Source organism: Microtus oregoni, unplaced genomic scaffold (assembly GCF_018167655.1).
Source record: "Microtus oregoni isolate MIOR12 unplaced genomic scaffold, Mior012 000015F_ref0000493, whole genome shotgun sequence".
NCBI classification, from domain to species: domain Eukaryota; kingdom Metazoa; phylum Chordata; class Mammalia; order Rodentia; family Cricetidae; genus Microtus; species Microtus oregoni.
Genome location: NW_024543074.1, coordinates 25195549 through 25267637, shown reverse-complemented (window position 1 = coordinate 25267637; position 72089 = coordinate 25195549). Strand labels below are relative to the sequence as shown.

Sequence of the window (72089 nt, the reverse complement as noted above, 5' to 3'; positions counted from 1 at the left end):
ATGCTGCACACCCTGCTCATGGCCAGATTGTCATTCTGTGAGGACAATGTGATCCCCCACTTTTTCTGTGACATGTCTGCTCTGCTGAAGCTGTCCTGCTCTGACACACATGTTAATGAATTGGTCATATTTATCATGGGAGGCATCATTCTTGTCATTCCATTTGTGCTCATCATTGTGTCCTATGCACGAATTGTTGCCTCTATTCTCAAGGTTCCTTCTGCCCGAGGTATCCGTAAAGCCTTCTCCACCTGTGGTTCCCACCTGTCTGTGGTCTCACTGTTCTATGGGACAGTCATTGGTCTCTACTTATGTCCATCAGCTAACAATTCTACTGTGAAGGAGACTGTCATGGCCATGATGTACACAGTGGTGACTCCCATGATGAACCCATTTATCTATAGCCTAAGGAACAGAGACATTAAGGGGGCCCTAGTTAGAGTCCTTTGCAAGAAGAAAATTCTCTTCTGGCTATGATGGTACCTATTGGGATTTTAAATTAACTTACATAGTACATATATTTACACTGATATTGGGTATTGTAGACCCTTTCATTACATCGTAAAACTTTCTGTTCAAACAAAATATTTTAGAATTGTTCAATATGTAAAGTGTCTGCATAAATAATACTAGTGTACAGAATAACTCCATATAATATAGGTTATCATTTAGAAATTCTGTGGGTCAGGTGTAGCACATCGAGCTCTCCACATCCCATCTGGACAATGTTTGTAGAAGAATATCTGATTAGGGTTAGAATATAAATGAACATATATGTCTTTCTTGGAGTCAGTTTTGTCTATGACTCCTGTTATCTGGGCCTGTATTCACTACTACTGCCTTGATCCTGAATAGTTCTCCGAATCAAGGCTTGTATCAAGTCTTTCGCAGACTTACAGCCTTATAAAATAGGGTCCTGGAAAGCCAGATTCTGACAACTTTAGGAAAATGCAACTTTTTGTATTCCACCACTGCTCCATAAGTGAGTCAATGGAGTTATTCTTTTGAGCATTGGTGCAATTCCCAAGTAGGGTCAGATGTTAATTTACATTTCCTCTCATAATCATTGCACTAAGTAGTGATGTGTTGTTGAGGGAAAGTGGGTACCAGTAACTTTCCAAGAGAGTTTTCCTGACTCTGGTCAGCATAATGTAAAAATGCTTAATTGAAATTTCTTATTTATATGGCTATAATTCAGGTATGAATGATATCTTGTCTTCCCATGTCCAAATTGACTTGATTTAAATACCCAAGTCTTATTTTCACTCTTCTTAAAAAAATAGAAAAATTAATTTATTATACAAAGAAGTGTGAATAATATTTGAGCCAAGACTCAGAAAAGCAGACCATAAAAGTTCATATCTGTAATTCATTGGCTCATATATGGGGCACATATAAATATTTATGTTCATTTTGCTAACTAACACTTTTCATTACTAAAATCTATTTGCCACTTCTGAGAACATATCTTTACCTTTCATTCCCTCTTTTTTGTTTCCACGTGTGCCTTGTCTTTTTTCTTTCACCTAATCTATACTCAGAATAGACTGATACACTAATAGTTTTGATTTGTGTTTCTTCATATTACAACACGTTTGCCCAAGAGATGATTCATACCAGGGCCCAAAATTTTTCTTTCTGGTCATTAGGAAGGAAGTTGGAGTCTGTTTATCCTCCTGGAAGATCTTTCCTTCTTTGTTATTTCAAACTTCTTGATAATTTTTGCAGACATGCTTTGTAGTAGTCTGGTGGTGATTGAATGGAAGAAAGTAAATTTTGGCTCAGATTATTCAAATTTGGAGCATGTCACTAAATACCCCACAGCTTCATAAATAGGGTTAGTGGCCATTCATTTTAGTCTTAGCTCCAAGAACATCATTGTTTAAGTCTCCAACATTGATACATTTATTTTTTTCAGTGTTGCTTCTAAGTGGTCACATCCAAATCATTTCCTTCTTCTATATTAGATCACATCTCTGCAGTCCAGACATCCTCCTGTACCCACTTTTACTCTCTGTCAGTAGATGCCTTTTTTGATGCTTTATGACAAGCAAGGAATGCTTATGCTTATGTCATTATGTACCTGTATTTTCTTTTTGCTCTACATTCTATTTCTTGATTCCATAGTTTACTCTGAAGTTGCCCTAGACACTGTAAACTTCTGTATGTATGAATGTACACATATATTAAAATGGATTAAGATTCACAGTCACATGAAAAGAATGAAGTTGGACTGGTATTTCACAAGGAAACTAACATTTTTCTTGACATCTGGTGCAAATGTGAACAAGTGAAATGTGGCCTGATTTGAGGAAATGATGGGATAGAAAAGGGAAGTGAATTTAAGAGTAAGATAATAGTTTCACTTTGAATGTGATGGATTTATAATGATAAATATAATTTCAATCCCACATGCTAGTTTTTGCAAAATATTTCTATATTCACAAAATCTATGACAATAGAAATCTTAGAATATGTAAAGGGGTAAAATTTCATCACTTTTGATTACTTAATGATTAAAGACATTTTTAAATCTCAACTATATGTATGTCATTGCCTAAGTTTCCAATCTTGATTCACTAATTTTTGTTTGTAGTCTTTCCTAGTGGTAGTTGTTATTATGCCTTAGGACACGACACACACAAAACAACTCAAAAACTTACAAGGAGCAGAAGGAAGAATATATCAACCATTTTTTTTTGTACAACAATGGACACTTCTAGAGAGTTTTTAAAATTTATTTAATTTTTTTTTTACATTTCAACCTAAGTTCTCCCTCCCCACCTCCTCCCACACCCTACCTCCCCCAGCCCACCACCGTCCATTTCTCCCAACAGGTAAGGGCTACTATGGGGACTCTACAAAGTTTGGTACATTAAGTTGGAGCAGGACCAAGCCCCTTCCCCTGTGTCAGGGATGAGCATGACATCCCATAGTAGGGAATGGGCTCCAACAAGCTAATTCATACACTAGAGATAGATCCTGGTCTTACTGTTAGGGGGCCCTCAGACAGTCCAAGTTTCACAACTACCTCCACATGTGGAGAGCCTAGTTTAGTCTAGTGGAGACTCCACAGATGTCAGTCTAGAGTTCATGAGTTTCCACTAGCTTGGTTCAGCTGTCTCTGTAGATTTCTCCATTATGATCTTGATCTTCCTTCCTCATGTATTCCCTCTTCCCTCTTCTACCGGATTCCTGGAGCTCAGCCAAGGGCTTGGTTGTAGATCTTTGCGTCTGGTTCCATCAATTTTGTGATGAAGGCTCCATGATGATAGCGGGGGTATTCACCTGTCTGATTACAGGGGAAGGCTAGTTCAGGCACCCTCTTTACTATTGTTAGGAGTCTTAGCTGGGGTCATCCTTGTGGATTCTTGGGAATTTCCCTAGTACTGGGTTTCTCCCTAACCCCATAGTGGCTTTCTCTATCAAGATACCTCTTTCCTTTCTCGCTTTTATAAATAACTCACAAATGGTATAAGACATTTGACATTTGCATAACAGTTGGTAGGAGTCTTTTATTTAGAGAGTAAAAAGCACTTTTACAACTTAATGAAGGAAAAACAACATATAAAAAAGCAAAGGAATCCAACAAACATTTTTGTATGGGAATCATATAAATGGCAAATAATGAGCATAACAGAACATAACACTCAACATAATTAGTCATTCTCTACAGATGCTAAAATGTTCAAAGAAAATGTCACAACCACTATGTTGGTTTTAGCTAGTGAAATGTAAAATAATTGTTTGTGAATATGGAGAGAAATCAAAACTCTTCTACATTATTGGTGAGAATAGAAGATGTTACAGCTGCTCTGGAGAAAATTATTTAGCAATTTCTCAGAAATTAAAAGTAGAATTACCACAAGACTCAGAAATTCTATTTTAGGCATATTTTAGGCATATGTAAAATAATTGTGGTACTTGAACATTTGTACATGAAAGATTTATAGCAGCCTAGTAGTCCCAAAATAGAGATTGCTCTCAACCGAAGATTGGATAAACAAAACAGGGCCTACCTTACAATGAAACAGTCAGCAACAGAAGTAACTGAAGGCTTGCTATATATTGATACATTCATTCATCTTGAAAATAGCAAGCTGATTAAAAAATTGCAGTCACAAAGACCATCTTGTGTATGATCCTATTTGTATGAGATATGAAGGATAGAAAACTCCATAAAGAAATAAAGTTGAATGTTATTGCCTGTGCCTGGTCAGGATAGGGCTGGGGAAAATGGAGAGTAGCTATTGGTAGGCACAGGATTTCTTTGGGGGAATAACAAACACTAAACTTAGGGAGCAAATTGTCTCCATGTCAAAAATTAATTCCAATGACTGAGCAAAACTGATGAATGGATAATGAAAATGTGGTATATATGCACAATGGAATACTATTCAGCTATAAAAAGAATGAAACCATGAATTTTCGGGTAAATGTATGGGTCTAAAAAGATTATATTGAGTAAGATAACCCAGACACAGAAAATCAAACACCTGCAGTTCCTACGCCAAATACTAAGATATGAGTATACAATATGGAATAACCGCAGAAACCAGAAGAGTATAAAGGGACAAAAGGGGGAAGTGGCTTGAAAGGGGAATAGTAGAACACAGATGATGTGAAGTGGGAAATGAAAATGAACAGGGAGGAGAAATGAACATGGCGGCCGCCTGGGGCCTCCGCTGGGGCCTGAGCAGAGCTGGAACCTTGTTGCTCCCGCCGCCCGCGCTCTGTGTTCGCCGGGCTCTGCACAGACAGGTATTCGGCACCGAATTCCAGAGCATCTACAGCCTGGACAAGCTCTACCCCGAGTCCAAGGGCGTGGATACGGCCTGGAAGGTCCCGGAGCATGCGAAACAAGCCAGCAGTGACATCCCTCTAGATCGATTGAGCATATCTTACTGTCGGAGTAGCGGTCCTGGAGGGCAGAATGTTAACAAAGTGAATTCCAAGGCTGAAGTCAGGTTTCACTTGGCCAGTGCGGACTGGATCGCTGAGCCTGTGCGCCAGAAGATTGCTCTCAAGCATAAAAACAAGATCAACAAGGCAGGAGAGCTGGTACTTACCTCCGAGATCAGTCGCTACCAGTTCCGGAATCTGGCGGAGTGCCTACAGAAAATTCGAGACATGATTGCTGAGGCCAACCAAATGCCCAAGGAGCCATCCAAGGAAGACGCTCAGCTGCAGAGACTCAGGATAGAAAAGATGAATCGGGAAAGGCTGCGACAGAAGAGAATCAACTCTTCCATAAAGACGAGCAGGAGGGTGGCTATGGACTGAAGTCACCCCACACTGTCTGCAGAGACGAGTGTCATGCCGCTCTGCAGGGCTGCCACTCCAGGGGAGACTTCTCGCTAACTGGAGCCTGGCCAGAGCGTTGCTTAGGAGGGACGGCTACAGGGCATCCAGGCAGCTCACCCGGTTGCCCTCCTCGTGTATTTCTGGCTGCAATAAACTTCTAAGCACAGAAAAAAAAAAAAAAAAGAAAATGAACAGGGAGGGCCTCCAACTAGGGACTAGGAGGGTGGTCAAGAATAAGAAGAGAGGACAAGGGACAGATAAGACCAAAGCTATTTGATAAAGCCACAAGAAACCATACTATATATATACTGATATATCTCTATCTTTATCGCTATGTATGTATGTATGTATGTATGTATGTATCTATACATGCCATTTGGGTTGACAATGTTCAATGCTCACCACAAAAACTATAGACTAACAAAATTCCCAGTACCAGTAATGAAAAATCTCATTTTAAATGGTTGATCAGTGTAGTCCAAGTGACTCCCAATGTAATAAATATTACCTATATAGCCCTTGGCTTTCTCTCAGGGGTGAAGGGTGGGCTCCTATTGCTGAAGATACCACACAGTTAGGACATAGAATTAGGATGATTTTAGCAGATCTGACCTGAAACTCTCTTTCCTGAGGTAAAGTCTCCATGGTTTCAGAAAATACTATTCAATTTGCCACAGGAGGGAAGTAATCAAAGATTCCCATGCATCTGAAACACCTATGAATCATTCCAGTTACCAGCATGACAAGATATCCATAAGTGTTCAGTAAGTGGCACTCAAATGATTGTGGTAACCAACAACTGTTGAATCAGGCTTAAAGCCCACTTCTGTGGATGAACTCCTTTGTTGGTTGTGCAATGCAGTGTGATCAGCCTTGAAACCATATACACACAAACTTCAAATATGAACTGAGATAGTCATATTTATACATATTCATACATACACAAACACATAAGTAGCAAATATGTCAATAGCAAATGTTTAAAAAAGACTTTCCCATGTGTATATGTGCCACACTTTCTTTATCCATTCTTCCATTGAGGGGCATGTAGGTTGTTTCCAGGTTCTGGCTATTACAAATAATGCTGCTATGAACATAGTTGAACAAATGCTTTTGTAGTATGACTGGGCATCTCTTGGGTATATTCCCAAGAGTGGTATTGCTGGATCTTGAGGTAGGTTGGCTCTCAATTTTCTGAGAAACCACCACACCGATTTCCAAAGTGGTTGCACAAGTTTGCATTCCAACCAGCAATGGATGAATGTTACCCTTACTCCACATCCTCTCCAGCATAGGTTATCACTGGTGTTTTTGATTTTAGCCATTCTGACAGGTGTAAGATGGTATCTCAAAATAATGACATCTTGAATTTTGCATGCAAATGGATGGAAATAGAAAACACTATTCCGAATGAGATAACCCAGACCCCAAAACATGAATATGGTATGTACTCACTCATTAGTGAATTCTAGCCATAAACAAAGGACATTGAGCCTATAGTTTGAGATCCTAGAGAAGCTAAATAATAAGATGAACCCAAAGAAAAACATATATGGATCCTCCTGGAAATTGGAAGCAGACAAAATCGCCAGGCAAAAGTTTGGAGCATGGGGGTGGGATTGAGGTGGGGGGAAGGGGAGATGGGGAGAGAGAAGGGAGAAGGGGAGGATTAGGGAGATCTTGGGGAGTGGGATGGTTGAGATGGAGGAAGGAGGATATGGGAGCAGGAAAGAAGATATCTTAATTTAGGGTTGGCTCTAGAGGGGTTCCCAGGTGTCCATGGGGATGTCCCCAGCTAGGTCCTTGGGCAGTAAGGGAGAGGATGCCTGAACTGGCCTTATCCCATAGTCACACTGATGAATATCTTGCATATCACCATAGAACCTTCATCTGGTGATTGATGGAGACTGAGACAGAGACCCACATCAGAGTATTGGACTGAGCTCCCAAGGTCCAGTTGAAGAGCAGAAGGAGGGAGAAGATGAGTAAGGCAGTCAGGACTGTGAGGGGTGCATCCACCCATGGAGACAGTGTGACTGATCTACTGGGAGCTCACCAAAGCCAGTTGGACTGGGACTGAACAAGCATGTGATCAAACTGGACTCTCTGAATGTGGCTGACAATGGGGGCTGACTGAGAAGCCAATGATAATGGCACTGGGATTTGTCTTTACTGCATGTACTGGCTTTTTGGGATCCTAGTTTGTTTGGATGCACACCCTCTAAGCCTCTTGCCAACCCCACAATGCCTCCCTTAATTAAGATATCTTCTTCCCTGCTCCCATATCCACCCTTCCTCCATCTCAACCACCCCACTCCTCTAAGCTCTCTCCAATCCTCCCCTTCTCCCTTCTCTCTCCCCATCTCTCTTTTCTCCCCTGCCCATGTTCCCAACGTTTTTTTTCTTTTTGTTTTTATTCTTTGGTTTTTGAGATAGTATTTCTCTGTGTAACAGTCCTAGCTATCCTAGAACTCACTTTGTTGCCCAGGCAGGCATCAAATTCACAGAGATCCTCCTGCCTCTGCCTCCCGAGTTCTGGGATTAAAGGTGTGTGCCACCACCTCCAGCCTTTCTTTTTTTTTCTTATTTTTTTTAACTTTTTTTATTGAGAAAAGGAGAAAAAAAACAAGTTTCCACCTCCTCCCAGCCTCCCATTTCATTTTGACACATTTTGTCTTATTGGACTTTTATTTCATTTTGTGTTTTATGTGTTTTTCTTTTCTTTTTTTTCTTTTTTTTTAGAGAGAGCGAGAACAAAAAACATAAAGCTGAGTAGATACTGAGATGGGTACTACCAGGGAGGAGAAAGAATATGATCAAAATATGTTTTATAAAAAAACTAATTAAAAAGTAAAAGTTAAAGAGTAAAAAAAATACTAATATAAAAATTTTGTGCTAGCAAAAGAGAAAAATCCATAAATACAAAGAAGATGCCTTATCATTAAAAGCAAAGTTGACTTTAAGAAGAGTAGCAAAATCTCTCAATATGAGTTATAATTAAGGAGATAAAATGGGGCCTCATAGAAGTAGATTAGCATAGTGGTTTCCAGATGGCAGGATGGATGTGGGAAGAGAGAATGGGAGGAGATGATAAATAGATGCAGATGTGCAGCTGGGTAAGAACAAGCCTTTTACATGACATACAGCACAGTTGGAGGACTATCATTAACAGCAATTCATTGCTTATTTTAAAATGTTCAGAAGAGACACATTTGATTACCTACACAAACAGGATAAACACCTGAGATAAAGGATGCATCAGTTATGTTGACTTGATCATTACACAGTGTATGCTTGTATTGAAATCTCATATTCTGCCCCAACACTATAAAGTTATTTTGTAGCTATTTAAAAAAGAATCTTTTAAAGTAAGGACATGTTAGTAGACATTATTGGTATGCTAATTTGTTTAGAAAAAGAATGTGAGTCATGAGAACATTTGCTGTAGGAGATATAGATCAATGGAATAGGATCTTCAGAAAAAGACTAGGATAAAGAAAATGTTAAGACCCTGAAAAAACTGACAATACCAAAAGATAGAAAAGACCTCCAATGCTCAGGAAATGGTGGGATTAATATTACGAACATGGCTATCTTATCAAAAGCTCTTGTAAACCAAATATGAGTGAGTACATACTTTTTGGGTCTGGCTTACCTCACTCAGGATAGTGTTTTCTATTTCCATCCATTTGCATGCAAAATTCAAGAAGTCCTTGTTTTTTACTGCTGAGTAGTACTCTAATATGCATATATTTCATACTTTCTTTATCCATTCTTCCATTGAAGGGCATCTAGGTTGTTTCCAGGTTATGGCTATTACGAACTATGCTTCTATGAACTTAGTTGAGCATATACTTTTGTTGTATGATAGGGCATCTCTTGGGATGTTCTATCAGGAACTCACCAAGGCCAGCTGGCCTGGGTCTGAAAAAGCCTGGGATAAAACCGGACTTGCTGAACATAATGGACATTGAGGACTACTGAGAACTCAAGAACAATGGCAATGGGTTTTTGATCCTACTGCACGTACTGGCTTTGTGGGAGCCTAGGCAGTTTGGATGCTCACCTTACTAGACCTGGATGGAGGTGGGTGGTCCTTGGACTTCCCACAGGGCAGGGAACCCTGATTGCTCTTTGGGCTGATGAGGGAGGGGGACTTGATTGGGGGAGGGGGAGGGAAATGGGAGGCAGTGGCGGGGAAGAGACAGAAATCTTTAATAAATAAACAAATAAAAAAGCTCTTGTAGCTTATATTAACCCATTATTTTTATCTATTTTAGCCATGTGGCTCAGTACCTTTTTCAGTGGGGTAGATCACATCCTGCTGCTTTGGTAGTCTGGGCAGGAGTGGGAGGAGTCAACTTCCTCCTTCCCAGAATTCTCCTGTTCTCATTGCATCATTTCTATGTCCTGTCTGGTTTTCTTGCCTATACTTCCTGCCTGGCCAATCAGCATTTATTTAAAACATGATTGACAGAATACAGACAATTCTTCTGTACCAAAAAGCAATATATAGACTCAATACAACACCCATAAATTTCTAATTCTCCACAGAAATTGGAAAAAGTATTAAATTACATACAGAAACATAAAAGTTAAGATGATCCCAGACAACAAAGGAAGGCTGAAACTATCACCATCCCAGATTTCAAGTTATTCTACAAAGCTATAGTAGTAAAAACAGTATGGTACTTGCATAAGAACACATACATTGATTAATGGAATAGAATTGAGGAATACACTCCTACAGACACATGCTTTTTTAATGAAGAAGTCAATAATACACTTTGGAGGAGAGACAATATCTTCAACAAAGGCCCTGGTCAAACTGGATAGCTACATGTAGAAGAATAAAACTATACCATTATCTCTTAATCTGCATAAACTCCATCCCAAAAGGATCAAGCACCTCAATGTAGGAGCAAAATACAAAACAGATGAGTAGTATGTTTAAAAAATAGGACTTGTGCCGGGCGGTGGTGGCGCATGCCTTTAATCCCAGCACTCGGGAGGCAGAGGCAGGTGGATCTCTGTGAGTTTGAGGCCAGCCTGGTCTACAAGAGCTAGTTCCAGGACAGGAACCAAAAGCTGCGGAGAAACCCTGTCTCGAAAAATAAAAAAAAAAAATAGGACTTGTATCAGCCTCTAGCATATTTCCATGGTCCTAGGGAAATCAAACCTAGGACCCTGTTAATTCTAGACAAAAGCAGAACTGTACACATGACACTGTTATTAAAAAAATGTCAGGAAGGCTTACAAATCTACTTGGAAGAGGAGGGATTGAGAGCTAGAGGATGTGAATAACTCCAAAGAAAAAACACCTTCCAGGCAAAGCAGTGTTGATACACATATGAACTCACAGAGACTGCGACAAGATCCACAATACCCATACAAGTCCAAATCAGACAAAATCCTACTACTGAGAAGGGGCAGTGGACAACCATCTTTAACTCCAGTCCCAGGGGATTGGATGCCATCTTCTGTCCTCGACTGGCACTGCATATACAGCACACAGACAAAGCATCCATATGTACAACATAATAGTAAAGGCTAAAAGAAATAAGAAATGAATAAGAGCTAAGGTTTGTTCAGAGAGAGAAACATAGAAGACGTTAGGAGATGGAGGCTGAGATACTGGGATGTTATCATTGACCTAGGATTTTGGATGGCAATTTAAAAATAAGACCATAGTTAAAGCAGAGCTCAGGTAAACTGATAAAGTTCTGGAGTGACTTTGATGTAAGGAATGGAGGGCACTGAAATAGTAGATCTAATACATGCCTTTTCAGGATCACCAAAGAAAAGCAAAATAGAAGAGCAGTTAGGTTCACAAAAATAGTTTCTGTCCCCAACTTCACACTTAGACATTCCTTCTTTTACATAATGTGCCATTGATGGTCTATGCTTTAATAAAATCTCATATGGAAGGGAAAATCTGGAATAGCACCCCCAAATTATTACAGTTTATTTATTGGGTGTAATTTCCCAAAGTTATCAAGTGCAGCTATAAAAGACAGAAGGGAATTTTCTTCTTACAAAGGACTCTTATAAGGGCCCCCTTCATGTCTCTGTTCCTCAGGCTGTAGATAAAGGGATTCAGCATTGGAGTCACCACTGTGTACATCATGGCCATGGCAGTCTCCTTCACAGTAGAATTATTAGCTGATGGACACAAATAGAGAGCAATAATCGTCCCATAGAACAATGAGACCACAGACAGGTGGGAACCACATGTGGAAAAGACCTTGTGAATGCCTCGAACAGAAGGTACCTTAAAAATGGAGGAGACAATTCGTGCATAAGACATAGCAATGAGTAGGAATGGAATGACAATAACAAGCCCTCCCATGATAAATATGACCAACTCATTAACATGTTTGTCAGAGCAGGACAGCTTCAGTAGAGCAGACATGTCACAGAAAAATTGGGCAATCACATTATTCTCACAAAATAACAATCTGGCCATGAGCAGGGTGTGCAGCATGGCATGGAATATGGTCAGCACCCAGGACAGCACCACCAGGCTCACACAGAGCTTGGGGCTCATGATGCTGGTGTAATGAAGGGGGAAGCAGATGGCCACATAGCGGTCATAGGCCATGACCACTAGGAGGAAACTCTCCATGTTTCCGAAAACTGTTAAAAAGTACATTTGTGTCAGACAGCCTGCATAGGGAATGGATGGGTCCTGGCTCTGCATGCTCTGCAGCAATTTGGGCATTGTGACAGAGGAGAAGCAGAGGTCAGAGAAGGACAAGTTACTGAGAAACAAGTACATGGGTGTGTGGAGATGGGAGTCCAGTAGAATGAGGATGATGATGATGAGGTTTCCCAGGACAGTGGTGAGGTACATGGACAGGAACAGGGCATAGAACAGGTGCTCGTGCTCTGCAGGGATGGGCAGGCCCAGGAGGAGGAAACTGGAGATGACAGTTTGGTTCCCTTCTGTCATATTCTTTCTCCTGATCCTTTAAGGGGAATAACATATATCCTTAGAAACCCAATAAAAATAGAGTTCTAGGCTCTTTGTTTATTATTTATTTTAAAACAATTGATCTCAAACCATAATTATAAACTTATATTTAATTACTCATGATCTTTAAAAAAACCTCATTGTGTGTTTCAATATTCTATCATTTCCTATGCATAAACATAATCCTGTGACATAAAACATGCTAGTTTTCCCCTTACCTGTTGAATGTCCATCCTAGGCAGCTGCAATTGGCTCCTTCTCCTAATATCTCTTACACATGGGTGTGTGTCAGGATTCTGAAACTTTATTTTTTAAGAATTCCACATATGTATGTATGTACCTATGCATGCATGCATTTGTCTCTGCCAGTGGCTCAAACTGACATCTGAAAGTCAGCCGATTCTGTGTCACCTTCAGAACTCTACCCTGATTCTTAGTAGTTATAGTTTCTTGGATATGTCACAAGCAAATGTGGTACAGTAGGTCCAAATGAAATTCATAATACCACTTTGCTCTTTCTCAACTTGCCCATGTTTTGCTCTTGTTTTTATAAAGGGTACTCCGGGAACTCAGTTCTGTAAGGGTGACACCGGGGAACTGATAAATCCAATGTCTGAAATGCCTAGATTGACTAAGAAATGTGTCAGTTTTATTTTTCTTTCTAGCACTGTCAAGCTAGTAAATCCTGTACCTCCTCTTCATCCTTTTACTTCATCCATTCATCATCTCAACACCACACTCCTAGACCAGACAACTAGATGTTGCCAAGAATGTGTTTACAAGATTATCAACATTTAAGTCATTAGACTTTGAGTAATTTAATGTGATGAACCTCAGCAACTACCTTAAAGGACTTAACAGTTTTAATTTCTCTTATTCAAGCCAACTCCCAACAATATCCAAAGATCTTACCATGTTCACGAATGATGCTTTGTTGCCTGCACTATGGCATACCTGTGTGTGCTGCTCTTCTCCAATGCCAGTCTTAAAAGTTATATTTTCTTGCTTCCTGAATTTTACACTTGCTGTATCATTTGCCTATATTTCTTCCCCTCTTTAGCCCCTTCACCTATGTTATCCCCATCTATCTTTCATAGATATCATATGACATTTGCTAATTAAAAATTTTCATACCAGATTCAGACCTGTTACCATGCTCTTGCAGCGTCCTATGTCTGATCACGGATTCGTGTAGGCTTCCCACCAGACTACCTGTCCTTCTTTATCTTGCAGCAGGGCCAGACGTTGGCATAGTACTTGTGTTACCTGTGTTCATAAATGTTGGTTGTGTTTCAGTCTGAGACAGACTACTTAAATGTTAAAGGCTACAGACCCCCACTAAATAAGAGCCAACACCGATACTAAATCTTGCGGGTAGTATATTCCTTTAGTTCCAGTATTCTGGAGGCAGAAGCAGGCAGACCTTTGTGAGTCTGTGGCTAGCCCAATCTCAATAGAGTCCCAGGCTAGCCAGGGTAACACAGTGAGACCCTGTCTCAAAACATACTTTCCATATTCATAATCACCAGACTTGATCATTTAGCAATATTTTTGTCACTTGTCAATGTTACTAATGTTATTTTGTACTTATAAAAATTACAAGGATAGATCTGATATACTTCTCTGTTCAGTAATGCTGATTACTCAAAATGAACTTCTTTTTAATAATTTTTAAAAATTATATTTTAAATATCATTTTACATTCCAATCACAGTTCTTTTCTCTCCTATCCCTGTCCCACTCCCTCACATCCTCCATCCCAACTTCCACGTATTCCTCCAGAATGAAACATAAAAATGAAATTCTTTGATTCCTTCTACAAGAATTCCTGTCATGACTAACTTATTTTTGAGCTGGAGTAAGCTCTGGCACTGATTTTGGCCAAATAAAAGTTCTATTTTTGCTAAGAATATAGTTTTCAAAGTCATTAGCATTTAGAACAGCAGACTGGAAGTACAGAAAAATACCTTCTTCAATGTGATGAGTGTCCCACAGTCAGCTGAAGGTAAGAGAAAGTGTATTCTCCTGAGTAGGAATCCTGCTCCAGGTTGCCCTGTACTCAGGTGTGCAACCTCTACTCAGCTAGGATTCGTCTGTTGACTGGCCTCAGGACAGACATTTATCAGTTCTTAGTATTGTGTGGACTTAAAACAACTTATCCAGACCACACACACACACACACACACACACACACACACACACACACACACACCACACATTTTCTTCTTGACAATATCAACAAACTCCACTATGTTATGGAGTTGTCAAAGCAGAGAAAGAACATTATGGAATGCTGAAAGCTTTTCTCTAAGTGCTATCACTGAACTCACTTCTGAGGTTTTCACCCTGCAGACATTATTTAATGAAGCTGAGATTACTGAGTGTATGTGTGAACATTGCATGGTTACATTACAGAGAGAAACATGTAGAGAAAAATCATGCTTCATGGTATATGACTTTGTGTCATGGTTAACATATATGGATAGACTAGTCTCTGGTACTGATTTTGGTGAAATACTAATTCTGATGGTGTCATGAATATGGTTTTCAATGTCATTAGTATTTAAAACAGCAGACTCAAGGTAAAATAAAAGTAGTTTCTTAAAATTCTACTTCCCTTGTAAATGAGGGGAGTCCCATATAGTATAGGAACATATATGGAGGTCACAGACCAGAGATCTCACCTGTAGGTGCTGTCCCCGGTGATCCAGAGAGCCTCGTATCTTCTTCAGCCATTAAATCGGTAATTCTCAATCAGGATAGCACATAGAAATCCCCTAGGAGACAGCGTGGTTCACAGTAAATACAAATCATCCAGAATTCTGTGAAAATGTGGATTGTGATTCTGTAGCTCAGATTCTACGTTATAAATAAAACAACAGATGATGATACCTGGGTGCTGGAGGAGGCAGCACTTACATTATCACCCAAAACACACATTAGTGAGTCCCATCAGATAAATTTAAATTATCTTTGATGGGAGAGCAACTTAAGGTTTATTAATGCCCCACAGTAAAGTCAAAAAATGTGTTTATCATCACAGGGCTATTATGTTGGTAGGGTATGATCTTAGAAGAATAATTATTAATAATAAATAATATAATGACACAACTATTAGTAAGATGAACTACATGATGAATAAATATTACAAATGACAGCCATTAATTCAAATATATCTATGGTGTAGCAAAGTCCCCAAAGATGAAGGAAGACAAAGAAGGAAATTATTTCCTAAAGATCTAACAGAACATCACACACTGTAGCATACTGAAACTCTTGTGATGGAAGAACAGAAAATTATCATCCCATTCACCCACCTGCCAACGCATCCAGAATATTTGAGGGTGATGCACAGTTCCTGTTAAATTAGCATGCTTCTCTTTATTCACTATGTCCACAGGAAATAATAGTCTCTACTCAATGCCTAGATCTGTATCACCCTTTTTCCTATCTCTTCTTCCAGTTACCTCTGGGCTTAAGAGACTCTGTATCCCAGAGGATTCCAGATCCTGAACAACTCATTAGAGTAATTATTCAGTACCTTTCTAGGACCAATTCTTTCAGAGTCCTGTACTGGTGACTGATTAGTTATTGATCATGTGATACTTAGGGAGAAGGAGAAGAAGAAAGATTCACAGGTAGATGCTTATTCATAACTTGTTCAGGGATAAGCTGCATACCTATGTTTCTGCAGTTTGTATTTTGAGAAATAATTAGGAATTAAATTAATAATTTAGAAATTTTTAAGAGTTTGAAAATGTGCAGAAGAAGTCATCAGTTGCTATTATTGTTCTTTCTCTTCTTCTATCCATATTATTCTTAGGTTTGATCTTTTCATGGTGTCCCAGTTTTCCTGGATATTTTTGTGTTAAGAGTTTGTTGGATTTAACATTTTCTTTGATGAATCTAATTCCTCTGTTGTATCTTCAACACCCGAGATTCTGCTTTCTATCTTTTGCATTCTGTTGGTGATGCTTGCATCTGCAGTTCCTGATCATTTACTCAGGTTTTTCATTTCAAGAAATTCCTCAGTTTACGTTTTCCTTTCTGCTACTATTTCAGTTTTCAAGTCTTGAACTGTTCCATTCACCTGATTGATTGTTTTTTCTTGGCCTTCTTGGCCTTCTTGGCTTTTTTTTTTTTTGATTTGATGATTGTTTTTATTTTTATTTTTTTTAAATCTTTTTTTTATTGAGAAAATGAGAAAAAAAACAAGTTTCCACCTCCTCCCAGCCTCCCATTTCCCTCCCCCTCCTCCCACCCTTCTCCCCCTTCTCCCCCTCCTCCCACCCTTCTCCCCATCCCACCACTCCTTTCCCCCTACCTCTCCAGTCCAAAGAGCAGTCAGGGTTCCCTGCCCTGTGGTAAGTCCTAGGTCCTCGCCCCTCCGTCCATATCTAGGAAGGTGAATATCCAAACTGGCTAGGCTCCCACAAAGCCAGCACATTACGTAGGATCAAAACCCCTTGCCATTGTCCTTGGCGTCTCATCGGCTCTCATTGTTCGCCATGTTCAGAGAGTCCAGTTTTATCCCATGCTTTTTCAGTCACAGTCCAGCTGGCCTTGGTGAGCTCCCAATAGATCAGCTCCACTGTCTCAGTGGGTGGGTGCACCCCTCGTGGTCCCGACTTCTTTGCTCATGTTCTCCCTCCTTCTGCTCCTCATTAGGACCTTGGGAGCTCAGTCCAGTGCTCCAGTGTGGGTCTCTGTCTTTATCTCCATCCCTCACCAGATGAAGGTTCTATGATGATATGCAAGATATTCGTCAGTATTGCTCTAGGATAGGGTCATTTCAGGTTCCCTATCTCCAGCTGCTCAAGGAATTAACTGGGGACCTCGGCTTGGGCACCTGGGAGCCACTCTAGGTTCAAGTCTCTTGCCAACCCTAAGGTGGCTCCCTTAACTAAGAATTTTGCTTCCGTGCTCCCCTATCCAACCTTCCTTTATCCCAATCCTCCTTTTTCCCCAAGTTCCCCCCTTCCTTCCCTATTCCCGTTTCTCTCCCCATCTCCCCTTACCCCCATCCCACCCCACCCCCAAGATCTCAATTTTCTCCCCGGCAACTTTGTCTACTTCCCATAGCCAAGAGGATAACTATATGTTTTTCCTTTGGTTCCCCTTCTTACTTAGCTTCTTTAGGATCACCAATTGTAGGCTCCGTGTCCCTTATTTATGGCTAGAAACCAATTATGAGTGAGTACATCCCATATTCATCTTTTTGGGTCTGGGTTACCTCACTCAGGATAGTGTTTTCTATTTCCATCCATTTGCATGCAAAATTCGAGAAGTCATTGTTTTTTATCGCAGCATAGTACTCTAATGTGTATATATTCCATACTTTCTTCATCCATTCTTCCATTGAAGGGCATCTAGGTTGTTTCCAGGTTCTGGCTATTACAAATAATGCTGCTATGAACATAGTTGAACAAATGCTCTTGCCATATGATAGGGCATCTCTTGGGTATATTCCCAGGAGTGGTATTGCTGGGTACAGGGGTAGGTTGATCCCGAATTTCCTGAGAAACCGAAACACTGATTTCCAAAGTGGTTGCACAAGATTGCATTCCCACCAGCAATGGATGAGGGTACCCCTTCCTCCACAGCCTCTCCAGCAAAGGCTATCATTGGAGTTTTTTATTTTAGCCATTCTGACAGGTGTAAGATGATATCTCAAAGTTGTTTTGATTTGCATTTCCCTGATCGCTAAGGAGGTTGAGCATGACCTTATGTGTCTTTTGGCCATTTGAACTTCCTCTGCTGAGAATTCTCTGTTCAGTTCAGTGCCCCATTTTTTAATTGGGTTAATTAGCATTTTAAAGTCTAGTTTCCTGAGTTCTCTATATATTTTGGAGATCAGACCTTTGTCTGTTGTGGGGTTGGTGAAGATCTTCTCCCAGTCAGTAGGTTGCCTTTTTGTCTTGTTGACAGTGTCCTTTGCTTTACAGAAGCTTCTCAGTTTTAGTAGGTTCCATTTATTCAATGTTGCCCTTAATGTCTGAGCTGTTGGGGTTACACATAGGAAGCGATCTCTTGTGCCCATCTGATGTAGGGTACTTCCCACTTTCTCTTCTATCAGGTTCAATGTGTTCTGACTGATAGTGAGGTCTTTAATCCATTTGGACTTGAGTTTTGTGCATGGTGATAGATATGGGTCTATTTTCATTCTTCTACAGGTTGACATCCAGTTATGCCAGCACCATTTGTTGAAGATGCTTTCTTTCTTCCATTGTATACTTTTGGCTCCTTTATCAAAAATGAGGTGTTCATAGGTTTGTGGGTTAAAATTCGGGTCTTCTATACGATTCCATTGGTCGACTTCTCTGTTTTTATGCCAGTACCACACTGTTTTCATCACTGTAGCTCTGTAATAGAGTTTGAAGTCAGGGATGGTAATGCCTCCAGAAGATCCTTTATTGTATAGGATTGTTTTGGCTATCCTGGGTTTTTTGTTTTTCCATATAAAGTTGATTATTGTCCTCTCAAGGTCTGTGAAGAATTTTGATGGGATCTTGATGGGGATTGCATTGAATCTATAAATTGCCTTTGGTAGAATTGCCATTTTTACTATGTTGATCCTCCCAATCCAAGAGCAAGGGAGGTCCTTCCATTTTCTGGTATACTCCTCAGTTTCTTTCTTCAATGCCTTAAAGTTCTTGTCAAATAGATCTTTCACTTCCTTGGTTAGAGTTACCCCAAGATATTTTATGCTGTTTGTGGCGATCGTGAAAGGTGAAGCTTCTCTGATTTCCCTCTCTGCTTCCATGTCCTTTGTGTATAAGAGGGCGACTGATTTTTTGGAGTTGATCTTGTATCCTGCCACATTACTAAAGCTGTTTATCAGCTGTAAAAGTTCTTTGGTGGAGTTTTGGGGGTCGCTTATGTACACTATCATATCATCTGCAAATAATGAAAGTTTCACTTCTTCCTCTCCAATTCGAATCCCCTTGATCCCCTTATGTTGTCTTATTGCTATTGCTAGAACTTCAAGCACTATATTGAAGAGGTATGGCGAGAGTGGACAGCCTTGTCGTGTTCCTGAGTTTAATGGGATGGCTTTGAGTTTCTCTCCATTTAATTTGATGTTAGCTGTTGGCTTGCTGTATATAGCTTTTATTATATTTAGGTATGACCCTTGTATCTCTAATCTCTCCAATACTTTTATCATAAAGGGATGTTGAATTTTGTCAAATGCTTTTTCAGCATCTAATGAGATGATCATATGGTTTTTTTCTTTCAGTTTATTTATATGCTGAATTACATTGATAGATTTTCGTATGTTGAACCAGCCCTGCATTCCTGGGATGAATCCTACTTGAACATAATGGATAATTTTTCTAATGTGTTCTTGGATTCGGTTTGCCAGTATTTTATTGAGGATTTTTGCATCGATGTTCATGAGTGAGATTGGTCTATAATTCTCTTTCTTGCTTGGGTCTTTGTGCGGTTTTGGTATCAGAGTAACTGTAGCTTCATAAAAGGAATTTGGCAGTGCCTCTTCTGCTTCTATATTGTGAAATACATTAAGAAGTATAGGTAGATCTTCTTGGAAGTTCTGGTAGAATTCCGCATTGAAACCATCTGGTCCTGGGCTTTTTTTGGTAGGGAGGTTTTTGATAACCTCTTCTAATTCTTCGCGACTAACAGGTCTATTTGGATTGTTCACCTGGTCCTGATTTAACTTTGGTATATGATATTTATCTAAAAAAGCATCCATTTCCTTTACATTTTCCAGTTTTGTGGCATACAGGCTTTTGTAGTAAGATCTAATGATTCTCTGAATTTCCTCTGTGTCTGTGGTTATGTCCCCCTTTTCATTTCTGATCTTATTAATTTGCAAATTCTCTCTCTGCCGTTTGATTAGTTTGGATAGGGGTTTATCAATCTTGTTGATTTTCTCTAGGAACAAGCTTTTTGTTTCATTGATTCTTTGTATTGTTTTCTGTGTTTCTATTTTGTTGATTTCAGCCCTCAGTTTGATTATTTCCAGTCTTCTACTCCTCCTAGGTGAGTCTGCTTCTTTTTTTTCTAGAGCTTTCAGGTGGGCTGTTAAGTCTCCAATGTGAGCTTTCTCTGTTTTCTTTAAGTGGGCACTTAGTGCTATGAACTTTCCTCTTAGGACTGCTTTCATAGTGTCCCATAAGTTCAAGTATGTTGTTTCTTTATTTTCATTGAATTCCAGGAAGACTTTAATTTCTTTCTTTATTTCTTCCTTAATCCAGGTATGGTTCAGTAGTTGACTGTTCAGTTTCCATGACTTTGTAGGCTTTCTGGGGGTAGCATTATTGTTGAATTCTAAGTTTAATCCATGGTGATCTGATAAGACACAGGTGGTTATTAATATTTTTTTGTAACTGTGGATGTTTGCTTTGTTACCAATTATGTGGTCGATTTTCGAGAAGATTCCATGAGCTGCAGAGAAGAAGGTATATTCTTTCCTATTTGGATGGAATGTTCTATAGATGTCTGTTAAGTCCATTTGATTCATTACCTCCATTACTTCTCTTATTTCTCTGTTAGGTTTCTGTCTGATTGACCTGTCCATTGCTGAGAGAGGAGTGTTGAAGTCTCCTACTATTAGTGTGTGCGGTTTGATGGCTGCCTTGAATTTTAGCAATGTTTCTTTTATGTACGTGGGTGCTTTTATATTAGGGGCATAGATGTTCAGGATTGAGACTTCATCCTGATGAACTGTTCCTGTTATGAGTATAAAATGCCCCTCTCCATCTCTTCTGATTGATTTAAGTTTGAAGTCAACTTTGTTAGAGATTAATATGGCCACACCTGCCTGTTTCTTAGGTCCATTTGCTTGATAGGCCTTTTCCCAGCCCTTTACTCTGAGTAGGTGCCTGTCTTTGTGGTTGAGGCGTGTTTCTTGTAAACAGGAGAATGTTGGATCCTGTTTTCGTATCCAATCTCTTAGCCTGTGCCTTTTTATAGGTGAGTTGAGTCCATTGACATTAAGTGATATTAATGACCAGTGGTTGTTAACTCCGGTCATTTTTTTTTTTAGTCGTAGAGTTTGTGTGTTTCCCTTCTTTGTTTTGTGTTGGTGAAGGGTCTCTAGATGTCTCACTTATTGTGGTCATTGTTGGACTCCTTGGTTAGTGATTTTCCTTCAATTACTTTCTGTAAGGCTGGATTTGTTGCTGCGTATTGTTTAAATTTGTTTTTATCTTGGAAAATTTTATTTTCTCCATTTATAGTGAATGAAAGCTTGGCTGGGTATAGTAATTTGGGCTTGCACCTATGGTCTCTCAGTTTCTGCAGTACATCTATCCAGGACCTTCTGGCTTTCATGGTTTCCATGGAGAAGTCAGGTGTAAGTCTGATAGGTTTACCTTTATAAGTAATTTGGCCTTTTTCCTTTGCAGCTCTTAATATTCTTTCCTTATTCTGTATACTTTGTGTTTTGACAATTATATGGCGAGGGGATGTTTTTTTTTTTTTTGATTCAGTCTATTCGGTGTTCTGTATGCTTCTTGCACCTTCATAGGTATATCTTTCTTTAGGTTGGGAAAGTTTTCTTCTATAATTTTATTAAATATATTTTCTGGACCATTGAGCTGCCTTTCTTCTCCTTCTTCTACTCCTATTATTCTTAGGTTTGGTCTTTTTATTGTGTCCCATATTTCCTGAATGTTTTGTGATGAGAGTTTGTTGGACTTGCTGTTTTCTTTGATCAGTGTGTTTATTTTCTCTATGGTATCTTCAGAATCCGAGAGTCTTTCTTCTATCTCTTGTATTCTGTTGGTTATGCTTGTTTCTGTAGTCTCTATTCGTTTACCTAGATTTTCCATGTCCAGCCGGCCCTCTGTTTGTGTTTTCTTCTTTGCCTCCATTTCAGTTTTCAGGTCTTGAACTGTTTCCATTATTTGTTTGATTGTTTTTCCTTGGTTTTCTAGGGTATCATTCACTGATTTATTCAATTCTTCAAACTTTCTATTATATTTCTCATCCATTTCTATAAGGGCGTTTTTTACATGCTGTTTAAGGGTGTCAATCACTTTCATGAAGTCAATCTTTTCTCCTTCTTCTTGATTAAGGGGTTCATGTTCTCCCCTTGTGAGGTCACTGGTTTCTGGTGGCTTCATGTTGCTTTTCAGCTTGTTGGGCAAATTCTTGCCTTGCCGTCTGCCCATCTCTTCTTCCAAATGCTCCCTCTGGTTCTTCTTTTACCGGATCAGGTCTCCTTGCCTACCCAATGTTGGCTCTCCTGGCGCCGAGAGATCAGGTCTCCGTGCTGGTTGGGCAGCTCGCAAACAAAGCGCCTGCCCTGCTTGGTGCAGGCAGGCCACAGAAACAAAGGAACTGCAGCCCGCCCGGGTGCCCCGAGTACTCGGACCCAGCGCCCAGATAGGCTGGGCTGGGCAATGCCACGCGCCAAAAGAGGGCGGTGGGGCCGAAGTGGGGAGGGCTCTGGACGGAAGCTGGGTGGGCCAGGAAGAAAGAGGCAGCACCCAGGGAGTAGAGGCCCTGCAGAGAGCCCGAGAAGGACAGGGGGCCAAGGAACCCCCGAGCTCCCCGTCCCAGGCTGGTGCCATGGGCCAGAAACTCACCCCAACGCTGGGTCTCCTTGCGCTGAGAGATCAGGCCTCCATGCTGGTTGGGCAGCTGGCAAACAAAGCGCCTCTTCTTGGCTTTCTTTAAGGGATTTGGAAGTACATTTGAATACACTGGCACAGGAAACCACTTCCTAAATATAACCCTAGCAGCACAATAATTAAATATTATAAATAAACAGTTAATAATATTACCAAATAATAATTAATTGATGGAACCTCCTGAAACTAAAAAGCTTGTGTAAAGCAAAGGACATGGCAAAAAAGACAAAATGACAGCCTACAGAATGGGAAAAGGTCTTCATCAACCCCACATCAGACAGTCTGATCTCTAAAATACACAAAGAACTCAAGGAAATTGGTCATCAAAAGAACAAAATGGAGTACAGAACTAAACAGAGAACTCTCAACAGAGGAATCTAAAATGACTGAAAGACACTTAAGGAAATGCTCAACATCCTTAGTCACTAGAGAAATGCAAATCAAAACAACTTTGAGATTCCATCACCTTACACCTGTAAGAATGGCCAAGATGACAACTTATGCTGGAGAGGTTGTGGGGTAAAGAGAACACTCCTGCATTGCTGGTGGGAATGCAAGCTGGTAGAACCCCTTTGGATGTCAGTGTGGCTATTTCTCAGAAAATTAGGAAATTCCTTCATCAAGACCCAGTAATACCACTTTTGGGGAATATATCCAAAGGATGCTCAATCGTGACACAAGGACATATGCTCAACTATGTTCATAGCAACATTGTTTATCATAGCCAGTATGTGGAAACAACCTAAATGCCCCTCAACCAAAGAATGGATAAGGAAAATGTGGTACATTTATACAATGGAGTCGTATACAGCTGAAAAAATAATGACATCTTGAAATTTTCAGGCAAATGGATGGAGCTAGAAAATATCATATTTAGGGAGGTAACCCAGACCCAGAATGACAATTATCATATGTACTTACTCATAAGTGTTTTTTAAACATAAAACAAAGAAAACCAGCCTACAAATCACAATCCCAGAGAACCTGGACAACAATTATGACCCTAAGAGAGACATACATGATTCTAATCTACATGGGAAGTAGTAAAAGGCAAGATCTCCTGAGTAAATTGGGAGCATGGGGACCATGGGAGAGAGTTGAAGGGGAAGGGAGAGGAAAGGTGGGAAGCAGAAAAAAATGTATAGCTGAATAAAATAAATAAAATAAAAAGGAAAAAGAAACATTTAGTGTGTTTTTCTTGTTTGATGTTATTCATGCTGGTTTTAATTTTAATTTTTATGTATGTTTTTGCCTTTTTATTTTCCTGGACAATACTTGATATTTGTTCTTATTGTATACAGTTTCGTTTTGGGCTTAGAACTCTTTTATTTAGACAAAAGGGGAACGTGCTGTGGAACTTCTTTAGACAATAGCCTGTAAGATACTGGCCCACTTTGGGTGTGGTCTCACATAGTATAAATGCAATCCAAAAGTGTGTGTGGGCCTCTTGTATGCTATATTTGTTTCTAGTTTCCAGCGCATGCAGAGGACTGTGGATTGCTACTCTTTCTCAGAGTTTATCTTCAAATAAATAAACCTTTGTCATACTCCATTCTGGGCTATTGTGAACTCTTTTGTACATCAACAGTTTTTTTTATTCATCAAAACTCTGTATAGGTTAACATTATTAATATTAATTAGACAATACATCTATGAAGAAGCCACCTTTTTTACAATCCACAGATAAAAATGTCCAATAGATCAGAATAGTATTCATAAAATACATATACATTAGAATGCAGGCTGTGGGGAATTCTCCATAGCTACCAGAGAAAGAATGCAAATTGGCACATGTAAAATTACAGACAGAAACAAAAGATATTCTGTAGTCTGCATTTCTCACAGGCTTTGCAGTAAACGAGTTTCCTCCACTAGAAATTAATTCTGGTGGTTTGATACCTTGAATATTAATTACTATTTTCTGTAATAATGGTGTGCAGCATATGGGCCTATGGGGGCATTCCTTTTCAAACCACCACAACATCAAAATAAATAAGGGTACAGGGAATTAAGAAATAAAGTAATGTCAAAATTTCTGAGCAAAGAAGAAAAAACAAAGAACAAAGTCAGCATAGGAAGTTGATATTTTTGAATATCGCTAATATTGAGTTGAATTACAAGTACTATTTAAAAAGGATAGTAATATCAGAACAGAAAGCTGGAAAAATAGTACAATTCTGGAATAACTTCATTATCAGAAGGAAAGAAATCCAACATAGGACTTTTCTAGGACCATATGGGCAAGACAATTAGAAAGGTGATTCTAGTCCCTAAGACCTACTCCCCATGTTAACCTATTTAGCTAAACTTCTTAATGTAGTGGACAATTAGTATGAGCTATGAATACGGTAGGTTTCCATGGTAGGAAAATTCTACAAAATATTCCAGTGTTCACATAAATATGTTTATGGGATGAAATTGTGTGGAATTTCTAAGTTTTACCATCATAGGCTTAGTTGATTTTTCTTTTTGCAAAAGATTCTTTCCAGAGCTCCCTTTATGTCTCTATTCCTCAGGCTGTAAATGAAGGGGTTCAGCATGGGGGTCACCACTGTGTACATCAAAGACATGACAGTGTCCTTCACAGTAGAGTTATTAGCTGAAGGACATAAGTAGAGACCAATGACTGTTCCATAGAACAGTGACACCACAGACAGGTGGGATCCACATGTGGAAAAGGCTTTATAGATACCTTGAGAAGAAGGAACCTTGAGGATGGAAGACACAATTCGTACATAGGACATGATAATGAGTGCAAATGGCAGGACAAGAAAGATGCTGACCACAATAAATATTACCACCTCATTGACATGTGTGTCAGAACAGGCCAGCTTTAACAGAGCAGACATATCACAGAAATAGTGGGGGATCACATTGTCCTCACAGAAAGACAATCTGGCCATGAGCAGAGTGTGCAGCATGGCATGGAAGGTGGTCAGAACCCAGGACAGCACCACCAGGCTCACACAGAGCTTGGGACTCATGATGCTGGTGTAATGAAGGGGGAAGCAGATGGCCACATAGCGATCATAGGCCATGGCCACAAGAAGGAAGTTCCCGAGGTCTCCAAAATATAGAAAGAAGTATATCTGGGTCAGACAACCTGCATAGGGGATGGATGGGTCCTGGCTCTGCATGTTCTGCAGCAATTTGGGCATTGTGACAGAGGAGAAGCAGAGGTCAGAGAAGGACAAGTTGCTGAGAAACAAGTACATGGGTGTGTGCAGGTGGGAGTCCAGTAGAATGAGGATGATGATGATGAGGTTTCCCAGGACAGTGGTGAGGTACATGGCCAGGAACAGAGCATAGAACAGGTGTTGGTGCTCTGGGGAGATGGGCAGGCCCAGGAGGAGGAACTGGGAGATTACAGTTTGGTTCCCTTCTGTCATTTTGTTTCAGGTACCTTTAAGAGAAAACATGTTAGAATTCAAAATAAATATTATCATGTCTTCCTGTTAACCATCTTTCATGTGTTCAATAATATCAATTTCTCAAACATTACAATTATTACATGCACACTTCTATGTTTGTTATCTGTATAAATATAGTACTGATGATTGAATATTCAGTTCTTTCTACCATGTTTACGTGTTCATTAATTACTAAATAATTTATGAATTTTATTCTGAGACACACAGTTCATTTGTTTTTTTATCTTATCTGCCCCTTTTGTTAACATTATTTTATGAATATTAAACAATAGTAACTGGTTCCTTTTCTAGTAATATTTCACATGACCATGGCCCCGAAAGATTTTTTTCTGAGTCAAATCCTCTCAAAATTCTATATACAACCCCATGACAAACTTTGGATTACCAATGAAAATGTTCTCTTTTTGCCTAGAGATTCTGTATTGCGTTGTTAACTAATTATCTTCTCTGGGGTATGCTATAGGAATTGAAAGTTCAAAAGATTCCAAATATGTTGGGGGTCATGCAAGGGGAACAACAAACAACTTTGGAAATCATGGAACATGACCAGGCAGTCAGCAAAAATCACAATGAGCTTTGGAGAGGCATAGCAGCAAAGACTAAATGTCCTGAGGACCTCATGCTGTTATTGAACATAGCTCTGCTTTTTGCCCTCATGTTCACTATGTCCCTCATAGCCTTTAAGTGCATGAAACCTCTCAGGGGTTTCTAACTCCTCACTGGGCAGTCTTACCGGTGCTTTCAATAATAGTGGCAGCTTTTTTCTAAGCATTTATCCTTGAGCAGATTAATAATTCAACCACCACCCTTAGAAAGTTTAGATTGCTAGTTAAATTAGGTTAAGATGTTTTTGTTAATGGTTTTGATGTAGAAAATCTTGGAAAACAATTTAAACTTTAGGAAGGCACTTTTAGTAGTTGAGAGATTGGCTTGTTGAGTTCAGGGAACAGGACAGTGGTACCATGGCTATTGTTGGCTGACTTACCTTTTTTCTGCAATATGTTGGTGAACAAAGGTGATGGTTAATTCCTTGCACCAATTTCTGCCTTCAGCCTCCTGATATGATTTAATAAAAAATACCTGTCAATGAGTGGGTATGCACCTTGAGGATTTAAAATAGAGATGACTGATTTTTTATATATAAATGTAAATTCATTATACTTTTGTTTTTTAAACAAGATTACATTTTGAGATAAATAATAAAATGATAGCTCCCTTCTTTGTAACTGCAAAATTCAGTCTGCAAGTAAAAGAACTGGCTGGGAAGAAAACCTTGCTTGCTTACAATTTTTTAATGTAATAAGCTGCTTGGACATGAATGTACTTGTTTCTTGGGGATAATTTGTTTTTCACCTGCAATACATAAATGTATAATCATGTAAGGGAAATAAGAAACATGATGTTTTACTTGTACTTATTGTAACAATTCACTTATAAATAGAATGTAACCACATTGTAATTTTTATATTGCTCAAAAGATTTTTCTGGGGTACATAAACTGTATGGGAAAAAATAAAGAAGTTAGAAGGAAGTCAACAGGAAAGAGGAAGAAGGGAGTCATCAGGGTAGAAGAACAGAACAGAAAAAGAACAGAGTAGAACAAGTAACAGAAAGAATACTAAAATGAAGATGCAGCTTTTATTCTCCAGGAAAGAAGTCTGTGTGTTTTTCTCGTCAACTCTGCATCTCATTCCCAGTCTCTCTGACATGCAGAAGGCTGGATTGTCTACACAAAGACATTTTAATGATGCCACTCATCTCTCTCTGCACCTCCTGCTCTTATGCTTTTAGAGCTCAGTATGAAGAATTCTAAGTTGCATCATAAGCAAGATTTTTTTTTTGCAAATTCATTTATTTATTTTACCTTATTTTATCTAGAACATCTGATAGATCTTCTTCCACGTTCACCTGTTGCTCCTCCATAGCTTACCAAAAGAGCATATTCATAGAAGAATGTGACATCTTCTGTCTCCTGGAATATCAAAACAGATATTTCCTTTGTATCAGTAACTATGCTATCAACCCTTCTTGAATAGGTTTCATACATAAAGTTGCACCCTGAGATGGTAATCTGATGTTTTCTTCTTCTGATTACTTCATGGGGATTATCATTGCACTTTAGAAAAAGGCATAATCTTTAACATACACAAAGCCTTAAATTTTTATCCTGTTCTTCAGTAAAGGCTTTGTTGGAAGTTGTAGTATGTTGTCTCCAGTTTTCAAAATCTGCTATTCATCATTACTATCACTCTTTGTTATCTGTGATATCTTTACGTGGCATATCCTTCATGCATATTAGGAGATAGTTACTTAATCAAAGCTTGGACACCCGGTGAGACTGGGAAAGGCCTGGTGCCATGTTCCTAAGCAGCCCATATTCTTCTCACTGTATCTGATGCCTCCAGTCACTGGTTTATAGCTGATTTCACTCCAGAATTGCAAACTCTATGCAGAAAACACTGTACCTGTCTTCATCTTGTAGCAGGGCCAATAGCTGCCCATAAGGCTTGGTTGAAACCAATGCTTCCTGAATATATCTTGGCTGTGCTTCAGCCTGAGGCCATTTCATTTAATGTTAAAGACAAAGTTTTTATTTTAATTAAAATATTTAAAAATATTTTTCAGGATATAAACCTCCTGTATAACAATTTAGCATATAAATTTGACATTCTGTGATGAATTTCAGACAGAAATTTTTGTGTTTCTAAAACATGTGGAGGGTAGGATGGGTGTATAATTTACTTTTGTAATGTTGGTGACTTAAAATAAATTTTCATGCTTCTTCTCTGAGAGTGTCATGGAAGTTGATGCAGAAATACAAAATTATGACTATTTTTATAAATTAATGAAAATATAAAAGAAGGATGTACTTGTTTCAAAATTTCTGGGGCGTTTCATCCAGAATTTATCCAATTATATCTGGTTTATTAGATGCATCAGCTTTGTTTCTGATACTGAGTTTTGAGAAACACCTGTTTTAAGGTTTTTCTGAAGTTTCATTTCAACCTTGTTAATATTTAGTCAGCACACTTGAAAAAAGATTGACATTCATACTGCAATGAGACTCTTACAACAAACTGAAGGATATCAGAAGAGAGTGTGCTTTCCTGAAGAATTTTGCCTCTAGACTGCTCTGGACTTATAACTTCAACTTCTGATATTTCAGAGACTCCGTTCTGTCAGCTGTCCCTGCACATTCCAGATATAAACAACTAAGAATACTCTCTGGTTGTAGTTTTTCTGGCCAGCCTTCTCTATTAATAATCTGTCCCAATTCTGACAAAGGAAGCAGAGGAGGATTCTTAAGAGATGTGGGAGGTCTGGGAATCTAATTCAGTGGCACAACTCTAGCCCAGCATATGTCTAAAGTATTGTATTTGATGTCTAATATCAAACAATCAAAGAAAGAAAACATTGCCAAACACAAACAAAAAGGAAAATGAGGATGGAGGCTGAGAGAGACAGAGACACAGACAAACAGAGACAGAACAGAAACTAATGGAGTCAAAATCAGGATGCTGGGATTGTCATCCTGTTGGTGATGTTCATGGTATTCAATGTTTGCATATTTGAGTGTTACAAAGGTAAGAGACATTTAGGAAAAATCACACTGATTCCAAAATTCTGCTTGTTCTGTGAGTGACTGGTACCTGTGTCTTGTGTAAGAGCATGTGTTGTAATCAGAAACCAGAGACATCACCTGGAGTTTTTGCTGCTCATGACCTAAGACTGTATCTTCTTCAGCTGTGAAGCATACAATTTTAGAGCTGGACAGCACATGAAAGTTTTAATGGAAGTGTTTCTAACATTAAAATATGCGAGTAATTCTTCACTTAATAGTATCGACAAGGAAGGAATAGCCCAAGAGATTCTGAAACAAGAACATATTTCTTTTAATATTTACAATAATGTATAAAATAAATTATTCATCACATTTATTTTCCCATACAAATTTTAATGACACTCACAGTACAGAGGTATGAGGAATTTATTTCTAGTCTCCAACATCACAGGATACTGTACACCTGATCTACTCACATATTTTTCATAAATTCAAAATTTCCTGTCTGAAATTAATCACAAATACTGATTATACCTCTGAAGTTTAGAATGCTACAGAGCAAATGAGCCCACAGGTGATGTCTATAGTACTGTCAGTGGACTGTACTTAGGAGCAATTGCACCTATTACTATTACACATGTAGGTTTTTGGGCTCTGTCAGATAAGTTTAATCATGGTCTTGGATATTTCAACTTGTTCATAGTTTATTAAAGCTTTGTAGGTGAAGGTTTGTTAAAGAAGATTTAAGAACCACAAAAAGAATACTAAAATTGGTGTAAGAACCAGCAGGCTGGGTATAGTGGCTTATAACTAATCACAGCAATTGAGAGGCTGAGGACATATGATCACCTTGAGTTTAAAGCACACTTAATCTGCAAAGTGAGTCCTTTTCTCCAAAACCCAAACAAACAGTTGTGCTGCAATGATATGACCTTTGAGAACTTTGCATAAGGAGTAATTGTAAAGAAGTACCCCACTACTAAAGAGATTATGAATGGTGTCCACAGGACAAAAAATACTTCAACAACAGCAAAGTCTTCAGAGTAAAGAGATAGCAAATAATTTTAGCATTCCTGAAACTTGTGCTGCATCACATCATACAACCAATATCTTCAAGCTAGAAGAACTGTAAGGAAGCAACTCATCCTTACCCAGGGTCCACAGGATGATGCCCAAGCCCTGATAAAAGATACTGCTCTCCTTTCTTCACTGTAGACACAGGTTGTAACAAGTCCCATAGTCGTCCCTTAAGTCTGCACCTCTGCTTCTCTCATATCCTCTTCCAGTTATCCCTGGGCCTAAGAGGCTCTGTATCTCAGAGGAGTCCAGTAACTCATTAAAGGCAGTAATTACCCAGGACCTCTGTAGGACAAGTTTTCCCAGAGTCCTTCAGTCGTGACTCATTATCACCACCAATCATATATTACTATATTTAAGGGATGGTGGACTTGGAGAAAAAGCCTGAATAGATGCTTATTTATTTACTTGTTCAAGTAGCTAAAGCCTATTCTTTGTGGAGTGGGGAGGAGTCCTGAGGAAGAGAGTTTGCAAAATCCCTAGAAGTAATGAGAGACCACACTGATTGATAGAACATACATGAGAGATCATGATTTACTAAAGAAGCCATGGCGGCTTTTAAAGACACACAGTTTGAAAACATTTCCAGGTAGCACGTAGTTTGTCCGTATAACTTGGCCTCCTGTAAAGGTGGCTGGCTATATGAGGAATAGTCATGTTGCTAGGGTGGATCAGGCTTCTGCGACCAACTTCCTCTATCTGCCAATACGTTAAAGACAGGAATAAGGCAAAAGCTGCTCTGGCCTAGATCATACTGAATTCATTCTCTAATTAAGATATAGGAGAAAAACCCAGATACACACCCCATTTGGTTACTTACCTTTTACCCTTCCATCTTTAGAAAAATGTTGGTAAGACTGCATCACCATTTTCCCAACCGTTCTCTGTAGGCTTTGCTTTATGCCCTAATGCCATGTCTTAATATCTGTTATTGACCCTGAAGCCACAGATAACTTGCAGTTTCTCACTCCTGGACCAGCTCTGTGTATATGGCGATTATCAGCTAGATGAGCATAGTGATTCACTGTAGACATTCCTCTGTGGGAATCTGAATTCTTTCTCACTGGTCTTGTATTTATTGGCTATTAGAGATGATAGTTATGGCAAATTTTGGTCATGCAAATCTACTTCCATATAAAGAATCACGCAGAACTTAAATTGACCTTAAGACTCTACCTTAAACTCTTAGCTTTCAAAAACACTTCCCAAAAATTAGAAGAATGGAAAAAAAAATTCAAGGCACAAAACCAAATAGTTTTCCTGCATCTGAATAATAAATTTATGGATCAGAAAATCTGATAATAATATCTCCTTTACAATAGTTTCAACAATTACCTAGGTGGGGAAGGACCTCAAAAATGAAAAATTTTGCAACATTAGAGAAAGAAATTGGAATAATCAATGTTTATCTAATCAGATTTAAGTTCTATTCAATAGGAAGAAATTTATGCCTGGTACTCTAAAACTCAACCATCTACCTATGGCTGGTTAGGTCATAAATCTTAGAGGAGAACTTATTACTCCTCTTTCATAAACTAGTATAATTTCTAGGTACATTCAAAATGAATATCCTTCTATCTACAGGCAACTGTAGTTTGTGAAGCTATCAAAGAAGCTTCAAAAACACAGCAGTCAGAGACTATAGTAGAAATTCATAACTGGTCAAAATGAAGAGAACAGCTGACTACAGTGCACCTAAACCTTATAGATAAATCTGCAACACAACTCCTACACCTCAGGTTCAGGGAACATTGTGGAAGAGTGCCACCAAATAGTGTTTTTCATATATGACAGTAATAAAATAATCAAAAAAGAAAAAAGTAATTTTTTTATTTTAATTATACATTTGTGTCTGTGTGTTGATGCCCTCAAAGATTAGAGACATCATATATCCCTGGAGCTGGAGCTACAGGCTTTTTGAGTAACTTTGTGTGGATGCTGGAAGCAAAGTTAGACCTTCTGCAAGAGAGTATGTGCTTTTTGCTGCTGAACCATCACTCCAGCCCTGATTTTAGATTGTCTGTCTGTCTGTCTGTCTGTCTGTCTATTTGTCTATCTGTCTATGACCCTACTTTGAAAGTGGAATAGGAAAGTAAATAGAATACTTCAAGCAGTAAATAAGTAAATTCTAGGACTTTCTGAAAAGAACTTCCATAACCCAGGAAATAATTCCAAGAATTGATAAATGGAATATAGGAAATTTAAAAAACTTCTTCCATACCTACAGAATGGAGAAATCTTTTTCAACTACATACCAAGCATACAATGAAAATTTAGAATATACAAATAACTGAAAGTAAAAAAAAACATTATAAACAACAAATAATCTAATCAATAACTGGCCAGTGAATTGATAGGGCATTCTCATCCCACAGGCAGTGATGCTCCTGATTACTGGTTTACAACTGACTTCCCGCTGGAATTCAAATTCCATGCAAAAATAATCATGTCTGCCTTTGTCTTATAATGGAGGCAACACTTAGTATGGTGCCTAGATGTGACCAATTTTCTTGGGTATTTCTTGGCTATAATGCAGAGTGAGGGATAGATTCCTTACCTTTACAGACAGAAAATTTCCACTAAAGTTAGAATACACACACTTGTTCTTTTTTTTGCCTGGTCTCTGATATTATTATTATTATTAAAAATTTCTGCCTCCTCCCCGCCTCCGCCTCCCATTTCCCTCCCCCTTCCCTGCTCCCCTCCCCCTCCCTCTCCAGCCCAAAGAGCAGTCAGGGTTCCCTGCCCTGTGGGAAGTCCAAGGTCCTCCCCCCTCCATCCAGATCTAGGAAGGTGAGCACCCAAACAGCCTAGGCTCCCACAAAGCCAGTACGTGCAGTAGGATCAAAACCCAGTGCCATTGTTCTTGGCTTCTCAGCAGCTCTCATTGTCTGCCATGTTCAGAGAGTCCGGTTTTATCCCATGCTTTTTTAGACCCAGTCCAGCTGACCTTGGTGAGTTCCCAATATATCAGCCCCATTGTCTCAGTGTGTGGGTGCACCCTTCTCGGTCCTGACTTCATTGCTCATGTTCTCCCTCCTTCTGCTCCTCATTTGGACCATGGAAGCGCAGTCCGGTGCTCCAATGTGGGTCTCTGTCTCTGTCTCCTTCGATCGCCAGATGAAGATTCTATGATGATATGCAAGATATTCATCAGTATGATTGTGGGGTAGGGCCATTTCAGGCTCCGTCTCCTCAACTGCCCAAGGAACTAGCTGGAGACATCTCCCTGGGCACCTGGGAACCCCTCTAGGGTCAAGTCTCTTTCCAACTCTAAAATTGGCTCCCTTAATTAAGATATATACTTCCCTGTTCCCATATCTACCCTTCCTTTTTCCCAACCATCCCATTGCCCCAAGTTCTTCCCATACTCCCCTTCTCACTTTTCTCTCCCCATCTACCCTTTCCCTCCCCACCTCCCCAGTTCCTAGTTTTTGCCTGGCAATCTTGTCTACTTACAATATCCAGGAGGATAACTATATGTTTTTCTTTGGGTACACACACTTCTTTAAACTTTGTAGAATGTATACTCACTAGACTTAATCACTTGAAAACTTGACACTATGTGATTAAGTTCAGAGAGTTAATTTTGTATTTACTAAACGCTGAGGACATGAGGGTATGACTTTTTTTTTTTTTTTTTTTTTTTTTTTTTAGCAATTCTGGTGACTAAAAGTGCCACAGAGATGCCACTAATATTGATGTAGGAAAATCAATATGATGATCATTTTAAAAATTATTGAAACAAAAAGAACAAGGTATGTACATACATGCAAAATTTATCTTGAGTTCTTCCTCACATATACATAGCATCAGTGATGGATGGTTTATTAGTCCCTGATAACAAGCTTTGAAATGCCAGTTATTAGCGCTGTTAGGAAGATATTCTCCATATTATTAACCCTGAAGTCAGTAGACCTAGCAAATCACTCTTGATAACATGGTAAGCCTCATGAAGCAAGTTGGAGGTTATACAGGAAAATGTACAGCCTTCTGATGAGAAATTGTATCTCTAAACTGATCTGGACTCAAGACTGCAGCCTCTACTCTTCCTAAAGACTCATGAGACTGGCACTGTAGATATTAGACCCTCAGTTTCTATACTGTCTAAGCTGTACCCTTAAAATTAATTGCCCTTTCTGTTCTGTTTTTCTGTTTCTTCTAGACAGTCTTGACTAGCATGCTTTAAGATGGCAAAGCGATCAAGTGAAGACATTAAGAGACATGTGAGGCTAGGATGTAGCTCAACTGTATAGTCCTTGGCTAAAATCACACAGAATAGACCTTCACTCTGTCGATGGGTATTTATTTATTTATTTATTCTTTTTTTTTATTGTTTGATGGGTATTTAATGCAGCTGTATTTATTGATGTATACTTTATAATCATGTTTCAGTATTATGGAGGGATGACACATTTAGGGAAAACCATAATCCAGTTTTCCCAAATTTCCCCTGTTAAGGACAGGCCAGGTATAGTAGCATGTGTCTGTAATCCCAGTGTTCCTATGGAAGATGGAAGGTAGAGAAAAGAGAATCCCTGAAAGATTGCAGGCCAGCTAACCAGGCATAAGCCATGGCAAACAATAAGACACTGTGTGTTGTAAAGTGTGAGCTAATGGATGCCTGATAACCTCTGACCTCTACATAGACAGAGACAGAGACAGAGAGACACACATAGAGAGACATACACAGAGAGATAGTGAGACAGAGAGGAAGAGAGACTTTTAAAAACAAAACTACAAACTTGATCCCTGTGTAGTAGTGCAGACCCATGTTCCAGCACTTGGGAGACTGAGGCTGGAGACCACCGTGAGTTTGAGGCCAACATGGGATAGAATGAGTCTCTCCCAACAAAAATCCAGAGTAAACTATGGAACTGAAATCAATTTCCAGACCTGTTAGTTGGGAGAAAATTTGAATAACAAGCATTGTAAAGAATCTCATAGATATTAAGATGTTTATTAATGTTGATCACAAAACAAATATTCTCACTACATGACAACAATGTGAGTCAGAGATATGGCAAAGATGAGTATTATCATACCTGAAAAACTACCCTGAGAATATGTGATCGGGAAGAAAAATAAAATAACCTCAAGTTTGAAGACTAGTAAGGGAATATTGCATTCTCTTGATAATTACCTGGATGACAAAGGGTGACTCATAAATTCTGATAAAAAAAAACTTGCTCTTCTTATTCACTATGGGCAAGGGAAGTCACCAGGCCTGTGGTCCTCTCCACATTTTAAACACCTTCCCTGCTATCCATCCATAGATGTGATGCTATGTGTCCGAGAGGAGTCCAGGTGCTGCAGTAACTTATTAAAGGCAGTAATTATCTGGGACCTCTAAAAGATCAGTTCTCTCAGGGTCCTTCTACGGTGATTGATAATAGCCATTGATCACATGTGACTACACTTTAGGGAAGGGTGGAGTGGGAGAGAAACTCATGGTTGAACGTTAACTTGTTTGTTTGGTGTTGCCTGTTCTTTGTAGGGTGAAGAGGAGAGTTTCAACAGTTGCTAAAAGTAACCCAAAAGTATATGGTAAATGACATAACATAATATTTCTTAGAACATATTTTTTTAGTGTCTGTTAAAGACATACCATTTTTTTAAAAAAATAATTTATTTTGCATCCTGACCAAGTTTCTCCTCCCTTTCTCTTCTCCTAGCCCCTCCCCACCCCTTTGTCTCCTCATCCACTCCTCTTCCATTTCTATTCAGAAAAGGGCATGCCTCCCATGGATATCAACAAAACATGGCATATAAAGTTGCAGTAAGACTATAAGCCTCTCCTTGTTCTAAGACCGGGCAAGGCAACCGAGTATCAGAAATAGGGTCCCAAAAGTCAGCAAAAGAGTTGGTCAGAGACAGCCCTTGCTGCCACTGTTAGAATCCCACAAGAAGACAAAGCTATACAACTGTCACATAGATTCAGAGAAGATTCCATTTTCAAAGGTTGTCACTTAGCTCTCTGTGGATACATTGTAACTCCCTGTAAATAAGCCCTTTGAGGAATGGGCATGTTGCTAGACAGATAGTGTAGATTGGGCTTCTATGACCCCAATTTCTACACCTGCTAATCAATGTTAAGGACAGGAATGTGTGAGCATTACACTTCCCTACATCATGTTTAATTGTTAAGAAAAAAATGAAGCATGAATGCTCATTTTTAGATGACTTTTGACTTCTTAGCTTCAAGAAAAATATTAATGTCACTCAATACAACCATATTCCAAACTACTCTCTCTATTTGTCATAATACAGTTTAATGCCAAAGTTTATGTTCCTGTTATTTTGAGGCAATAGCTGAGATCCAAAATTCTGTTTTCCATTAATCTGTTATTGTAAAGGGTAATCATTAGTTGGATGAAATTCATGATGTTGTGTTATAATCAAATTTTCATTTTGGGGAATTTACATCTCCATTATTCTTATGTTAATTGGGCCAGTATAGGTCATATTAACATTTACTTTTGGATGTGAAAGTATACTTTTTTTCTTGACGAATGCCCCAGGACAATACAGCATTACTTGTTTTACTTTTACATAGCAACCATGTTTTCCATTGGTTATAAGCATCAACATCCCCAGGCATAATGATATCTTTATTCCAGTGGTCTAGACCCTTTGAGGGATTGAATGACCCTTTCACAAACACAACCTAAGATCATTACAAGACACAAATACTTACATTAGGATTCATAATAGTATCAAAATTACTGTCACACAGTAGTGATGAAATCAATTTTGTGTTTGGGATCACCACAATATGAGGAACTGCATTAAAGGGTGGCAACATTAGAAAGGTTGAGAACCACTGCTCCAGTCTCTGTATACTAGTTTAGATAAAAACCCAAAGTGACTGGTAGCTAGTTAACCTCCCAATTTAGCAAAAACATTTTGTTAATATAGAATTATAGGAACTGAGACTAAACTATTCTTTAAAGTAATAATTATGCTACACAAACTTCTGTGCCACTCATTGCTACTGTCCATTTTTCCCAGCCTAACCTCCTGCAGTCAGAGGAATCCTGGGGTGGGAAGTCCTTTTGTATATGTGTTGCTTTTATTGGCTAATGAATTAAAAAGCCTGCATTGGCCTGTGATAGGGTAGAGTAGAGCTGGGTGGGGAAGATTAAACTGAATGCTGGGAGAAAGAAGACAGAGTCAAAGAGATGTCATGTAGCTGCCAGAGGGGTAAGTTGCAAGCTCCTAGTTGGAACCTTGGCGGTAGGCCACGAGCCTCATAGTAAAATATAAAATAATGGAAATGGGTTAATTCTAGTTGTAAGAGCTAGCTAGCAGTATGCTTAAGCTATTGGCCAAACAGTATTGTAAATAATATAGTTTTTGATTGATTATTTTATGGTCTGGGTAGCTGGGAACCAACAAACAGCCTCCCCCAACAGAATCCCATTTTACTCTATGTATTTTTCTATCATTAACATTTAATATGAATGAAACCATATAACATACAATCTGCACCCCATTTCATTACTATGAAGTTTGGCAAGGTACATGTATATAGGAATACACAACAATATTTCAGTTATTTTTGTCACTGATCTCCTTTTATTGTATGACACATTTCCCCCTAGTCACCAGTTAATGTCTCTTTCCACCTTATGAAAGTTATAAATAACATCTTGCTATAGATGTTCATGCTCAAATGATTGTTTGAATATCATAGCAGTTGTAGGAAGACAACTAGGAGTAGACTTTCTCTCTCTGGTGATTGAACTGTCTAAAACATTGCTTTCATTTATTCTTTGAGAATTGCATACAATATATTTTTATTACATTTTCCCCACTGAAGGACATCCTTACCTCAATTTCTTAAAGATAATTTTTTACTTCTGTACTTATCAAATTTCATGTTCTTTTTCTCTCTTAAAACAAACAAACAAACAAAAATAGCTACCAAAGAAAACTACATGAAAAAAAGAATCTGGTGTGTGTTGACAAACCACTCCTAAACATGTTCCTACCCTGGAGTATGGTTGATTTGCCCAGTATCACTCCACTGAAGCAAACTGAATTTCCGTGTCCTGGCAGCTTTTAATTGCAAATAGCTTCTTGGCTAGGTCTGGCCTGACTTGTGTAGGTCTGTGTGTGCTGTCACAGTCTCAGTGAATTCACATGTCCATCTGTCCTGTTGGATCTGCTGTTTCCTTGGAGTCATCTAACACCTTTGGCTCCTAAGTGGGTTTTTTGAACTCCTGAACCTTGAGAGGAAGCAGGTAATCTGGAGACCCCATTTATGGCTGAGCATCCTAAAGCCTCTTACTCTTCACATGGTCTAGTGTGGGTCTCTGCTTTAATTTCTATCTACCGCAAGAAGAAACTTCCTTGATGAGGTTTGAATGATGCACTGATCAATGGGTACAGCAATGCATCATTCAGAGTCATTTTATTGCTATGTTCAGTTAGCCTGAGAATAGTAGTGGGTGTCCTCTAGGTCCATGACATCTAGTTTTGGGTTTTTGATCTAATAAACAGTGTTGAGTACGAGTTCCATCTCATGGAGCAGATCTTACAGCTAACAAAAAAGAGGTTGGATACTCCCATAGTATTCATGGCATGATTGCATCAGTGGGCATACCTTATAGGCAAATAGTCATGGTAGCTCACATAGTTCATAGTTGGTTGAAATCGATGACTCTTTTTCTCATGTGGAAGTGTGTATAGTACCTTCCAGCACTTGGATGCTAAGCAGAAGTGGTGAAGCTTCCAGTTGAGTACCAGCTAGAATTTTCTATTTCAATGACATAAGTATGTAGTGTCTTCTGCAATATGGTCTTAATGTCAAGTTGGGAAGGGTAATCAACAGCACTGTTGGGATATGTGTCTATGGGAGTCAGTTTGGTCAATGACTCAAAAAGAAACCCATTTCTGGTACTTTTTTTTAAAGCATGTGGTATTTAGTTAGTTATCCCTTCTCCTATTCCCTACTGTACACTGTCCTACTATCTCCAACCCAATTTAATCTTCTTGTTCTAGTTCACCTTTATCCCTTTATATCACTATATTATATTTTGAATTCCTTAGAAAATTGCCTCTTAACCTGTGATGAGAGTTTTTAAATTTCCTAGTATTCATCATAGCTGCTGTGTGTTCAGGGGCGCAATGGCCCTGTCACATTGAAATAACACTCTTGTTCCAGTACTCCCCATTTCCTGGCTTCTACTTTCTGCCAACTGTCTTGTAAAAAGCCTTGAGGGAAAGGAGTATGATACATATCTCAGTGAAGGCTAAATACTCCCCAATCACTAATTCTCTAGACAGTGACTGGTTATAAGTCTCTGTATAAACGTCTGTCCATTGAAAAACTGAAGTGTCTCTGTTAAGGATTGAGAGCTGCTTTCGTATCTGAGCATAATGGGATGTATTTATGATACAGTTTGATACTATATCCATTTAGAATCTTCAAAACTCTCACCAACTCACAGGTCACCCTGACAAAAACTAAACAGAGAAATCTTGGACTCACAGACATTAAAAACCAAATGGACCTAATATAGAAATACAGAACATTTCATCCAAACAGAAAGGAATATACCCTCTTCTCGGGTCACCACAGAACTTCCCCAAAATTGACCACATAATCAGTCACAAAGCAAGTGTCAACAGATGCAAGAAAATTGAAATTAACCGTGAATCCTATCAGATCACCTCAGATTAAAACTGGATTTGAACAGTACAAACAACAGAACGCCTAGAAACTCATGGAAACTGAGTAACTCTTTACTAAATATCTGCTGGATCAAGGTAGAAATTAAGAAAGAAGTCAAAGCCTTTTGAGAATTCACTGAAAATGAATGCACAACATAGCTGAATTTATGGGACACAATGAAAGCAGTGAAAAGAGAAAAGCTCATAGCAGTAAGTGCCTACATAAAGAAGTTTTAGAAAGTGTATACTAGCAACTTAACAACATACTTGAAAGCCCTAGAAAAAAGAAGCACACATACTCGAGAATAGCAGATGGTAGGGAACACAGAGTTGACATCAATAAAATAGAAACAAATAGATACAAATACAATAAAATAGATACAAAGAGATGCAAACAATACAAAGAATTAATGAAACAAAATGTTGATTTTTTAAAAAAGAAACCAACAAAATAGTCAAACCTTAATCAGAACTATCTAAAAGGCAGAGAGAGAATATCCAAATTAACAAATTTGGAAATGAAAAGGGGGACATCACAATAGATACCAAGGAAATTCTAAGAACCTTTAGGTCATACTTTTAAAACTTGTAATCCTCACAATTCGAAAAACTAGAAGAAATGGATAAATTTTTCCATAGATACCATTTACCAAAGTCAAATCAAGATCAGATAAACAACTTAAATAAACCTATAATTCCTATGGAAATAATAGCAGTCATTAAAGTCTTTACAACCATAAAAAAGAGCCTAGGGTCAGATGGCATTAATGCAGCATTCTACCAGACTTTCAAGAAAGAGCTAGCAACACTTCTCAAATTATTCCACAAAACAGAAACAGAGGAGCATTGCCAGATTAATATTATGGGGCCACAGTCACACTGATATCCAAACCATATAAAGATTCGACAACGAAAGAGAATTATATATCTATTTCCCTCATGGAAATAGATGCAGAAATACTCAACAAATAAAAACTGAGTCTAGGAACACATCAAAAAAGACCATGTACTTTGGGAGCCCAAGTGTGTCTTAGTTTTGATCTAGAGTCAATTCTGACTTAAGTCATTTGAGTTCAAGTTTACCTGCTATGACTGCATCCTTAAGGACTGGGAGAAAGTTCTTAGAAAGCACATGGGAAAGAGAACTTTTCCCATTATAAGAGAATACATTATCTATTAAGAAGTAGACAAAAGAAAACTGTTTGCTGTTAGCTGAACTTCTGTGGAAGCTATGCATCTGCTTATGCTTCCTCCCAAGGACAGTGCAGGGACATGGTTAGCTGACTGTATTACTCTTTGTTCTGCCTTCTGCCATTAATCTAAATAACAGGAAGCTCTTAAACAAACTCTGGGCTGTTTGGCTATTTTGACATGACAAAACAGACCTCCCAAATCTATCCTGTGTTTTCTGTCTCAGGTTTTTTCATCTGACATTTCTTCTGTGTTAATGCTCCCCCAGTCCAGGAACCCTAACTGACTTTGTTGGAGAAGGCTCCTACAATCCACCATAGCACAGTAAGATTCATCCCTGAGATGTAGGGCTGGTTCAAAATATGAAAATCTGTTGAGGTAATCCACCATAGAAACAATCTGAAAGAAAAAAAAACATGTGATTACCTCATCAGATGCCCCCAAGACCTTTAAATGGTTTTTTTCCAGATTAGTGATACAAGGGACATACCTAAGATAATAAAGGCAATTCACAACAAGCGTGTGGCCATCATCAAATTAAACTGAGAGAAACTCAAAGCAATTCCACTAAATTAGGAACAAGACAAGGTTTTCCGCTCTCTTTATGTCTAGTCAGTATTGTTTATTTGAAATTTTAGCTACAGAAGTAAGACAACTATAGGAGATCAAGGACATATAAATTGGAAAGGAAGCGGTTAAAATCTCATTATTTACAGATGATATGATCATATATGTGAGCAACAGTCAAAATTATACCAGCTAATAAACAACCTTCAGCAATGTGGTTGGATACGAGATTGACTCAAAATTTCTATAGCTTTCATAAATACAAATGACAGACTGAGAAAGAAATCAAGGAAGCAACACCCTTTATGATACCAAAAAGGATACAAAATATTTTGGGGAAACCCTAATCAAGCAAGCACAAGTCTCGTATGAAAAAAATCTTCAAGTCTTTCAAGAATAAAATTGAAGATGATAAAACAAAATGGAAAGATCTACCACACTCATTGATTGGTAGGATTATCATAGTAAAAATGGTCATCCTACCATGAGCAACCCTCTTCAAAATTTTAACACAATTCTTTATAGACATTGAAAGGATAATACTCAGTTTCATATGAAAAAACAAACAAACAGACAAACAAACCTCAGGATAGCTAAAACAGCCCTGAAAAATAAAAGAAGTTGTGGAGGTATCACTATCACTAATTTCAACCTGTAATACTGAACTATTGTACTAAATTCCACATGGTATCAGCATAAATAGAGGCATGTTGATCAATGGAATAGAACCAGAGACCTAGACATAAATATACATACTTGTGAACAGCTGAGTTATGATAAAGACACCAGAAATATACAAAAGAAAAAGAAAACATCTTGAACATGTGGTGCTGGTCTTACTGGATGCCAGTATGTAGAACAATGTAAATAGATCCATATTTATCACCCAGGAGAAAACTCAAACCAAGTGGATCAAAGATCTCAACATTAAACTGCACACTGCATCTAATAGGAGAGAAAATAGGGAATAACCTTGAATGAATTGACATGAGACAATAATAAATAAACAGAAAATGATTACTAGCATCAACATAAGATTATTATATATTATTTATTCATATTTTAAAGTCTACTGCAACCACACAGAAATTTGCAAAAAATCACAAAACCTTGCAGTAACAATAATGCATAGTATGGTGATCTGATAAAACAGTATTCTTACCTAATGATTTTCTAGAGTCACAAATGAAATAGGATGGCATCACTGAGTCACTAGGGTCCCATCCATAAATGAATTACTTTGAAAGCTTCTGTTTGTGGTGGAAATATTATGTTGTATGTTACTGAATGCTTGTTTCATTTCAGAGATACATTTTGAAATATTAACAACATTTGTTTTCTAGATAAATTTAAGTAAAACCCCCAGTGTTGCCATTATAAGGAGATTTTCTTCTTGCAAAGGACACTTATCAGGGCCTCTTTCATGTCTCTGTTCCTCAGGCTGTAGATGAAGGGGTTCAGCATGGGAGTCACCACTGTGTACATCATGGCCATGGCAGTATCCTTTACAGTATTATTATTAGTTGGAAAAATGTAGAGACCAATAAGTGTCCCATAGAACAGTGAGACCACAGACAGGTGGGAGCCACAGGTGGAGAAGACCTTGTGGATAACCCGAGCAGATGAAACCTTTAGGATGGAGCAGACAATTTGTACATAGGATACAACGATGAGTGAGAATGGGATGACACTGAAAATCCCTCCAATGATAAATATCATTAGTTCATTAATATAAGTGTCAGAGCAGGCCAACTTGAGCAGGGCAGATATGTCACAGAAAAAGTGGGGGATCACATTGTCTTCACAGAATGACAATCTTGCCAGGAGTAGGGTGTGCAGCATGGCATTGAATGTGGACAGCACCCAGCACAGCACCACCAGACTCACACAGAGTTTGGGGCTTATGATAGTGGTGTAATGAAGGGGGAAGCAGATGGCCACATAGCGGTCGTAGGCCATGACCACAAGAAGGAAATTCTCCATGGCTCCAAAAATTATTATAAAGTATATTTGTGTCAGACAACCTTCATAGGGGATAGAAGGGTCATAACTCTGCATGTTATGCAGCAATTTGGGCATTGTGACACAGGAAAAGCAGAGGTCAGAGAAGGACAAGTTGCTGAGAAAGAAGTACATGGGTGTGTGGAGATGGGAGTCCAGTAGAATGAGGATGATGATGATGAGGTTCCCCAGGACAGTGATGAGGTACATGGCCAGGAACAGGGCATAGAACAGGTGCTGGTGCTCTGGGGGGATGGGCAGGCCCAGGAGGAGGAAGTGGGAGATGAAAGTTTGGTTGCTCATTATAATGTTTCATTTCCAGGGTCCTAATGAGAAAATATCTGGTCCCTTAAAATTCCAAATAAAAATAAATGCATATCCATGATGTATATTTTACAACAATGGATCTGACAGTTATCATAATAATATCTCAATTTCCAAATATCTGTATACATTACAATCACCAATATTTTTTTTCAACTTCTCTTTAACAGATGTCTATTTTACATGGTTTCCTAGAGAGTTCTATATATTTCTACTGAGATACAAAACATACTAATGCTTCTCTCTACTGCTGTCTGTATATCCTGGGTAACTTTATTTTTTGTTCATTTGCTTTGAATTTTGATCTATGTTATTTTGTATATTGGTATTCCTGAAGAATTTGGATGAGATTTACCATCACAATTTTATATGAAGCTCAGATGCTCTAACATATTACCATTTCCAGCTCAGACATCCATTTCTAGAACAAAGATATCTGCTTCACTTTCACTAATCATCTTCCCTCCATTGCATGCATGACAGGCGTCAGAAGCTCAGAAGTCCCACGTGAAAGTCATGTCTTCACTTTGTTTTCTTAAAGAGCATTCCTCCTTCTCCTTCTCCAGTGTTTCATAGTACAGTAAAAGAAATTAAATTTGAGTCAGAATTCTGAGAATTTTGATCCACTCACTTTTCCTTACCTTGAGCTGCTCTTATACATAATACAGAATTCCTCTTCATTCACCTCCTATTTAATCCATCCCTTTCTGTGAGGTTATATCTGTATATGAGGATCGGATCTTGCCTTTACTGGAATACAGAAGCAGACTCAGTTCATCTCCACATGTCTCCTGACCATTCTCTTCCCCTTTAGCATGCTTCATTTACACTGTGGGTTCTAACACAGGAGTTCCATTATCTCTTGTCTGGTTTGTTCTTCAGATTACCACCGTTGCTGTGAGGATAAGGACAAAGCTCCTGTCATGGAAACAAACCCCATTTCATTATCTGGACACTAATGCTGTTTCATTATCTCATGTGTATCAAAGGTATATCCTTCCTTGTAAGTTCTCTCATTGATACCTGAATTTCTCTCTTTATCAGTGCTGTGGTAAAACTCTTCACCTCCCAATTTTAGCGTTTCTCCTCCACTTGCCTATTACTTCCTCATTGCTCCTTCCTCTTTATCTGATTCATACTTATTCACATGGAAGTGATAGTGTTTATCATAAACACAGCTAAATTTACCCTGTCTCTCCATACCAAGTAAGGCCTTCACTCATGTTCCTTTGCATCCTATACCCCATGCACTTAATACTTTGATAGCTATTTTAAGTTATCTTCCCATCAATTTTAAACTATATGCAGGAAAGATCACACCTGATTTCATTTCCTTTGGTCATTTACATTCATTCCTAATCTCCAACTAGGGTCAGAATCAAGCAAGAATTTGGGCAGTGAGCATTTGTTACCTGGTTCTCAAACTGAAACAAATTTCCTTAAAAACAAAAGTAATAGAATCCTAATTGAAATTGAAAGACTTGACCAGTTATCCTGAATTTTATACCTTATAATGAGTGTCAGAGGTCTAATATTGCATTTCTACAGGCTGAGGGTTAGTCATCTTTATCACACCTCAGTAATACTGATGACTCTAAATCATATCCATATGCTTTAATCAAAATGCCATTGATACTAGTATGGTAGACAAATATGACAAATTTTTGTGAGCTACGAAAAAATGACAATGTTAGTTTAGAACCTTCACTTGAGTTAATCCTCAGATGTCTATACTGTATATGATGGTTAATTCATGCATCAAGTCAGTTAAACATGATGTTAATTTTTGAAAAATACCAATTGCTATGAAGGCATTATAAAATGTCATTTAATCTGTAGAATTTGAGTAAAGTAACTAATACTTCATGAGGTAAAGAACTTCATGCAATCAGATGAAAGAATTAGACAAAAGGCAGTTCATTGTAGAAGGCTTTTTATATTTTACTTTAGTTACACGTCTGTATCCTCCATTCTTCTCAGGGACTTCAATATTCTTGAGAGGTCTTCAAATTTTGGCCTTATCAGTCTCTAACACTGGGCAGCTTGTGTACTAAGTCACAGAAGGACACACACATACCCACACCCACACACCCATTATTCTTTGATTCTGCACAACATTGGCTAATGAACCTATTATGTCTCTAAGTTGACAAAGGAGGACAAATATCAAAAGGTCTAAGCAAATATGCTACACCCAAGTCTGAATGCTTGCATTTTCATAGCCTGACAGTGTTCAACACAGATGAATTTAGAATTTGAACACTTAGACATTGTGGATTAGCATTGTAGAGGAGGAAAACATGCAGGCAAAATATCATGGACCATATATAAAGCTGCTCCCATTATGTATCTAAGACTTGCTTCCAACATGCAGGACTCCTGCCTCTGTTTCTTGAGCACTGGCATTATAGGTATATACCACCATGCCTAGTTTCTCATCCTGTAAATGAACAGTACCTTAGTACCTTAGGTAGACATGTGTGCAGAGATCAGAAGCCAGAGAAATTGCCATCAGCTGTTATCACTGATGGGCCAACGAACTCCATACCATCTTTAGATATTCAGCCCACTATTCTGAAATTAAGCAGCACAAAAAATCCCAAGTGATATGTTTCTAACATTGGGTACAATGGCACATTTTCTTAGATTCTGTAGAAGCACTGAATTTGAGTGAGTAGCTCTTCTTGTATTTTTGCATGATCACCTGCATGACATCAGTGTCTTCCTTGATGGACTGCACTTAGGAGCAGTCACAGATGTTACCACTAAAGCACAGATTTGTGAACTTGTGCAACAAAACCAATGGTAGGACATTGTTCAGAGTTTGCTAATACCCCTTAGGTCAATATATCATAAACAACTGTTCAGTACCACAGCAGAGAACTCCATCTCACAGCGCTGCCCCTGTGGGGAAATGGTGTAATATTGAGAGAAAATTACAGAGTGAGAAATTATAATGAAACCATCAGTATGAAAGCACTTATATGATGACCATGAAACAAATATTTTCTTCATGTAGTGATGTCTTGGGAGACAGAGAAAAGAAGAATGTTATCATACCTCTAAAACTGTTCTGTATGGCCTTGGAAATTCATTTTGATTGAGAGCAAGGCACCAAGTCATTCTCTTGAATTTATCTAGATCTTCCAGCACTCAGTCAAAGTTTCTAGCTCAGGATCCTGGTCAACTTTATTTTATTTACAGGCACAGGAACTAGTGGCCTCTTTACTTATTTCCTATCTACCTCTCTCTACTCACACCACCCTATGGACATTTCTGGGCCTTAGAGGCCCTGCATCCCTTAGGAGTCTAGATCTGGTACAACTCATTAAAGGCATTGTAATTAGCCAGAAACATTCTAGGACCAATTTACTTCAGGGATCTCTAGTGGAGAACATTTATAGTCACTGATCATTCCTTCCTCTACTTCGGGAAGGTAAAATATAAAGAATAATAACAAACAAAACAAATAAACGCATAGCAGTTGCAAGAAAAACTAAAAAAAATTGGAAGAATACACACTCATTGACTATTCAAGTATTGAACAGACTTTTTTTTTTTGACTGGAGCCCACTTTGTTAAAGAGAGAAACGAAGAAGCTGACTAGAAAACCACGCCAAGTTATCTGGCATTATTTTCATTGCTAGTTATTTAAAGTGTATCATACAACAAAAGTTTACACAAGAAACCAAGGATAGTTGTGAAAGTTTTGGTTGTAGCCTTTAATGACTGAGCCATGTCTTCAGCCTATCCAGCAGTAGTTTTTAAGTAGAATGAGGTCATAGAATATCACACACAGTGGAATGGCTTCCAAATACAGAATCTCAGTTCAACATGACTGAGTATTTTTTTTAAAAAAGGATTTAGGACATATACCCAACTTTATGAAAATAATTAAATTTCATCAGTCAACTTTCTCTGTGTACCAACAAAAGGTGCAGGAGTATGGCAAGCAGATGGCATGTTTAATATTTTTTAAACCAATAGAAAAATAGCCCATGCTCCTATCCATGTTCACTCATTTTATCTTCTTTTTTTTTTGTTTTTTTTTTAAATTTTTTTTATTGAGAAAATGAGAAAAAAAAAACAAGTTTCCACCTCCTCCCAGCCTCCCATTTCCCTCCCCCTCCTCCCACCCTTCTCCCCCTCCTCCCACCCTTCTCCCCCTCCCCCCACTCCTCTCCCACTCCCTCTCCAGTCCACAGAGCAGTCTGGGTTCCCTGCCCTGTGGTAAGTCCTAGGTCCTCCCCCCTCCGTCCATATCTAGGAAGGTGAACATCCAAACTGGCTAGGCTCCCACAAAGCCAGCACATTAAGTAGGATCAAAACCCCGTGCCATTGTCCTTGGCGTCTCATCAGCCCTCATTGTTCGCCATGTTCAGAGAGTCCGGTTTTATCCCATGCTTTTTTAGACCCAGTCCAGCTGACCTTGGTGAGTTCCCAATAGATCAGCCCCATTGTCTCAGTGTGTGGGTGCACCCTTCTCTGTGACCCTTATTTATGGCTAGAAACCAATTATGAGTGAGTACATCCCATGTTCCTCTTTTTGGGTCTGGCTTACCTCACTCAGGATAGTGTTTTCTATTTCCATCCATTTGCATGCAAAATTCGCGAAGTCCTTGTTTTTTACTGCTGAGTAATACTCTAATATGTATATATTCCATACTTTCTTCATCCATTCTTCCGTTGAAGGGCATCTAGGTTGTTTCCAGGTTCTGGCTATTACAAACAATGCTGCCATGAACATAGTTGAGCATATACTTTTGTTGTATGATAGGGCCTCTCTTGGGTATATTCCCAAGAGTGGTATTGCTGGTTCCAGGGGTAGGTTGATCCCGAATTTCCTGAGAATCCGAAACACTGCTTTCCAGAGTGGTTGCACAAGTTTGCATTCCCACCAGCAATGGATGAGTGTACCCCTTTCTCCACAACCTCTCCAGCAAAGGCTATCATTGGTGTTTTTTATTTTAGCCATTCTGACAGGTGTAAGATGGTATCTTAAATTTGTCTTGATTTGCATTTCCCTGATCGCTAAGGAAGTTGAGCATGACCTTAAGTGTCTTTTAGCCATTTGAAGTTCTTCTGTTGAGAATTCTCTGTTCAGCTCAATGCCCCATTTTATAATTGGGTTGATTAGCCTTTTACGGTCTAGTTTCTTGATTTCTTTATATATTTTGGAGATCAGACCGTTGTCAGTTGTGGGGTTGGTGAAAATCTTCTCCCAGTAAGTGGGTTGCCTTTTTGTCTTAGTGACAGCAAAGGACACTTACTGGGAGAAGATTTTCATTTTATCTTCTTACCTTTCCATGAAAACTATAATTGTACCTTCTGCCACTATTACCTCAATCCCTCTCCATATGTGAGATCACTTTCTAATGCCCTATTCTATGGGTTTGCCATTAATAATGAGATCATTGTTGGTATTTGTAATTCCTTCCTTCCTTGTAGTATCTGATGAAGTTCTGTATATGATAATGAAACACAAACTTTCTACTTCAGGAAATCTTGATCCTTATTGATCTAAGCTTATTGGGCTCATAGAGATGATTAACTTATATTTTTGAATGTAAAATTAATAAGTGGGATCTAAGGTTCTATCCAATATTTTAGACAGAGTGCTGCCTGCTCTGATTGTGTAAAATAATCACATTTTGCTTATATTCTTTTGATTTCAGTTGCTCCAAGAAGAATGTGTCTACTCTCTGTGTTTTGATTGGCATGAAAAGCAAATGTGGTTATATGGTAGGCTCAAGTTCCCATTCAATTATCCCTAAGGATGGTGTTGTTCACCTACATAAGACAACTAAATCACTTCAGTATTTTTGTATCTTTGTCTTACTAGAGAAATATATTTTTATTATTAAATAATATATAAATATATTATTTATTGATGCTTTATTCACCATATCTAGAAACAGAAATAGTCTAAAATACCTTCAACTGAAGGATAATGAAAATATGGTGCACACATATTATAGAATTTTATTCAATCATACAGTGCTCATTTTTAATTGGGTCATTTGTTCTTGATAATTTTTGTTTTTTTTGTATGTTCTAGATATTAATCTTTTGTCACATGTATGCCTGGCAAATATTTTCTTTCAATCTGTAGGCTACTTCCAGTTGATTGTCATTTCCTTTGCTGTCAGAAACACATTACCTTCATTTAGTGCCTCTTGTCTATTTAATGAGCTACCGGCACCCTGTTTATAATGCTCTTAACTATTCCTATATCTTGTAAATTATTCCCTATTTTTTCCCAGAGAAGACTAAGAGTTTAATGATGAAGTCCTTGACCCCAATAGTTACTGATTTTTCTTTTGGTTTCTTTTATTCTTTTCCTGCTTTTCCTTATTTGAAAACTTCATGAAATTTATTTTGATCATTCTTGTTCCTCGTCCAACTCCTCCCAGATACTCCCTACTTCTCTACCAACCCAACTCCATGCCTTTCTCTCTTTCTGTATAAAGCAAACAAAATACAAGAAACACACACATACACAACACCCCCCCCCCACACACTGTTAAACTCCTCAGAAACACAAAATGGACACCAAAAGATAAAAGCAAATAAATCAATAAGACCAAAAAATGCCCCTCAAAGCAAACAGAGGCCAAACATCTACAAAAATTCTGAGGTCATTTAATGTTGGCCAACTAATGAATTAGGGACTACACTGAAGTTTGGTTGATGTACTCTGTGAGACTTCACTGGAGAAAATTGTTTTTCTTTGCCAGCAGATATCAGTTTTATGTATCTTCTCTCTGTCTCTCTCTCTGTGTGTTTGTTGAATAATTTTCTTTTTAAAATATTATTTGCTTATTATTCTCTCATATATTATATCAAAGACCACATTTCTTCATTTCTTTTCTTATTTCAGCCCGACCCACCTTCCCCATGCCCCAGATCTACTCTTCCTTTGTTTCCCTTCAGGAAGAGCAGGCCTCCCAAAGATTTCAACCAAACATGGGATAACAAGTTACATTAATACAAACACTGATGACAACTTATGCTGGAGAGGTTGTGGGGTAAAGATAACACTCCTGCATTGCTTGTGGAAATTCAAGCTGGTACAGTTCCTTTATATGGCAGTCTGGCAATTTCTCAGAAAATTAGGAAATTACCTTCCACAAGAACCAGTAATACCACTTTTGGGTATATATCCAAAGGATGCTCAATTGTGCCACAAGAACTTATGTTCAATTATGTTCATAGCAGCATTGTTTGTCATAGCTAGAACCTGGAAACAACCTAAATGCCCCTTACCAAATAATGGGTAAGGAAAATGTGGTACATTCACACAATGGAGTACTACACAGCAGAAAAAAATAATGACATTTGGAATTTTGCGGGAAAATGGATAGAGCTAGAAAACATCATTTTGAGTGAGGTAACCCAGACACAGAAAGACAATTATCACACATACTCACTTATAAGTGGTTTTTAAACATAAAGCAAAGAAAACCAGCCTGCAAACCACAATCCCACAGAACCTAGAAAACAATGAGGATTGAATAATAAAACCTTGGAAAAATTTAGAATCAATCTATTTCAAAGTCCCTTTTATAACATTCACAGGCATATACCCAAAGGATTCTCCATCCTACATAAGGACACCCGCTCAACTAAGTTGTTTTGTTTGTTTCTTTCTTTTAGTTTTTCCAGACAGGATGTTTCTGTGTAACAGTCTTAGTTGTCCTGGAACCAGCTCTGAAGACCAAGTTGGCCTTGAACTCACTGAGATTCATCTGCTTCTGCCTCCCAAGAGCTGGGATTAAATGTGTGCACCACCCGCTGTTCTACTTTGTTTAATATAGCTTTATTCATAATAGTCAGGAACTGGAAACAAATTAGATGTCTCTAAACTAAAGGATGAATAAAAAAATGTGATGCATTTACAAAAGTGAGTATTGTCCAGCTGTTTAAAAATGACATAAAATTTGCATGAAAATTGTTGCAACAAGAAAAATCATCCAGAGTAAGGTAACCCAGACCCAGATACAGTATGCATTCAATTTTAAGTGGGTATTAGCTGGTAAATAAATGAGAATCAAGCTACAATATACAGAATGAGAGCAGTTATGCTTATAGTTGGGCTATAGTGGGGACGTATGGATTTCTCTGTAAGCGTAGATAGACTCTTCACGTGGACTGACGGCAGGTGGGTATGGGAAAGTGAGGGATGAGTTGTAGGGGATGAAGGGAGAGAATACTAGAAGAGACAGCTGGAATTGTGTGGTAGTTTGGGGGCGGTTTAGAAACCTAGTGCAGTGAAAAATACATGGAGTTTATGACCCTAGGGAGATCTTCTAGTAATGTATGTTATGGAGTCTGAAGTGGCCATCTTTTTTAGCCAGTCAAGGCTCCTGGTGGTGGGACTGGGTGACATTTTATTGAACTGGGGATGTCTTGTGGAGATGCCTAAACAACCGTAGCTGATGCTAGGATAGAGGTAAACTCTCTGAAAAGTGACAGAGGGGCCCAATTGCCAGCAACAACATCCATAGAGCTCTTTGAACATATAGAGGTCAAGCTGGTTAGGCTTGCAGCCTACACCCCTATATTCTAGTCCCTTTAGCGCATAAAAGAACTCTTCTGGCTACAAAAAGAGAAACCTGTACACTAACTCAGCAACAAAACCCTCCAACTACACTCTGTCCTACCAGCAATATGTTCTGGGGCAATGGTTTTGCAGAACTTGTCAGAGTAGCCAGCCCATTTTTGGTTTAATGTCAGGCTCATCCCACGAGAGGGAACCCATGCCTTGAATGGCCAGGGATCAGGGACTGTATTGTCCACAGACCTCAGTAGAACCAAACTGGCAAAAAGAAATCAATGAAATGATGCCTAATGATAATTTGCTGTTTTCATATATCCATACCTTCTCCAGTTGCCATCATAGAGAGTTTCTCCAGCAGCAGATGGGAATTGCAAGCATGGAGGATGTATGAGTGTGTACCATGTCCTGTGCCTATATGTGAAGACAGTTAGCTGGGTGATGTTGTAGGATTTCTGACTCTGTGTGTGTGTATGTGTGTGTTTATGGCTCTTTTTGTCTGTTTTTGAGACTGCTTAATTCCTACTGGGTTGCCTTGTCCAGCCTCCATATGATAACTATCACCTTGTATTATTGTATACTTTGTTTTTGGTAATGACTGGTTATCATCATTTGGAGGCCTGTTCTTTTATAAAAAGAAAACTGAGGGGTATTAAATCAGAGAGAATAGGGAGATGTGAGGATCTAAGAGGAGTGGAATGACGAGAAGCTGTCATTGGAATGTACTGTATGAGAAAATAACCTATTTTCCATAAAAATGATTGAAGAAAAAGAAATCAGATGAAACAGTGGTGCTTACCTTACGGTTTTCTAGGATCATGCATAAAAAACAGAGGATGGTATCACTGAGTTACTTAGGTCCCCTTCCTTAACTGAACTACTTTGCAAAATTCCTGTTAGCAAATGAAAATATTATGTAGTTTGTTATTGTATGTATGGCTGCACATATGGGTATATATTGTGATATTCATATCAATATATTTGCAAGGTAAGTTTAAGTAAAAATCTTTGTATTGCCACTATAAGGAATTTTTCTTCTTGTAAAGGACTCTTATCAGGGCCTCCTTAATATCTCTGTTCCTCAGGCTGTAAATGAAGGGATTCAGCATGGGAGTCACCACTGTGTACATCATGGCCATGGCTGTCTCCTTTGCAGTGGAGTTGTTGGCTGATGAACATAGGTAGAGACCAATAATTGCCCCATAGAACAGTGAGACCACAGACAGGTGGGAGCCACAGGTGGAGAAAATCTTGTGGATAACCAGAGTAGATGAAACCTTCAGAATTGAACAGACAATTTGTACATAAGACACAATGATCAGTAAGAATGGGATGACAATAACAAGCCCTCCCATGATAATTGTCATTAATTCATTAATATGAGTGTCAGAGCAGGCCAACTTGAGCAGGGCAGATATGTCACAGAAAAAGTGGGGGATCATGTTGTCCTCACAGAATGACACTCTGGCCATGAGTATGGTGTGCATCATGGCATTGAATGTGGACAGCACCCAGGACAGAACCACCAGACTCACACAGAGTTTGGGGCTTATGATAGTGGTGTAATGAAGGGGGAAGCAGATGGCCACATAGCGGTCATAGGCCATGACCACAAGAAAGAAGCTCTCCATGTTTCCAAAAATTATTGTAAAGTTCATTTGTATCAGACAACATGTGTAGGTGATGGATTGATTATGGTTCAACATGATCTGCAGCAATTTGGGCATTGTGACAGAGGAGAAGCAGAGGTCAGAGAAGGACAAGTTGCTGAGAAAGAAGTACATGGGTGTGTGCAGATGGGAGTCCAGTAGAGTGAGGATGATGATGATGAGGTTCCCCAGTACAGTAGTGAGGTACATGGCCAGAAACAGGGCATAGAACAGGTGCTGGTGCTCTTGGGGGATGGGCAGGCCTAGGAGGAGGAAGTGGGAGATGACACTTTGGTTGTCCATTATCATTCTTTATCTCCAGAATCCCAATGAGAAAATATCGGTATCCCTTAAAATTTGAAGTATAAGTGAACATATAGTTAGGATATTTGCTTTTTCACAATGGATCTGATAATAACATAGTAATTATAATCTCAAATTCCAAATGTCCATAATCATAACCATCAATGAATTTTTTCATCTTATCTAAAAAGGTTTCTATTTCTATCATTTTCTCGACAGCTGTATGCCATTTCTATGGAGATACAAAATAGACTAAAGCTTATCTCTCCTGCTCTCTGCTTAACTGTTATTTGTAATTTGTAGTTTGCTTGATGTTATTTTCACAATGAATGTTCTTGAAGAATCTGGATAAATTTTATCATCATACTATCATATAAATGTCAAGAATATTGCACATACTCCTATGCCTTAGATTACCACTACGAAATCAGACAATCCATATCTCTGTAACATACATATTTCTGCTTCACTGTTCACTAATCATCTTCCCTCCATTGCACACACAACAGGCATCAGACGCCCAGAAGCCAAAAGTGAATTTTATGTCTTCATGCTGTTGACTCCCGAAGCATTCCTCATTCTCCTACCTCTCCCGTATCCCATAGAGTAGTAAATGAAATTTATGTTTCAGTCACAAATCTGTAAATTTTGATCCTTTTATTTTTTCTTATCTTGAACTGCTACCATGCATTATACAGCATCATGATGCTTGGATTTTACCAGTGAAGATTAGGTACCTGCTGCTCAAATTAATACTGATTTCTTCAACTTCAACTGTAGAAAAATCCCCATTTACACAGAAAGACTGAACCACTTGACCCTAAACTGTACACTTCATAATGAGTGTCGAAGATCTAATGTGGCATTTCTGCAGTGTTAGGGTTAGTCAATTCCTTAGTAATACTGATGACTCCAAATCATATCCACATGTGTTAGTCCACAAAATGTCATTGATATTGATGCAGAAGACAGGACGGGAAGTTTTATGAGTAATATAAAAAAGGAATAACAAGTTTGATTGGAATTTTCACTTAAGTTATTCCTCAGATGTCTATATCATGTATGATGGCTAATTTATGTATCAGGTGGTTGAAGCCTGATGCCAGTTTTGGAAAAAAACTACTTGATGTGGAGGTATTCTCTAACTTTTTTAAGACAGAGTTTCTCAGTGTAACTCTGCAGAGATTGTGTAAATGTGATTTAATATGTAGATCTTGAGTACCTAACACTTCATAACATGATGAGCTCCATGCAATCACATGAAGGAATTAGAAAAAAAGGACACTTCACAAAAGAAAAAAAGTTACTTACTTTTTTTTTTGCTAGAGATACATCTCTAAAACCTATACTCTTTCACTCTTTCCTGGATGACAGTATTCTAGAAAGTTGTTTGAATGTTTTTCTAATCATATTCCCATTGTACAGTCTGTATCCTAAGTCATATGCATGAGTGGCCCCCTGACCTCATATGTCAGTTTTGATTCTGTGCGGCACTGGTAAATGAATCTATCAAATGTCTCAAAGCTGACAACATAGTAAATACATCAAGAGATTTATGGAACTTTCTCTGATATATACACGTATGATCTACTGCTTGTATATTCTCAGACTGACAATGTTTATCACAGCTGAGGGTTAGCATTACAGAGGGGAAACCTTGGAGGCAAAAGAAATCATGTATCATTTAAAAGATGCTCTCCTTATGTACCCAAGACTGGCCTCAAACATGCGGCACTCCTGCCTCTGCTTCCCAAGCACTGGCATCATAGGCATGTGCCACCATGCCCAGTGTCTCCTCCTCCTCTAAATAAACAGTATCTTTGTGTTAGATGGAATGTGTGCAAGGAACATAAACTGGAGATATCACCTCAACAATTATCACTCATGGGCCAATGGACTTCATACCATCTTTAGTTATTTAGCCCACTGTAGTGAAATGAAGAATAAATAAAAATCCCAGGTGATATTATTCTAACATTTGGTACAATTGCCTATCATCCTGTATTCTGTAGAAGCACAGAGTTGAAAAGTAGCTCCTCCTGTACTTTTACATGAGCACCTATACGATTTAATGTCTTTCTTGATGGACTACACTTAGGAGCAATCACAGATATTAAAACTAAGGCACTGATTTGGGAAACTGTACAGATAAAACTATTCGTCCTCTTAGGTGGGACATTGTTCAGAGTTTTTTAAGACCCCTCAGGCTAAGCTAAAGTAAACAACCTCTCAACATTACAACAGTGAACTCCATCTCACAGTGCTGTTCTCATGTGGAAATGGTGTGATACCAAGAGAAAATTACATAATGTGTAATTGTAATGTGCCCATCCATATGAACTTGGTTATATGATTATCAAGAAACAAATACATGTACAGTGTGGTGAAGTCCTAGGAGACAGAGAAGGAAGAATGTTATCATACCTGGAAAACTGTCCTACATCACACTGGAAATTCATATGAGATGACAGCAGGACAGCGGCTTATTTTCCTGAATGGACCTAGATCTGCTGAGGTTGAGTCAAATTTTCTGGTTTAAGATTCTGTTCACCTTTATTTTATTCCCATGCAAAGGAACTAATGGTGTCTATACTCATCCCTTTACCACATTTCTATTCACATCCCCCTGTGGCCATCATAGGGACTTAGGAGGCCTGCATCCCATAGGAGTCCAGATCCTGTATAACTCATTAAAGACATAATAATTACCCAGGATCTTTCTTGGACATTTTTCCCCCAGGGATCTCTAGTGGAGACCAATTATTATCACCTATCCCTCCTTTCTATATTTAGGGAAGGCAAAGTTTAAAAACATACAATTTAAGAACAACTTTTAAAAACATCTAAACATATATCAGCAACAAGAAAGCCTCAAAAGACTGGAAACATGCAAACTTCTTGGAAACATGCAAACGTCTTACCTTTTCAGGCAATGTATAGGGGTTTTGCTTGGCTGGAGCAGACTTTCCTAGGGGGAAAAGTGAAGAAGTGTTACTGTAAAACCACCCCAAATCATCAGGCATTATTCATTTATGATGTAAAGTGTCTTACATAACAAAAGTTTACACAAGAAGCCCCTTGCAGTTTCATATTTGGAGGATGGGTATTTGTAAGCTTAGCCTTTAATCTCTCTAGCCAATCCACAATAGTTTTTAAGCAGAGTGAGACAGTAGAAAACCACACACATTGGGAAGGTCCTCTAGGACATCATCTCAACAGCTATACAACCTTATGGAAATTTTTAAACTCCATCAGCCAAATTTCTTTGTGTAACAATATGTGAACAGTCAGGAATATGGCAAGCAGATGGCATGCTTAATGCATCCTTAGTCTAATAGGAAAACAATCCACATTCCTGTGCATGTCTGCTCATTTTGTCTTTATGAAAACCTTAATTGTACTTACTATGACCAGTGTCCCAACCCCTCTCCTTACATGTGAGGTTACTTTCCAATTCCATGTTCTATGAGGTCACCCTTCACCATGAGTCTGTAGGTGGCATTTAAAATTCCTTCCTTTATTACAATTTCATGGCTTGACAGTCATCATTTGGATGAAGTTCTGTCTGTGATAATGACACAGAAAATTTTAACCCCAGGGAATCTTGATCCTTATAGGTCTAACCTTTACTAACTCTTAGAGATTAAGAACTTGTTTTTGAATGTGGAAATAATAATTGGGATCTAAGGATATATCCAGGATTTTAAACAGTCTGCTGCCAATTTTGCTTTTATAGAAAAACCGCATTTTCTTTGCTAATAAATTGGTTTCAATAACTCCAATAAGAATAATGCATCTACTCTCTGTGTTTTGGTTGAAACAAGAAGCAAAAGAGATTGTATGGTAGGCTTAAGTTTTAGTTTATCATCCCTGAGTAATAAGATATTCACTTACATAAATATAACTAAAGAGCCTTAGTACTTTCAGTGTCATTCAAAGCAATTTATGATGCATTTTAGAACCCATAATCCCCTAAAAAAAAAAGTCCTGTGTCCAGTCATACATATACTCACCTCAAAACGTCCACATGCAATTCCTTTGTACTTTTCTTTGTGCAGATTTTCTTTTTTTTACAATTTTTTTTAAAATTTATTTATTTATTTAAGGATTTCTGCCTCCTCCCCGCCACCGCCTCCCATTTCCCTCCCCCTCCCCCGATCAAGTCCCCCTCCCTCATCAGCTCGAAGAGCAATCAGGGTTCCCTGACCTGTGGGAAGCCCAAGGACCGCCCACCTCTATCCAGGTCTAGTAAGGTGAGCATCCAAACTGCCTAGGCTCCCCCAAAGCCAGTACGGTGCAGTAGGATCAAAAATCCATTGCCATTGTTCTTGAGTTCTCAGTAGTCCTCATTGTCCGCTATGTTCAGCTAGTCCAATTTTATCCCATGCTTTTTCAGACCCAGGCCAGCTGGCCTTGGTGAGTTCCTGATAGAACATCCCCATTGTCTCAGTGTGTGGGTGTACCCCTCGCGGTCCTGAGTTCCTTGCTCGTGCTCCCTCTCCTTCTGCTTCTGATTTGGACCTTGAGATTTCTGTCCGGTGCTCCAATGTGGGTCTCTGTCTTTGTCTCATTTCATCGCCTGATGAAGGTTAATTTTCTGTTCTTGATAATTCCTGTGATAGCTCTTGATAGCTAGCTTCTTTCTATTAGCATGTTTTCCAGGTACATTTGTGTAGTTCTATGTGCAAATAGTTGACTTTTTAATTGACAAGTAGTATGTTCTTTCACAGATACGCATTGGTTATTTCCTTAATCATCAGTTGAATTTTCCCCCCTTAGGGACAATGATAAGTATAACTTCTATGAATGTTAATGTATAGCCATTTATTTGAATCAATTATTGTAGGTATTAACCTAGTCATATGGTAATTCCATACTAAAAGGTATTTTTCCTTTTTAATTTTTGATACATTGTAAATGAAAAACTCTTAATATTTAAGTTAGACTACTAGGTAGTTGGTTTCCTTATGGCTTTTTCATTATACTTAATTTTGTTTAACATCTGCTCAATGCCTTTTTATCCTATCTTTCTATCCCCATCTCTGCTGTAACCCTGCTGAAATTCAATATTACCTCTTCTACTTTCATATTACTTGCATTCTGTTGTCCTTCTACATTTTCTCCTTAAGCCTTCTAGTTTTCACTATCACAAGTAATGCGATATCACAAGTAGTGTTCTGCCTTCTATACACAATCTCACATAAATACAAATACATACCAATTAATAATGGTGCTGGAGAGGTGACTCAAGTGGTTAAGTGTATTTCCTACTCCTGCAGAGATTAGATTCCTTTCCCAGCATCAATGGGGAGGCTCACAATTATTTGCAATTCCAATTCCAGGAGACCCATCGTTCTTCTGGCCTCTATGTGCCCCAGTTATGCATGTGTTGAAGTATTTACGTATGCATAGGCAAAACACTTATACACATAAAATTAAAAAAAATTGTTTTTCAAGTTATTTTAATTATGCTGGCTTAGTAAAATGGTGGTCATAGGTTATTCTCTGAGATCCATGACTGCACTCCCTCCCCTGGTAGTTGGTTCCACAAATAAATTTACAGGATAATGCCTGCACTTGAATTAAATTCATTGTACATAAGCCCTTATTTTCACTTTTCTTTCATCAAAGATGAAACTTACTCCAAACTTGTCTGTATACTGAGTCACGAATCAGTCTCAACAGATACAAAGAAAATTGAAATAATCCCTATATTATTTCATAAAACTATAGATTAAAGCTAGATTTCACCCGCAGAAACAAGAAGAAGCCTACAAAAACATGGAAAGTGAACAACTCTACTGCCTGACTGCTGAATGAAGGCAGAAATAAGGTAAAGGTTAAAGACTTCCTAGAATTCAGTGGAAATTAATGTACAATGTACCCAAACTTATGAGATACTATGAAAGAAATGCTAAGAGGAATGCTCATGGTACTAAATGTCTTCAGAAAGAAATTAGATCTCGTACTAGCAACTTAACAGTGCACATGAAAGCTTTAGAACAAAAAGAAGCAAACATACTCATGAGGAGTAGATAGCGGGAAATAATCAGAGGGTTGAAATCAACAAAATAGCAGGAAAGAAAACAATATAAAATATCAACAAAACAAAGAGTTGGTTCTTTGCAAATATCAATGAGAGACAAATTTTTATATAAACCAACAAAAATGAATAATAAAGAGAATACTCAAATTAACAAACTCAGATACAAAATGGGGAACATAGCAACAGACATCAAAGAAATCCAAAGAATTATAAGGTCGTACTTAAAAAAATTTATACTCCACAAAATTGGAAAATCTAAAAGAAATGAGCAATTTTCTTGATAGATACCACTTTACATAGATAAACCAATATCAGATAAACAATTTAAATAGAACTATAACTCCCAATGAAATAGAAATGGTGTGGGAGGTCCTTCTGTCTGTGCATTGCTTTTATTGGTTAATGAATAAGAATTGCTTTGAGCTTATGGCAGGGAAGAACAGAACTAGGCAGGGAAAACTAAGCTGAATGCTGGGAGAAAGGAGGCAGAGTCAGGAAGAAGCCAGAGTCACATGGTGATACACAGATTAATAGAAATGTGTTAACTTAATATGTAAGAGTTAGCCAATCAGAAGCTAGAGCTAATGGGCCAAGCAGTGACTTAATTAATATAGTTCTGTAAAACTGTTTTGGCACTGAGCAGCTGGCAAACAGCAAGCGGCCTCCTTACTACATAGAAACATTCATTAAAAGTCTCACAGACAAGCCGGGCGCATGCCTTTAATCCCAGCACTCGAGAGGCAGAGGCAGGCGGATCTCTGGGAGTTCGAGGCCAGCCTGGTCTACAAGAGCTAGTTTCAGGACAGGCACCAAAGCTACAGAGAAACCCTGTCTCGAAAAACCAAAAAAAAAAAAAAAACAAAATTCTCACAGACAGATGAAGCCCCAGGTCAGATGGTTTTTATGCAGAAGTCTATGAGAATTTCAAAGATAAGCCAACATCAATACTCCTCTAATTATTCCAAAAAAATAGGCTTAGAAGGAGCATTGCAGTATTTATTTTATGGGGCTACAGTCAACCTGAGACCCAACCATACAAACTGAACAACTAAAGAAAATTATATATCTATTTTTTTTAATCACGTAACTGCAAAAATATTCAATAAATTTTCTTGAAAACTGAATCCAAGAACATGTGAAAAAGATCATCCATGGATACTTTTTTTTTGACAAAGACAAACTTATACAATAGAAAAAAGAAGGCATCTTCAACCCATTAGCATTTTCAATAAATCAGTTAGGACTGCAAATGGTGCTGGTCTAATTGTGTGTTGGCATGTGTATGTTCCTTTTATTGGTTATTGAATAAAGAGAATGGCTTAAGAGTAAATCCATGAGGGAAATCAGAACAGAGAGAGAGAGAGAGAGAGAGAGAGAGAGAGAGAGAGAGAGAGAAAGAGAGAAGGAGGAGGAGTCAGGGAGATGCCATGTAGCTGCTGAAGGAGAAGGACATGCTGGAACCTTAGGAACCTTACCTATAGGCCACAGCCTCGTGGCAATACACAGATTGATAGAAATGGGTTAATTTAAGATATAAGAGCTAGCTAGAAATATGCCTAAACTGTTGGCCAAGCAGTGTTGTAATTAATATAATTTCTGTGTGATCATTTGGGTCTGATTGGCCTGATAATGAAAGAGTAGCCTCTGCCTATACTTGTAGAAAATGCAAATAGATTCATATTTATCACCCTGCACAAAACTCAAGTATAAGAAGATCCACCACCTTAAACAACTTAAAACCAGATGCACTTACTTATATAAGAGAAAGTGGGGAGTAACTTTTAACACATTGGAGCAGGAGACAACTTTCTGAACAGAACACCAAGAGTGCAAACATTAAGATCAGCAATATATAATGGGACCTCATGAAGCTGAAATGCTTCTGTTAAGCAAAGAACACCATCAATAGGACAAAACTCATCCCCTACATATATGGTAGAGGGCTACTATCCGAAATAGACAAAGAACTCACGAAAGTATATGTCATAAAAAATAATTCAATAAAACATGGAGTACGTGTAAATGCTGCATCTCTAGAAGAAAAAGATATTCTGGCTGTTGGGAGTCAGGGTATACCTATAGTTCAGAAGGGAAAGATATCCTGGCTGTTGGGAGTCAGGGTATACCTATAGTTTAGAAGGGAAAGATATTCTGGCTGTTGAGAGTCAGGGTATACCTATAGTTCAGAAGGGAAAGATATTCTGGCTGCTGGGAGTCAGGGTATACCTATAGTTCAGAAGGGAAAGATATTCTGGCTGTTGAGAGTCAGGGTATACCTATAGTTCAGAAGGGAAAGATATTATGGCTGTCAGAAGTGAGGCTATACCTATAGCTCTGTTCTGGTGGGGGATGATTTCCCAGTAGGATTGTAGCAATTCTACTTCTCTCTGAGAGAATCCTTACAGTTCATTTGTGCTTCATTCTGCTTAGGGTCTTTTCCTGTAGAGATGTCTGCTGTTTCTCTGTTCTATTCTGCTAAGAGGGTTTCCCTGTAGAGAAACAGCAATTCTTCTTGGATGAAAGTTGTTACATCTCTGCTTCTTTCTGCTAAGGGGTTCCGCCTCACAGAAATGTATCAGTTTCCTCCTTCAGTGAAAGTTGTTACTTTTCTGTTCTACTCCACTCTTGCAAAAGTAGGTCTTCACCCAATACTCATTAAATAGATTTATTGGAAGGAAGAAATCCAGAAGAGTGTCTGCCTCTGCCAGGGTGGAAAAGGCAACTGCCAGATGAACAGGTACAGGGATTATATAGAACTTTTTAGGGGGCAGAGATTTTTCCAGGGTGAAGATTTTCAGGGTGGGAATTGGTTGGATTTCAATCCTAAACTTGGGGAAAAAATCAGAAATTGGCTGATGTTTTTCCTGTTCAAAGACTGTTTTTGTGCTTAGTTGGTTTGGCTCTGATTTCAGGACTAAGGTGTCTTTCTTTCACTATCTCTGGTTTCAGTACTAAAGTGTGTTTCTTTGGCTCTGATTTTGGGGCCAAAGTGTGTTTCTTTTACTGTCTTTGGTTTCAGGGTCAGGGCATGTTTCCTTAGCTGGCCCTTTACCCTACAGTACAGAGCTAAAGATGCTCTCAAAAGAGCAATCTCAAATGAGTGAGAAGCACTTAAAGAAATGATCCTTAGTCATCGGGGAATTGCAAATCAAACGATTCTGAGATTCAATCTTATACCTGTCAGAATGGTTAAGTTCAACACCAAAATTAACAGCGTGTGCTGGGGAGGTTGTAGACCAAGGGAACACTTGTCCTTGGCTAGTAAGAGTGAAAACATGTATATCTACTTTGGAAATCAATATGATGGTTTGTCATAAAATTGGAAATCAATCTACCTCAATACCCAGCTTTGCTACTCCTGAGCATATGCCCAAAGGTTGCTCCTTCCTACCACAAGGACTCTTGCCCAACTATGTTCATCATAGTTTTTTTTTTGGTAATAACCAGAACCTGAAAACAGCCTAGATGTCCCCCAACCAAAGAATGGTTTGAGAAAATGTGTACACAATGTGTACAATGATATGTTATTCAGTTGTTGAAAACAAAAATATCATGAAAACTTCTGGCAAATGGATGAAACTAAAAAAATCATCCTGAGCGTGGTAATCCATACACAGAAAGACAAACAAAGTATGTGCTCACTTATAAGTGGATAGTAGCTGTAAAGTAAAGGGTAACCATGTTGTAATCCACAGAACCAGAGAAACAAAGGAACAAAGAGGGCTCAACAAGGGCTGTGTAAATATCCCTGGGAAGGGAAAATTGAGTAGATATTGCAGACTGACTCAGGGTGGGTAGGGACAGAAATGGTATGGGTCAGCTGGGGGGACAATGGAGGGAGAACATATGGGAAGAGACAACTGTAACTGGGGAGCATCTTGCGGATGAACTAGAAACACAGTGCAATTGAAACTCCTAGGAATCTACAAGTGTGACTATTGCTAATGCTCCTAATAATAGGATCATAGGTCCAGCACTGGCTGTTTTCTGTAACCAGACAGCAAGATGTCTCTGTCAGTCCTAGAGTTTTGGAGTTGTATACGATGTACTTCCTGTTTACTGAGGTAATATTATATCCTTTTGGATTTTTTGATGGAGTTGAAGAATTTATAGTTATAGGTATAATTTTCCTTAGTTATGATAAGAGATAAAGTCGATATACATATTGTAACTGTAATCATTGCTTGATACCTGTTTTGTTATATGAAATTTTACTATGTTACAGTTAAAACCATCCTTTTTATTTAAACAGAAAAGGGGAGGTGATGTGTGATTCTCCTCTGTATGCCTGAATACCATTGGCTAATAAAGAACTATCTTGGGCCTGCCCAGAGCAGAATAGAGGTAGTTGGGGAAAACTAAACTGAATGCTGGAAGGAAAAAGGTAGAGTTAGAGTGAAGCCATGTAGCCCTGCTGGAGCCTGATGCCAAAATTTTACTTGGTAGGCCACAGCCATGTGGTGATAAACAGATTAATAGAGATGGGCTAGTTTAGAATGTGAGTCAGCCAGAAATACGCTTAAGCTATTGGCTAAACAGATTTGCAATTACTATAATTTCTGTGTGATTATTTCAGGTCTGAGCTGCTGGGCAGCTGGGAAACAAACAAGCAGCCTTCCTTACAACACAAGACCACAAAGAATATAAAATATTTTGGGAAAAGCCTAGTCAAGCAAGTACAAGTCTCATATGACAAAATCTTCAAGTCTTTCAAGAATAAAACTGAAGACAATAAAAGAAAACATAAAGATCTACCATGCTTATTAATTGGTAGAATTATTAGTAAAAATGGTCATCCTACCAATGAGCAATCTCCATCAAAATTCCAACAAAATTCTTTATAGACATTGAAAGGATAATAGTCAGTTTCATATGAAAAAACAAACAAACAAAAACCCCGGATAGCTAGAACAGTCCTGAAAAGTAAAAGAACTTCTAGAGGTATAAGGACCACTGATTTCAACCTGTAGTACTGAACTATAGTACTAAATTAAACATGGTATCAGCATAAATAGAGGCATGTTGATCAATGGAATAGAACCAGAGACCTAGACATAAATCGACATACTTGTGGACACCTGAGTTATGATAAAAATGCCAGAAATGTATAAAAGAAAATGAAAACATCTTGAATATGTGGTAATGGTCTTACTGGATGCCAGTATTTAGAACAATGTAAATAGATCCGTATTTATTACCCAGCAGAAAACTCAAACCAAGTGGATCAAAGATCTCAATATTAGTTTAATGCATCTAATAGAAGAGAAAATAGGGAATAGCCTTGAATGTATTGACATGAGAGAAGAATAAATAAACAGGAAATGATTATTTTCATTAACCTAAGATGATTATTATATACCATTTATTCATATTTTTAAAGTATACTGCAGCCAACATAGAATTTTGCATAAAATCACAAATCTTAGAGTAACAATAATGGAAAGTATGGTGATCTGATAAAACAATGTCTCTTACCTAATGATTTTCTAGAATCATACAAGAAATAGTATGGCATCACTGAATCACTAAGGTTCCATTCCATAAACGAATTACTTTGAAAGCTTCTGTTTGTGGTGGAAATATTATGTAGTATGTTACTGAATGCTTGTTTCATTTCAGAGATACATTTTGTAATATTAATCACATATGTTTACTAGATAAATTTAAGCAAAACTCCCAGCGCTGCTAATATAAGGAGATTTTCTTCTTGCAAAGGACACTTATCAGGGCCTCTTTCATGTCTCTGTTCCTCAGGCTGTAGATGAAAGGGTTCAACATGGGAGTCACTGCTGTGTACATCATGGCCATGGCTGTCTCCTTTACATTGGAGTTATTAGCTGATGGAAATATGTAGAGACCAATAAGTGTCCCATAGAACAGTGAGACCACAGACAGGTGGGAGCCACAGGTGGAGAAGACCTTGTGGATAACCCGAGCAGATGAAACCTTTAGGATGGAGCAGACAATTTGCACATAGGACACAATTATGAGTGAGAATGGGATGACACTTAAAATCCCTCCAACGATAAATATCATTAGTTCATTAATATAAGTGTCAGAGCAGGCCAACTTGAGCAGGGCAGATATGTCACAGAAAAAGTGGGGGATCACATTGTCTTCACAGAATGACAATCTTGCCATGAGTATGGTGTGCAGCATGGCATGGAGTGTGGCCAGCATCCAGCACAGCACCACCAGACTCACACAGAGTTTGGGGCTCATGATGCTAGTGTAATGAAGGGGGAAGCAGATGGCCACATAGCGGTCATACGCCATGACCACAAGAAGGAAGCCCTCCAATGCTACAAGAATTATTATAAAGTACATTTGTGTCAGACAACCTGCATAGGGGATGGATGGGCCATGACTCTGCATGTTATGTAACAGTTTGGGCATTGTGACACAGGAAAAGCAGAGGTCAGAGAAGGACAAATTACTGAGAAAGAAGTACATGGGTGTGTGCAGATGGGAGTCCAGTAGAATGAGGATGATGATGATGAGGTTTCCCAGAATGGTGGTGAGGTACACAGCCAGGAACAGGGCATAGTAAAGGGGTCGGTGCTCTGGTGGGATATTCAGGCCCAGAAGGAGGAAGTGAGAAATGAAAGTTTGATTGCTCATTATCATTTTTCATCTCCAGGGTCCTAATGAGAAAATATCAGAGTCCCTTAAATTCAAAATAAAAGTAAATATATATATCCATGATGTATATTTTATAACAATGTATCTGATTTTATCATAATTATATCTCAATTTCCAAATATCTGTCTATATTAATTACAACCATCAATGGTTTTTTAAAACTTGTCTTTAACAGATTTCCATTTTACGTGGATTCCTAGATAGTTAGTTCTATGTATTTCTACTGATATACTAAATGAACTAATGATTCTCTGTCCTTCTGTCTATATATTCTAGGTAATGTTTTTTGTTCGCTTATACTTTGCTCTGTGTTATTTTGTATATTGGTATTCCTGAAAAATTTGGATGAGCTCTATCATCATAAGTTTACATAAATTTCAAAAGAAGTTCACATGTTCTAACATATTACCATTTCCAGCTCAGACATCCATTTTCTGTAACAAAGATTTCTGCTTCAGTTTCACTAATCATCTTCCCTCCATTACATGCATGACAGGCGTCAGAAGTTCAAAAGCCCATGTGAAAGTTATGTCTTCACTTCGTTTTCTTCTAAAACATTACTCATTCTTTTTCTTCTCCAGTGTCCCATAGTACAGTGAAAGAAATTAAATTTGAGCCAGAAATTTATAAAATTTGATCCACTCACTTTATTTTTACCTTGAGCTGCTCTTATACATAATACAAAATCCCTTTTCATTCACCTTCTATTTAATCCATCCCTTTCTGTGAGGTTATAACTGTATATAAGGATCAGATCTTGCCTTTACTGGAATATGGAAGCAGACTCAGTTCATCTCCACATCCCCTTGTCTCCTGACCATTCTCTTCTCCTTTAGCATGCTTCATTTACACAGTGGGGTTCTAACACAGGAGTTCCATTATCTCTTGTCTGATTTGTTCTTCAGATTATCACCGTTGCTGTGAGGATAAGGACAAAGCTCCTGTCAGGGACACAAGCATCATTTAATTATCTGGATACTAATGCTGTTTCATTATCTAATGTGTACCAAGGTACATCCTTCCTTATGAGTTCTCTCATTAACACTTGGATTTCTCTATCAATGCTGTGGTAAAACTCTTCACCTCCTAATTTTAGAGTTTCTTCTCCACTTGCCTATTACTTCCTCCCTTCTCTTCTTTATCTATTTCATATTTATTAATATGTAAGAGATATTGTTTATCACATACACAGCAAAATTTATCCTGTCTCCCCATACCAAATAAGCCCTTTTGCATCCTATACATACTCCATACACTTAATAATTTGATCACTGCTTTAAGCTATCTTCCCATTGATTGTAAACTATATGAAGGAAAGGTCACACTAGATTTTATTTCATTTTGTCATTTACATTCATTCTTACATTTGCATTCATTCAGTATCAAACATGAATTTGGACAATGTTACCTGGTTCTCAAACTGATGCAAATTTCTTTAAATACAAAGGAGAACATCCTAATTATAATTGAAAGACTTGAGCAGTTATCCTGAATTTTACACTGTATAATGAGTGTCAGAGATCTAACATTTCATTTCTACAGGCTGAGGGTTATTCATTTTTATCACACCTCAGTAATACTGATGACTCTAAATCATATCCACATGCTTTAATCCATAAAATGTCATTGGGATTGGTATAGTAGACAGATATGACAAAATTTTTATGAGCTATCACAAGGAAATAGCAACATTAGTTTGGAACCTTCACTTGAGTTATTACAAATATGTCTATTCTGTGTGTGATGATTAATTCATGCATCAAGACAATTTAAGCATGATGTTAATTTTTGAAAAATACTGGTTGCTATGAAGGCAGTAGAAAATATCATTAATTTTTAGACTTTAAGTAAAGTAAGTAGTACTTCATAACATGAAGATCTTTATGCAATCAGATGAAAGAATTAGGCAAAAGACAGTTCATTAATGAAGGGTTTTCATATTTTACCTTAGATACACGTCTGTATCCTCTACTCTTCTCAGGGACTTCAATATTCTTGAGAGGTTTTCAAATTTTAGCCTTGTCAGCCCCAAATACATGGCATTCTGTGTACTAAGTCACATGCAAGGACACACACATACCACACTCACACACCCACTATTCTTTGAGTCTGAACAACACTGACTAATGAACCCTTTTTGTCTCCAAGATGACAAAAGAGGAGAAGCATCAAGAAGTCTAAGCAAGTATCTTGAAATTCTACACCCAAGTCTGAATGCTTGCATCTTCATAGCCTAACCATGTACAACACAAATGAATTTAGAATTTGAACACTTAGACATCGTGGATTAGCACTGGAGAGGGAGAAAACTGTTGTAAAAATATCATGGTCTCTATATAAAGCTGCTTCTTTTATCTATCCAAGACTTGCCTCCAACATGCAGTACTCCAGCCTCTGCTTCTTGAGCACTAGATTATAGGCATATGCCACCATGCCTAGTTTCTCCTTCTTTTGTTAATGTACAGTACCTTTGTCTATATAAACAAGTACATAGATCAGAAACCAGATAAATTGTTCTCAACTGTTACTAGTGATGGGCCATTTGACTTCATACCATATTTAGATATTCAACTCACCATTCTGAAATTAAACAACACAAAAAATCCCAAGTGATATGTTTCTAACATTGGGTACAATTGCACATTTTCTTAGATTCTCTAGAAGCACTGAGTTTGAAAGAATATCTCTTCTTGTACTTTTTCATGATCACCTACATGATATTGATGTATCCCTTGATGGACTGCACTTAGGAATATTCACAGATGCTATTACTAAAGCACTGATTTGTGAACTTGTGCAACAAAACTAATCTTCACCTTAGGTAAGACATTGTTCAGAGTTTGCTAATACCCCATAAGTCAGTGTATCATAAACAACCGTTCAGCACCACAGCAGAAAACTCCACCCCCACAGCACTGCTCTTGTGGTGAAATGGTAAAATATTGAGAGAAAATTCCAGAATGAGTAATTATAATGAAACCATCAATATGAAAGCACTTATATGATGACCATAAAACCAATACTTTCTCCATTTGATGATGTCTTGGGAGACAGAGAAAAGAAGAATACTATCATACCTTTAAAAATGTTCTATCTGATCTTGAAAGTTCATTTGGATTGAGAATAAGACACCAACTCATTCTCTTGAATTTATCTAGATCTTCCAGTGCTCAGTCAAAGTTTTTATTTCAGGATCCTGCTCAACTTTATTTTATTTACAGGCACAGGAACTAGTGGCCTCTTCTGTAATTGCCTATCTACCTCTCTCTACTCACACCACCCTATGGACATTTTGGGCCTTAGAGGCCCTGCATCCCTTAGGAGTCCAGATCCTGTGTAACTCATTAAAGACATTGTAATTAGCCAGGACCTTTCTAGGACCAATTTACTTCAGGAATTTCTTGTGGAGAACATATATAGTCACTGATTACTCCTTCCTGTATTTAGGGGAAGGTAAAGTTTAAAGAACAACAACAAACAAAACAAATAACATATAGTAGTCACAAGAAAACTAAAAAAGAGGAAAGATGCCCAACCATTGACTATTCAAGTAATGAACAGGCTTCTGTTTGACTGGAGCCCACTTTGTTAAAGAGAGAAATGAAGAAGCTGACTCAAAAACCATGTCAAGTTATCTGATGTGGGAGTGTCATATATCAATCTGTTGATTTCATTGGTTAAGCAATAAAGAAACTGCTTAGCCCTGATAGGTTAAAACATAGGTGGGAGGGGTAAACAGAACAGAATGCTGGGAGGAAGAGGAAGTGAGCTCAGAGACACCATGCTCCCCTCTCCCTGACAGAGACTATATCTCTGCTCTCTGAGGCAGACGCATGAAGCTCAGACCCAGGATGGACATAGGCTAGAATCTCCCTGGTAAGCCACCTCGTGGGCTACACAGATTATTAGAAATGGGCTAGTCCAGGTGCGAGAGTTAGCCGAGAAGAGGCTAGATAGAAATGGGCCAAGAAGTGTATGAATGAATACAGTTTGTGTGTTGTTATTTCAGGCATAAGCTAGCAGACGGCTGGGATGCTGGGGACGCAGCCCCATGGCTCCTATTACTACAGAATGGCTCCCAGATGTGTGGACAACTGTATCCACTGAAAGCCTGAGAAAGCTTGGGAAAGAGTAAAGCATGTTTTCTTGGTAACAGCGATTTCTCGGGTCTGCTCTGCTGGCT

The 72089-nt window shown here is 38.4% G+C and overlaps 7 protein-coding genes across 7 annotated transcripts in view; 2 read left to right on the top strand and 5 right to left on the bottom strand.

The window, feature by feature from the left end:
* LOC121456698 (olfactory receptor 1468) overlaps nucleotides 1-477 on the top strand; it is a 954-nt gene extending 477 nt beyond the window's left edge. The window contains exon 1 of the mRNA XM_041665097.1: nucleotides 1-477. This exon is cut by the window's left edge and continues 477 nt beyond it. Coding sequence (XP_041521031.1) covers nucleotides 1-477 — 477 coding nt within the window.
* Nucleotides 478-4656: 4179 nt separating this feature from the next.
* Nucleotides 4657-5427, top strand: LOC121456699 (peptidyl-tRNA hydrolase ICT1, mitochondrial). The gene has a single exon (XM_041665098.1). The coding sequence runs from the start codon at nucleotides 4657-4659 to the stop codon at nucleotides 5281-5283; it is 627 nt and encodes a 208-aa protein (XP_041521032.1). The 3' UTR covers nucleotides 5284-5427.
* Nucleotides 5428-11308: 5881 nt separating this feature from the next.
* Nucleotides 11309-12256, bottom strand: LOC121456336 (olfactory receptor 1468-like). Its single transcript, XM_041664421.1, has one exon. It carries the CDS (start codon nucleotides 12254-12256, stop codon nucleotides 11309-11311), a length of 948 nt encoding a protein of 315 aa, XP_041520355.1.
* Nucleotides 12257-25322: 13066 nt separating this feature from the next.
* LOC121456331 (olfactory receptor 1) lies at nucleotides 25323-26297 on the bottom strand. The gene has a single exon (XM_041664417.1). The coding sequence runs from the start codon at nucleotides 26265-26267 to the stop codon at nucleotides 25323-25325; it is 945 nt and encodes a 314-aa protein (XP_041520351.1). The 5' UTR covers nucleotides 26268-26297.
* A 17461-nt stretch (nucleotides 26298-43758) lies between these two features.
* LOC121456503 (olfactory receptor 1468-like) lies at nucleotides 43759-44688 on the bottom strand. The gene has a single exon (XM_041664708.1). It carries the CDS (start codon nucleotides 44686-44688, stop codon nucleotides 43759-43761), a length of 930 nt encoding a protein of 309 aa, XP_041520642.1.
* A 9597-nt stretch (nucleotides 44689-54285) lies between these two features.
* LOC121456706 (olfactory receptor 1468-like) lies at nucleotides 54286-55224 on the bottom strand. The gene has a single exon (XM_041665108.1). It carries the CDS (start codon nucleotides 55222-55224, stop codon nucleotides 54286-54288), a length of 939 nt encoding a protein of 312 aa, XP_041521042.1.
* Nucleotides 55225-66949: 11725 nt separating this feature from the next.
* On the bottom strand, nucleotides 66950-67891 carry LOC121456335 (olfactory receptor 1468-like). The gene has a single exon (XM_041664420.1). The coding sequence runs from the start codon at nucleotides 67889-67891 to the stop codon at nucleotides 66950-66952; it is 942 nt and encodes a 313-aa protein (XP_041520354.1).
* Between the last annotated feature and the right edge of the window lie 4198 nt (nucleotides 67892-72089).

What these genes read in the sequence shown, in the direction of transcription:
- LOC121456699 (XM_041665098.1), top strand. Translation starts at nt 4,657, where the DNA reads ATGAACATGGCGGCCGCCTGGGGCCTCCGCTGGGGCCTGAGCAGAGCT.
- LOC121456336 (XM_041664421.1), bottom strand. Translation starts at nt 12,256, where the DNA reads ATGACAGAAGGGAACCAAACTGTCATCTCCAGTTTCCTCCTCCTGGGC.
- LOC121456331 (XM_041664417.1), bottom strand. Translation starts at nt 26,267, where the DNA reads ATGACAGAAGGGAACCAAACTGTAATCTCCCAGTTCCTCCTCCTGGGC.
- LOC121456503 (XM_041664708.1), bottom strand. Translation starts at nt 44,688, where the DNA reads ATGAGCAACCAAACTTTCATCTCCCACTTCCTCCTCCTGGGCCTGCCC.
- LOC121456706 (XM_041665108.1), bottom strand. Translation starts at nt 55,224, where the DNA reads ATGATAATGGACAACCAAAGTGTCATCTCCCACTTCCTCCTCCTAGGC.
- LOC121456335 (XM_041664420.1), bottom strand. Translation starts at nt 67,891, where the DNA reads ATGATAATGAGCAATCAAACTTTCATTTCTCACTTCCTCCTTCTGGGC.